The 72,089-nt window shown below is 43.5% G+C and overlaps 2 protein-coding genes across 2 annotated transcripts; one reads left to right on the top strand and one right to left on the bottom strand.

The window, feature by feature from the left end:
• Window positions 1–12,613: 12,613 nt before the first annotated feature.
• On the top strand, window positions 12,614–58,064 carry LOC120034034 (cytohesin-3). The gene is made up of 13 exons (XM_038980426.1): window positions 12,614–12,974; window positions 37,523–37,605; window positions 37,823–37,887; window positions 38,684–38,750; window positions 39,164–39,282; window positions 40,024–40,104; window positions 40,429–40,541; window positions 42,002–42,150; window positions 43,353–43,464; window positions 48,447–48,523; window positions 48,914–48,985; window positions 49,386–49,540; window positions 51,685–58,064. Exons 1-13 carry the CDS (start codon window positions 12,956–12,958, stop codon window positions 51,755–51,757), a joined length of 1,185 nt encoding a protein of 394 aa, XP_038836354.1. The 5' UTR covers window positions 12,614–12,955; the 3' UTR covers window positions 51,758–58,064.
• A 2,057-nt stretch (window positions 58,065–60,121) lies between these two features.
• LOC120034035 (voltage-dependent calcium channel gamma-5 subunit) lies at window positions 60,122–63,825 on the bottom strand. Its single transcript, XM_038980427.1, has 5 exons — window positions 63,630–63,825; window positions 63,028–63,114; window positions 61,479–61,619; window positions 61,054–61,199; window positions 60,122–60,404 (listed from the first exon to the last, which is right to left on the bottom strand). The coding sequence occupies exons 1-5, from the start codon at window positions 63,823–63,825 to the stop codon at window positions 60,144–60,146; spliced, it is 831 nt and encodes a 276-aa protein (XP_038836355.1). The 3' UTR covers window positions 60,122–60,143.
• Between the last annotated feature and the right edge of the window lie 8,264 nt (window positions 63,826–72,089).

The raw sequence follows: 72,089 nt of genomic DNA, 5'->3' as shown, positions 1-72,089 counted from the left end.
CTTCATGTTCTCTCAGTCTGTATTTATTTCACTATTGTATACGTACATTTCAATCCCCACACCCACACACCACGCCCCACAAAACAAATAGACAGGAGACTCTGTAAACTGGTCATCTCTGTATACCCGTCACAAGATTCACTGGTTGATGCTTATTTATAAAACCCTCTTAGGCCTCACTCCCACCTATTTGAGATACCTACTGCAGCCTTCATCCTCCACATACAACACCCGTTCTGCCAGTCATATTCTGTTAAAGGTACCCAAAGTAAACGCATCCCTGGGTTGCTCCTATTTTTAGTTTGCTGCAGCTAGCGACTGGAACGAGCTGCAACAAATACTCAACTGGACAGTTTTATCTCTTCATTCAAAGACTCAGTCATGGACACTCTTACTGACAGTTGTGGCTGTTTCGCGTGATGTATTGTTGTCTCTACCTTCTTGCCTTTGGGCTGTTGTCTGTGCCCAATAATGTTTGTTCCATGTTTGTGCTGCTACCATGTTGTGTTTCTACCATGTTGTTGTCATGTTGTATTGCTACCATGCTGTGTTGTCATGTGTTGCTGCCATGCTATGTTGTTGTCTTAGGTCTCTCTTTATGTAGTGTTGTGGTGTCTCTCGTCGTGATGTGTGTTTTATCCTATATTTGTATTTTTAATCCCCCTGTCCCCGCAGGAGGCATTTTGCCCTTTGGTAGTCTGTTATTGTAAATAAGAATTCGTTCTTAACTGACTTGCCTAGTTAAATGAAGGTTCAATTAAATAAAAAATAAAAAAATAAGTAGATTTATCTTTCCCCTCAAATCCAGTCAACCACCATTTGTATACAGGCTACACTCAGAAACATGGAGGATGCAACATGAAGATAGTCTATTTAGCCTCTGGCTTATATTTTTATTTATTTTATTTAACTAAGCAAGTCCTATGTGTTCTATAGCAACCAGGCAAGTCCTATGTGTTCTATAACAACAAGGATGTGAGCTTTAGGCTACTTCTCTGTGTGATTTGGCCTGATGATGATGTGTGTGTGTGTGTCTGAGTGATTATTCTGCTACAGAGTGGTGTGTGTGTGTTTGTTCATACATGGTCACACAGGTGCATAGTCTGTGTGCATTGGGGCATGTGCGTCCGTGCATGCGTATCTGAGTGTGTCCATATGCTGCTTTCCATGTGTTTAATACAGGGTGATAATGAACTTTGTTTGGATGTGATAATGATGTATTTTGTACTGTGAACTTGCTGTAGGTGTAGACTGTAGGTGTAGACTGTAGGTGTAGACTGTAGGTGTAGACTGTAGGTGTAGACAGTAGGTGTAGACTGTAGGTGTAGACTGTAGGTGTAGACTGTAGGTGTAGACTGTAGGTGCGGTGCATTTGGAAAGTATTTTGTTACGTTACAGCCTGATTCTAAAATACACAATACCCCATAATGACAACATGAAGCAGGTTTTTATACATTTTTGCAAATGTATTAAAAATAAAAAACAGAAATGCTTTATTTGCGGAAGTATTCATACCCTTTGTGAAGGGAAGGGGGGAAAGCTGATAATAGGAAGCCTCTGTCTTTAAGAGGTCAGAATCATGTATAGCTCTGAGCTGTATTTCCTCACATCACAATCTGACATTGTTGTTGGTTTACTTAACAAAACACCTCAAATATGTCAGTTTCTTGTAGGGACACTACTACATCATCAACAAGAGTGGCAGTCACTCACTCACTCTCATGTGCATTTGTAAAGGATACAGTCCTACATTACTACTCCAAGTTCACCATGCATGGAAAATGGATTAGCCATTCTAAATGTAATCAAACATGAATCCAGTTCATGTAATCTCAAATGCATTAGTAAAAAACTGTGATTGCACATGATCTTTCCGGATTGGACGTTGAGAATTGGTAATAATGATATGAGTATGAGATTACTGATGTTGTCTGAGGCAGTAGAATGAATGTACTGCTGGCTGCGTTCAGCAGAGCAGGCCACAGCATTGTGGAAAATAAATATTATGTAGAGCAACCATGTAGATTAGAATAAGCAATCTCTATTCATGACATTTCTATCTTAAATGCTCCACAACGGTTTCCTGCTGAACATGCCCGTGCGTTGGCACCAAGGCTGGTTACAGTATATGGGTCCACTTGATGGTTAAGCAAAAAATACCTGCTTTTTGCATGTACACTTGTTCATGCAAAGTGTGCAAAGTATGAGCAAGGATGAGAACAGGTGACAGGTACTTTGCATGTAACCTGACCTTGCAACTGAATTAAAGTTGTGTGTGTGTGTGTGTGTGTGTGTGTGTGTGTGTGTGTGTGTGTGTGTGTGTGTGTGTGTGTGTGTGTGTGTGTGTGTGTGTGTGTGTGTGTGTGTGTGTGTGTGTGTGTGTGTGTGTGTGTGTGTGTGTGTGTGTGAGAGCGAGAGCGAGAGCGAGAGAGAGAGATTGGTGATGTTATCTCTACTCCTGCCAACATGTTGGAATTAAAATGGGCCATAAGCACAAAAGGGCATTTCAATCTTCTCAGTGTGTGTATTAGTATTACATTTTAGTTTTTTTAAATCACGTGTTTCATCATGCGTTTGTGTGTTTCTGTTTCTATAGTCCCTAAATTGAGCCCATAGCTGAAGTGTTGAATGATGCAATATTGTAAAAGGTAATATGGCTGTCAATAATGACACAGTTGATTTATTAGTAGTACACATCATTTGACTGTGACAAACACTGTAAATGTTTGGCTCACTCAGAAGTCTACTCATGAAAAACTGCACCAACATAATGCATTCAATGTTGCAGATTTTTGGCTTTTGTTCCAATATACCCCCACAACAGGTATATTGGTTTTAGAGGGATCATAGTTAATCTAAATGTGTTTGTATACCTATCACACTATTGTTTCATATGATAGTAATATCCTTTTTCCGTTAGTCAAATACTCTGCCACGGAGCTGATGCCCCTCGAGCTACTTTCCTGATTAGGACTGATATGGTTTAGATGCCAAAGATTGGCTGATTTTTGACACACAGCATGCGTAGAGAACCAACAACAATATAGATAGATAGATTGTCCAAATAAAACTCATTAAATCAGGCTGATCATCTGTATAAATATCTATTTGTCAATACGTTGTGTTCATGAACACATACAGCAGGTAGAACTGGTAGACAGCAGCATTCTGCATTACGAGAAGATAAATATTAAGAGGAAATTCCAGAGGTGTTTGGAGGCAGTCGTTGACACCTACTTTACAGTAGTTACATAACCAATGAGAGGAACCTGGTTTAATTACTGACACGTTTCTGGTTCCTGGACACGGTGCTGTCTTTGTATACCTCCAGACCAACCAGACCCAGACAGAGTAACAACAGAGACCATGGGACTCATTTGGGCCCTTGAATTTCACAGATGAGATCCATGGCTGGAAAAGAAGTGGAAAGAGATTGGAGTCGGATAGCAACAATGCATAAAGAGGAAGTCCTGCCACACAGAGCTTCCTGTGGCCTCTGTTAAGCCACTTTCCCCCCTGCCCCCCCTTGGATTCCCTTCCTTCTTGCTTCCCATGGACTGACCCCCGCCCCCAATCCCCTTTCACCCCCCCATAAGGAAGGAAGTATCTGTCACCCTATCCCCCTGCCAGGCCCAAACCAGACCCCCCTCTCCTCCACTCCCCTCAACTCCTGCCTCAGTTGGGTAGTCTAGCCTGTGGTTTAAGGGGTATTAATCAAATCAAATCAAATTTTATTTGTCACATGCGCCGAATACAACAGGTAGACCTTACAGTGAAATGCTTACTTACAAGCGCTAACCAACAATGCAGTTTAAAAAATACAAAATAAAAATACGAATAAGAAATAAAAAATTACAAATAATTAAAGAGCAGCAGTAAAATAACAATAGCGAGGCTATATACAGGCGGTACCGGTACAGAGTCATTGTGCGGAGGCATCGGTTAGTCAAGGTAATTGAGGTAATATGTACATGTAGGTAGAGTTATTAAAGTGACTATGCATAAATAATAACAAAGTAGCAGCAGTGTAAAAGGGGGGGGGGGGGGCAATGCAAATAGTCTGGGTAGCTATTTGATTAGATGTTCATGAATCTTATGGCTTGGGGGTAGAAGCTGTTTAGAAGCCTCTTGGACCTAGACTTGGCGCTCTGGTACCGCTTGCCATGTGGTAGCAGAGAGAACAGTCTATGACTAGGGTAGCTGGAGTCTTTGACAATGTTTAGGGCCTTCCTCTGACACCGCCTGGTATAGAGGTCCTGGATGGCAGGAAGCTTGGCCCCAGTGATGTACTGGACCGTTCGCACTACATTCTGTAGTGCCTTGCGGTCGGAGGCCGAGCAGTTTCCGTACCAGGCAGTGATGCAACCAGTCAGGATGCTCTCGAGGCAGCTGTAGAACCTTTTGAGGATCTGAGGACCCATGCCAAATCTTTTCAGTCTCCTGAGGGGGAATAGGTTTTGTCGTGCCCTCATCACGACTGTCTTTGTGTGCTTGGACCATATTAGTTTGTTGGTGATGTGGACACCAAGAAACTTGAAGCTCTCAACCTGCTTCACTACAGCCCCATCGATGAGAATGGGGGCGTGCTCGGTCCTCCATTTCCTGTAGTCCACAATCGTCTCCTTTGTCTTGATTACGTTGAGGGACAGGTTGTTGTCCTGGCACCACACGTCGAGGTCTCTGACCTCCTCCCTATAAGCTGTCTCGTCGTTGTCGGTGATCAGGCCTACCACTGTTGTGTCATCGGCAAGCTTAATGATGGTGTTGAAATCGTGCCTGGCCGTGCAGTCATGAGTGAACAGGGAGTACAGGAGGGGACTGAGCACGCACCCCTGAGGTGCCCCCGTGTTGAGGATCAGCGTGGTGAATAGAGACTCATGGCGAATAGAGAATCCAGATTGACCCCTCGCCCCACCACCTATTGGATAGGAGTAAACAATATAGTGGCAATTCCACCTAGCCAATCAGAGGGGTATACTACAAATCAGGATCAATGAGTTACACGGCTAACTTTGATAAACAACCAGAAATTACTAATGATTTCTGGTTAATTAAGAAATCTAAAATTAGATGTGTATTTTGGGTTGTTGAGTCAGTTAGACCATGCCCATTTCAAGGTTATCCCCCCCCCCCCCCTCCCCCCAAAAATGTATCTCCAGAATATAAAGGCAAGTAAGCTGGCTAAGTCATTGCTCTTGCTTTGTAGTATACCCCTCATACGGCAAGATAACGCTACAGTATTACCATAGTAAATATATGGCAAGATGAAGTTACAGTATTACCATAGTAAATATATGGCAAGATAACGCTACAGTATTACCATAGTAAATATATGGCAAGATGAAGCTACAGTATTACCATAGTAAATATATGGCAAGATAACGCTACAGTATTACCATAGTAAATATATGGCAAGATGAAGCTACAGTATTACCATAGTAAATATATGGCAAGATAACGCTACAATATTACCTTAGTAAATATATGGCAAGAAAATGCTACAGTATTAGCAATGTAAATATATGGCAAGATGAAGCTACAGTATTACCATAGTAAATATATGGCAAGATGAAGCTACAGTATTACCATAGTAAATATATGGCAAGATGAAGTTACAGTATTACCATAGTAAATATATGGCAATATGAAGTTACAGTATTACCATAGTAAATATATGGCAAGATGAAGTTACAGTATTACCATAGTAAATATATGGCAAGATGAAGCTACAGTATTACCATAGTAAATATATGGCAAGATGAAGTTACAGTATTACCATAGTAAATATATGGCAAGATGAAGTTACAGTATTACCATAGTAAATATATGGCAAGATGAAGCTACAGTATTACCATAGTAAATATATGGCAAGATGAAGTTACAGTATTACCATAGTAAATATATGGCAAGATGAAGCTACAGTATTACCATAGTAAATATATGGCAAGATGAAGCTACAGTATTACCATAGTAAATATATGGCAAGATGAAGCTACAGTATTACCATAGTAAATATATGGCAAGATGAAGCTACAGTATTACCATAGTAAATATATGGCAAGATGAAGTTACAGTATTACCATAGTAAATATATGGCAAGATGAAGCTACAGTATTACCATAGTAAATATATGGCAAGATGAAGTTACAGTATTACCATAGTAAATATATGGCAAGATGAAGTTACAGTATTACCATAGTAAATATATGGCAAGATGAAGCTACAGTATTACCATAGTAAATATATGGCAAGATGAAGCTACAGTATTACCATAGTAAATATATGGCAAGATGAAGCTACAGTATTACCATAGTAAATATATGGCAAGATGAAGCTACAGTATTACCATAGTAAATATATGGCAAGATGAAGCTACAGTATTACCATAGTAAATATATGGCAAGATGAAGCTACAGTATTACCATAGTAAATATATGGCAAGATTTTTATTGATAAATGTTTTATTTAACCTTTATTTAACTAGGCAAGTCAGTTAAGAACAAATTCGTATTTACAATGACAATAAGTATACCTATCCAGTCTTGTCAAATATACATCAAGCATGTAGGTGTTGTGGCTGAAGGTCAATTTGGGAGTGAGTATCTGAACTCCCCTCGCCCCACTTACAAGATAGGAAGTCGCCCCTTCAACCTTCACCCCAGACCCCACTCCCAACCACAACCACCCATCACTACCACCACCATCCCCCACCCATATCCATATCCCCCATCACCACCCTCCCACACCCAAATCCCCCATCACCACCATCACCATCCCCCACCCAAATCACCATCATCACCACCATCACCATCCCCCACCCAAATCCCCCATCACCACCATCACCATCCCCCACCCATATCCCCCATCACCACCATCGCCATCCCCCACCCATATCCCCCATCACCACCATCACCATCCCCCACCCATATCCCCCATCGCCACCATCACCATCCCCCACCCATATCCCCCATCACCATCACCATCCCCCACCCATATCCCCCATCACCACCATCACCATCCCCCACCCATATCCCCCATCACCACCATCGCCATCCCCCACCCATATCCCCCATCACCACCATCACCATCCCCCACCCATATCCCCCATCGCCACCATCACCATCCCCCACCCATATCCCCCATCACCATCACCATCCCCCACCCATATCCCCCATCACCACCATCACCATCCCCCACCAAAATCTCCCATCACCACCATCACCATCACCATCCCCCACCCATATCCCTTGTGTCAGTCTATGCCCACGAGCTATAGCATATATGAAGAAGGAGAATCATCAACCTAGTTATGATGGAAACCCTTGACTTGATAACTTTATAGTTCATTTTCATGGAAATTCCGTCTGTGAGGTCAGCATAGAAATTCACACAATCGAAACACTCTAATACAACATACCAACGTGTTCTACTGCTGTCCATCCATTGTGTTGCTCGGACCCTCTGTCGGGTCAAATCATGAGAGTATAATGGACACTCCCAAAATAAATTAGGACATCTCCAAGCATGAAAGGATATTGATATTGTTCTAGACTGCTATTTTTAGGGCACCCCCAAGCCAATTGAAACCCTGACCAACGAGGAGAGTATCAGACCTCCTGAAAGCCCTCCTTCCATTCTCCAATGTAAAGGAAGCTACTCCGTCACTGACTTATGGTCAGTTTGGTGTAAGACGTGTAGTTTGGTTACTCTCTGATCAGTCAAATGGATATGATATAGATTTAGGATATACAGTATGTGTCTATACACTGTGGACTACATCTCAATCTGACTTATACAGTGAAGACTTTCTCAGTCTTTCCACTCTTTCACACTACACACTGGTACATGTGTGAACCAGGACAGCTATCAGCACCCCCTACAGTGAAGACTCTTTCAGAATTCTTGGTCCAACTGGTGGTGTGTTCTCAAACATCCCAAATACTATACCAATGCACCCATTTGCTTTATAAATCATATATTCTGGGTTTATATAAATACTGAAAAGATGTTGCCCTACAATCCCCATAGAAAGCCAGTGTGATGCTACTGTACAGCTATACTGTATGTAATGCAGCTACTGGATTATGAGGTGAATGGGTTTTGGGGGTAATTTGGGTGTGGGGGTCGTTCGACAGTTAGGGAATTGGCGGCTGAAGGGGGAGGTAACCACTAACCTGCCCCCTGGTGTTACCGTGGAGACTGGAGCATATGAAGTCGTGTTGTTTCTCTGACTGCTCAATCAGGTCACGTGAAGTCGGTCAGGAGCGCCGGGCGCCCCAGCCGTCTCGTCTGACGTGAGGGAGAGCGTAATCTGCCAGATGCAGTGCCATGGGCACCCTCGGGGCATACGGCAACCGCCATCAGCGGCACACTGAGAGAGAGAGAGAGAGAGAGAGAGAGAGAGAGAGAGAGAGAGAGAGAGAGAGAGAGAGAGAGAGAGAGAGAGAGAACCCTGGTAGTCAGCCAGAGAGGAACACAACCTGAGAGAGGGAGATGGAGAGAAAGAGTGAGCAAAAAAAGGGTGAGAGAGAGGGAGAAAGACAGGGGGCAGAGAGGGTAGGAGTGGATGAAGAAAGAAAGGTAGACTGAAAAAGAGAAAGAGTGAAGGATATGGTAAGACAGAAAGACCGAGATGGAGAGAAACATTTACGCCACATTTACTATAAATTGTAATTGATGGAGAATATAAAATTCCACCAATTCACTATGCTCTGGTTCAATAACAACAGCATGCTAACCAATTCACCATGCTCTGCTTCAATAACTACAGCACGCTAACCAATGACAGAAGCTGACTAAGATCATGCATTTGGCCTATTTTCTGTAGCACAGAAAATATTCAAATCATGCCTGTGTGGTGTGCATTGTTGAATACTTTGCTTGAATCCACCACCTACGTAAAACTACTGGTCCCGCCCGGTGGAAAATGGAGAAAGGGGGGAAAACTAAGAAAACACAGAGTTTCCTGGACTGGATTGGACATCTGGGCCTCAAACAGGACCCCCCCCCCCCCCCCCCCCCCACACACACAAACACACGCAGACCAAACTGAGAGCCTGGTCGGGAGCCCCCACTTCCAAAAGTCCCCCATCTCCCTTTGCGCTCCCTTCTTTTTTCAAATCATTCCCCTAAACTCCTACTAAACACAGGAACACACACGTTTCCCAACTCTCCTAGGACCCACCCCTCCTCTTTCTTCTCCTCTCTCCAAGCTAAGTGACATGATCCCCCAGCATTATGTTCCTATTAAAACACATGTCTAGATCATCACAGGGTACGCAGAAGGTCCGAGTGCAGAAAAAGCAAACAACGTCTGGATGTGTAGCCACTGGACCATGGTTTACATTCCCACCAGCCCTCAGGTCTACCTGGTAGCCTCCAGGCGTTGTGCGGTTATCCAGGTGGAACTTCAGGGCCCTGTTTATACTGTAGTTCCAAGCCCAGTGGCTCCAGTTTCAGTTGCTGTGGTGTTAAAGGTTGAAAATAGAGTGTTGATGGATGTCAACTTAACACAAGAGCTGGAGAAAAACAAACAACCACAGAAATAAGTCAAAGGTGACAAAGAGTATGTTGCTCAAAACGTTGTGTAGACTCTTCCAGAAGGGTTCTCGGCTGTCCCCATTGGATAACACTTTTTAGTTCCAACTAAAACCCTATTTATTTCCAGGAACCCAAAACGGTTCAACTTCGAACCAGAAATGTTCTACCTGGAATCAACAACGGTTCTTCAAAGGGTTCTCCTATGGGGACAGCCAAAGAACCCTTTTAGGTTGTAGATAGCACCTTTTTTCAAAGAGCGTATATATCAGTTGAATTAAGGATGACTTGCTGGATTCTGGATTGAGCTAGTTCTGGTTCTGGGTTTGGTTGTCATAATACCCCAGTAGTGTCATACTGATGTAATGTTTAGACTGCAGAGGACTTCTAGAACCACTCAAAGTGGAATGGTGGAGTCTGTGATGTAAGGAATATTCACACACAATTGCATGTATTCCTTTGTGTTTCACATGTTGTTCAAACATAAACTACAGTATGTAGACTATAGGAAAATCAGCTGGATGCTTCACACTCCATACGTTTCCGTTTATAGAGATAGCCTACATAGGGGTTTGTCTTCGCAATTGTCTCTCTGTATAAGAAGAAGCATTCAATTCTGGAACATTTTTGTAAGACACATCAATGAATAAACAAATGAAAGAATGAATGAATACATTAAAACATCTGTTCATTATTGACCCCTGGAGTAATGTGTACAGGAAGAGAGACCCCCTTCTTTCTCTGAAGAGGCAGGAATGCGATAATTGAAACCGTGTGTGTTGTAGAAACACAGCCGCAGAGTGTGTGTGTGTGTGTGTGTGTGTGTGTGTGTGTGTGTGTGTGTGTGTGTGTGTGTGTGTGTGTGTGTGTGTGTGTGTGTGTGTGTGTGTGTGTGTGTGTGTGTGTGTGTGCCTTTCCCTGCTATTGGCCTACACACTGGCTGGTTCCCACTGCTTGTGTTTGTTCTGGGCTTGGAATCAGATTCACTACCAGTACCATTCCCTGTCTCATAGTGGCATCCTTATTTTCTGTATCTTTATTACTGGACCAAGCAGAGATCCTGCAGTATAGCCTACATTGGAGAGGATAATATGATATAATAGTCTAGTTTCTAAAATCGTCAGCACACACACACACACACACACACACACACACACACACACACACACACACACACACACACACACACACACACACACACACACACACACACACACACACACACAATGAGTATATTTTCTTTGTCAATGAAAGAAACCAGATGCAGTGACCGCAGGACGGCAACATTGAGACATGATTTAATATGTAGGCCTATATTATACATGCTTGACCTCGTCACTGATCTGGGGATATGATTTAATATGTAGGCCTATATTATACATGCTTTACCTCGTCACTGATCTGGGGATATGATTTAATATGTAGGCCTATATTATACATGCTTTACCTCGTCACTGATCTGGGGATATGATTTAATATGTAGGCCTATATTATACATGCTTGACCTCGTCACTGATCTGGGGATATGATTTAATATGTAGGCCTATATTATACATGCTTTACCTCGTCACTGATCTGGGGATATGATTTAATATGTAGGCCTATATTATACATGCTTTACCTCGTCACTGATCTGGGGATATGATTTAATATGTAGGCCTATATTATACATGCTTGACCTCGTCACTGATCTGGGGATATGATTTAATATGTAGGCCTATATTATACATGCTTGACCTCGTCACTGATCTGGGGATATGATTTAATATGTAGGCCTATATTATACATGCTTGACCTCATCACTGATCTGGGGATATGATTTAATATGTAGGCCTATATTATACATGCTTGACCTCGTCACTGATCTGGGGATATGATTTAATATGTAGGCCTATATTATACATGCTTTACCTCATCACTGATCTGGGGATATGATTTAATATGTAGGCCTATATTATACATGCTTGACCTCGTCACTGATCTGGGGATATGATTTAATATGTAGGCCTATATTATACATGCTTTACCTCGTCACTGATCTGGGGATATGATTTAATATGTAGGCCTATATTATACATGCTTTACCTCGTCACTGATCTGGGGATATGATTTAATATGTAGGCCTATATTATACATGCTTGACCTCGTCACTGATCTGGGGATATGATTTAATATGTAGGCCTATATTATACATGCTTGACCTCGTCACTGATCTGGGGATATGATTTAATATGTAGGCCTATATTATACATGCTTTACCTCATCACTGATCTGGGGATATGATTTAATATGTAGGCCTATATTATACATGCTTGACCTCGTCACTGATCTGGGGATATGATTTAATATGTAGGCCTATATTATACATGCTTGACCTCGTCACTGATCTGGGGATATGATTTAATATGTAGGCCTATATTATACATGCTTTACCTCATCACTGATCTGGGGATATGATTTAATATGTAGGCCTATATTATACATGCTTTACCTCGTCACTGATCTGGGGATATGATTTAATATGTAGGCCTATATTATACATGCTTTACCTCGTCACTGATCTGGGGATATGATTTAATATGTAGGCCTATATTATACATGCTTTACCTCGTCACTGATCTGGGGATATGATTTAATATGTAGGCCTATATTATACATGCTTTACCTCATCACTGATCTGGGGATATGATTTAATATGTAGGCCTATATTATACATGCTTTACCTCGTCACTGATCTGGGGATATGATTTAATATGTAGGCCTATATTATACATGCTTTACCTCGTCACTGATCTGGGGATATGATTTAATATGTAGGCCTATATTATACATGCTTGACCTCGTCACTGATCTGGGGATATGATTTAATATGTAGGCCTATATTATACATGCTTGACCTCGTCACTGATCTGGGGATATGATTGAATAATTCCCTCACAGATTACAATACAGTACAGCCTTTGTACAGTACAGTCACATGAGGGCAGGTTTGTAGTCGTTGCTCCACAGGGCGGGACAGATAATGATGACGTACAGTGAAAGCTGCCTGTCTGTCTAGTGGAGAAGCGGAGTCGTGGAGCTCGGATGGGATAGCCTACTCTCCCGATGCTAGTGGAGTGAAGGTGTATCTGCCGGATAATATGCAACCGATCACTCTAGAAAAAAGACGTCGCCGATTCAGTTCCATCTGAAATAGGCTACACTGATGACGGATATCCAAGCGGATTGCCTCGTGATTCCAGCATTGATGGCAAGAAAATAATATTCCCCATAACAAGACGCGGCTTCTGTGGTCAACCTGTCTGCAAATGCACCCTGCAAATTAAAACGCGCATTTCAATAATTTACCCCATATTCATACAACAAGTTTCAGCGATCTTACTTGGTTTTTTGGACCTTTGCATTTTCCCCTTCAGCCATGGACGAAGACAATCAAGGTAACGTTACATCCCATTCACACGCATGTTTATCTTTCATGTGTCGATGTGTTGTTGTGTACACTAGGATCATTTTGGGTAGGCTACAGCAGGACCCAAGGCCGGTTTAATGACAACAATCAGGTTAACACCGTATTTGGTATTGTGATATTTCACATAATAATAATAATAATCATAATACTATAATCTGTCTGTTATATGTAACAATAGATTTAAAGATGACGTTAGAAAATAATAAAAGAAGAAAGAATACGAAAATAAATAGAAGGCATTTAGAATGTGAACATTTATCCCTCTACATTGACACATGTTCACCCTCACTCGTGTATGGTACAGCGACCCAGTAATGAGCATGTTTCATGGTTCCATGAGAAGTCATCTGAAACAGAACCATCAGTCATCACACACAGTGGATGTGTAGCGTGCTAATGCGGGATGGAGGGATATGGATTGACCTATATTCTGCGTAAATAAGAACAAACAGGACTGTCACACTCCAGCGGATAGGCATGATGCCTGTATGAATAGATCACTGTCATGAGGCTGAATGCAGAACGCATACTCCCTTGGCTTATTATTAAGACTTTAAGTCACCAGGTCAGTTACACACTCATTCTAGGCAAGCTCAACAGGTCATTCCATATGTAGGGAAGGCTAATTCAAGCATTGCTCAGTGATATATAAAGTTATGACGAATTGAAGAGTGCTCTCTTTGGCTCAGTTCCACGACTAGATGCTGTGTGTGTGTGTGTGTGTGTGAGTGTGTGGACATAAGCACAATCGGCTCAGTATTTGGATATCTCTATTTGAGACAGAAAAGTCCAGGAAAAACTCCTGGCCCTAATCCCAACTACAGTCCCGACCCACCTTTTGAGAAAACACTGATCTACAGCTGTTGCTAGGCCCCTTTACTGTTTAGTCCAGAGCTATGTGATGTATGTTATTCACTGTGGCAGAGTGGAACGAGGGAAGAGGGTACAGAGCCCTCCTTGTGCTGCTATCAAAGTGCTTCCCCTCCAGTGGTGGGTGGGAGACGTCAGCAGCAGCACTGACAGACACACACCACAGACAGACATCACAGACAGACATATTGTATGGTCCTGTGATGCCAACCAGAGATAATTGACAGTTAGACAGCAGAGAGAGGAAAATCGAACCCCCCCCTCCATTCCATCCTATCCCTGTTCCCCCTCTCCCTCACGGCAGTCTTCCCTAACAGAGAGAGAGAGAGAGAGAGAGAGAGAGAGAGAGAGAGAGAGAGAATGAATGGATGGATGATAGATTGTGGTCTGGAATGATAAGAGAGGTGTCAGTGTGTGTATTTGTGTGTGTGTGTGTGTGTGTGTGTGTGTGTGTGTGTGTGTGTGTGTGTGTGTGTGTGTGTGTGTGTGTGTGTGTGTGTGTGTGTGTGTGTGTGTGTGTGTGTGTGTGTGTGTGTGTGTGTGTGTGTGTTGGAGGGGATGTGTGTGTGTGATATAGGCCATGCTGTTTTCACTCATCTGGAATAACGTATTAATATCTCCTGGAAGGATACACACAGTGCCACATATGCCAGTTCTGCAGACAGTTGATGAGAGAGAGAGAGACCACCGGGCTTATTGTCTAGCATGCTTGGCTTGATTTAGGACACATGAAGGATATCATCATCACCAATCATCAGTGATCTCCTCACCCAACATCTACAGTATATACACTGTATGCCCGAACAGAACCAGAGCGTACCAGGGTCACTGAGGAGAGACAGCCCAGGGAGGAGGTGATTAGGCTGGGTAGCAGAGCAGGGCAGAGTGGGTGAGAGACGGTTCCTGGCTCTGCTCTGTGGGATACTGTCTGTGACACGCCGGGCGTGGGGCGGTCGACAGGAGTCCTGCTGGGCCAGTGTGATTAACACACGTACACACGTACACACGTACACACGTACACACACACACACACACACACACACACACACACACACACACACACACACACACACACACACACACACACACACACACACACACACACACACACACACACACACACACACACACATAGCATGCCAGGCCAGATGGAGAGCTGCCAGAGAGAGAGGGATGGAGAGAGCAGGAGAATGAGAGAGGGCCAAAGGATAATAGAGAGAACAAATAGAGATCAAGTGGTAGACAGAGAGAGGGAGGGAGTCAGAGAGTGAGAGAAAGAAAGAGAGGGAGGAAGAGGAGGGAGGGTTGGAGACAGGCCAGAGAGGTAAGGAGGGAGGCCAGATCAGTGCAGGGATGAGTACATATTCCTCCTTAATCAATTATTCAGTCTATTACTGGATTTCCGTTCAATAAAACTCCTATCTGTTGTGTGATGATTAGCTAACTGTGGGTGGTAGTAGTGATGTGCTGTACTCCTCTCCACCAGTGTTCATCCCCACCACTGAGGCCTTATAGGAGAGAGCAGAGCACTACACACACACACACACACACACACACACACACACACACACACACACACACACACACACACACACACACACACACACACAGGCATTAAAAAACTCTGGACAGCAGCAGAAACGAAGGTGATTGAATCCATCTGACATGCATGACACTCCACAATACAATGCTTCTCCACAGGCACCTGCTCTGATTGGTGCCTCACTGCTGCTTTGTTTAATCCACTCATTTGACATGAAGCAGAAGACTCTAATGTCCAATTCTGAACGGAACATTTAAACAGATTAAATGAACAGTGTTTTTATTAGCAGTGTCATTTCTACTAGCTTCAACTGTGGCACAAAAGAGAGTGTGTGTGTGTGTGTGTGTGTGCGTGCGTGTGCGGCACTGACTGGTAGAGTGAGAGACCATATGGAATGAATCAGTGTTTTTATCCCTTTAGTTACGTTCACAGCATGTCTACCGACGGACTGTGTGTCTGTGTGTGTATGTTTGGCCACAAACTGCTCTGTTTACTCAGTGCGAAAACCGACCGTTTTCATTGGCTACGCTTGTGTGCCCGTGCAGCCGCGAGGTTATGCCATGCACGCTCCAGGCCAGCCGAGGCGAGACACATACCCCTTCAGAGGCGTATCTCAATAGTCTGATATGGCTTCCTCTGCTTGTCTCCTTGTCTCCTGTCCTTCGTCTGCACTAATGAAGAATTGGACATTAAGCACCTACTACACTCAGCCACAGTATTTATTTGACCTGAAGGCCTGCTATGCCCTCTACTCTGACCAACCCACATTCAGGATAGAAGTAGAGGAAGCAACGGTCCCAGACCTTCTCGTGTGCTTGCTTCTGTGGACGGAAAAATGTCTTCAGACAGAGAATGTTAAGGAGGTTGTTTGTTTACGTTTGGTCTTTGGAAGAGATGGGGCGTCTCTGGACCTCCGTGTTTACCAAAGGCCCACCCTCTGTGAAGTAGCTAAGAGAAGTGCAGCTGAAAAGTTGATGGGTCACGGTTCAATGACTATATGAGCTCTCCACAATTTAGAGCAACTCACGCTTAGCTGGTCCAGCTAGAAGACGTCTCTTTGCTCTGTTGCAGCACAGAGCTCACATTGTGCCGATCCACCATTTATTCAGGTGGACTGGAGTCCTTCAAAGTATGCCACAGCACAGCAGCCTGCCAAACTGACTGGCCCTCCCAGGGCTCCACTGACCTGATCAGTGGGTCAACAGCTTGGGACTAGAAGGTTCTCTCTACATATTTGTCAAAATTGAGTTGTTGACGTAGCCTTTTTCTGTTCAATGTTCTCTACTTATATAGTAAAGTAAATACTCCAATTCACGTTGTTAAGATAAACATTCCTGACACCAGTCAAATCAATGAGCGTTCAGAACTTTAAGGCCAATTATCTCAAAATCATTGCAGATAGAACCTTATAGTCCCAACCCACTGGGCACACACTGGTTAAATCAACATTGTTTCCACCACATTTTAATGAAATGACGTGGAACCAACGTGGTATAGACGTTGAATGTATGGCTTGACAACAATAGTGAGGGCACTAAAGCACATGCAGAGCTGGAAGCAGCTCTAGTTTACTACTGCAGTCCTGCAGAACTAGATCCCAGCAGGCCAGTCTGGATTTAGACTACCACAACTGCATTACATGGAAAAAGTAGCAGCCAAAAAGAATATGAAGACTACATTTTATTGGTAATAGAGCCTATGTGTTCCACGTCTCTCCATCTCTCTGTCTGCTGGCTGCTGACTGTGGTCGTGCTTATAGAAAGCATCAACATCCACTGCTTCCCCAATCAGTTACTTCTCAATCTAACCCTGAAGGGCCACCACTAGTCAGCCAGACTGGTCAATACTACGTCCTATAGCCTCTCTCTCCTTCTATCGTAGTTTAACAGTCATTTTCTTTCCAGTCTAAATATACTGTATGTCAGTCTAAATATATATCTTATACATTGATTGGTGGGTTGTCTGGTTCTCCACCCAGGCCTCCCTGTGTGATTCAGCCCAGTGTGAGTCACCTCTGTCAGGTTGGGCTCTGTGTTGTGACTGCTGGGTGGTTGTCACCACCCTGATGCCCTGCTGGCTATATAACAGAGACCTTGTTTGGCCAGGCTCAATATCTGATCATACAAACAGATACAGCAGAGGGGGGAGTTGATACTGTACGGTGGATGGGTTGAGAGAGAGTGTGTGTCTGTGTGTGGCCAGAGAGGTTTCAAGTCAATAAGTCACCATCTTATAATTTAAAACACACTGTTCCTATCACACACACCCTAATATAGGTCCAAATAAGCAGATGTTTCTATTGCATTTAACCTTTATTCACCCAGGTTAATGTTATTGAGATATTATCTATTTTTTAAGAGAGACTGAATGATGTCAAGTCCATATTTTGAATGGTGGAGCGCGTGCTACCCTTATATGTCTTTGATACTCCCCTATATACCCCCTGCTTGAGTTGAAGTTAAGTTACAGTAAGTTGGAGTAAGTTAAATTGGAGTTTTGGGATTATTGACAGACGGGCCCACATGAAGTTGAAGGGTAGAGGGTAGATGTAAATGCGCTCTGTGTTCTGTTGTGTTAGGAGAGACTGGGGAAATCCTCTTGGACCTCAGCACTGTTTTCTCAATCTTAAAAAAGGGGTCTAAGAAATGTTTATAAGTGAGTGTGGTGTGTGTGGCAGGAATTGGTGAACTGTTGTGTCCCAGCAGAAGGGTCCTAGTATTGGAGAGAGCACGCATAGGTTCTCAATAACAGCCATGATTCCTCTCCAGTCCATGTTCCCTCCCTGGCTGGCTGATATACGGGGCTGCGTAGTAAAGTGTTCCACATGAAGAATAGTTGAATAGATTAAAAACAGACCTAGACCAGGCCAACAATACGGAGGTTTGGGGTGTGTGAGGGGGGGGGGGGGGGGGGGGGGGCTGTGTGTGTGTGTGTGTGTGTGTGTGGGAGGGAGGGAGGGGGGGAGGGGGATTTTGGAAGCGTGAGGCAAATTGAGCTCTATTTTCCTCCTCTCTCTCAGTGTGCTAGAGCTCCCAGGAGTCCTGGGTCATATGTTGAAAAGAATATTTGCGGGAAAGAACAGCCCCCTCTCCAGTCTGGGCTTTGTCGGCCCTCAAGTTCAAGGTTCTGTCTATGCGTGCATTCATGCCTGCATGTGTTACATGTTGGCTTTTGGGGAAGGGAAGAGAAGGCCGACCAGAGTGGAGCGGAGGAAAAGGCACGGCTGGAACAGTTATGTAAGGGATCATAGATTGTAAAAGCTGCTGAAGATGCAGGAAAAAGGTGTATCCACCCTCAGTCACTACAGTCAGCCAGCATGCCAGGACATCCAGTCCCCCTCTGTCTCCAAACACACAGGATCTTATAACCTCTGGTTTCCTCAGGCCAAATGCGTCCTTCAAATGGATGGAGACTATTTATCCTCAGCATGTACTTTTATTCTTTTGACCATGGTGTTACTTTTCTAGGGATAGATTAGTGTTGGCTAGAGTGAGGTGTGTATCTTCCTGAAAATGCTTTTATCCTCTTGACCACTGTCTTGTCTTCACATCAGGTTTGATATGCACTGTTGGTTTTTGAGCTTGCAGCTTACTGGAAAGAAATGTACTTTGTGCATTTGTGATGGCAGGACACTGAATCAACAGTATAGTGCTGCACTACATATTCTCCTCTCCTCTCCTCTCCTCTCCTCTCCTCTCCTCTCCTCTCCTCTCCTCTCCTCTCCTCTCCTCTCCTCTCCTCTCCTCTCCTCTCCTCTCCTCTCCTCTCCTCTCCTTTGCTCTATAAGAGGATGTGTACAGTAATGCTTATTCTGGACCAGCATGTCAGTAGAGTAGACCATGCTCTGTCTGTCTCTCACTCTGTCTGTCTCTCGCTCTGTCTGTCTCTCGCTCTCTCCCTCTCTCCATCTGTCTCTCTCTCTCTCTTTCTCTCTCTCTCTCTCTCTCCTTGTGTTCTGTGCCATGGTAGATCTGCACTCACTGCTTTTTCTCTGCTGTAAAATACAGCCTCATCATGTAAAATGAATGTGTTATTTAGTTGTGAGGAGAGGGATCAGCAGGGTCTGCTGTTGCCGTGGTGTTGCAGTAGTAGTAGTCTTACTCTTCCCCTGATGGAGACCAGTATTTATATATATATATATATATTGTGTTGGTTTGTCACAGCATAACACCTCATAGTCAGTACCCAGCGGGGCCAGCCATATGACGAACAGGGACCCTCTGCATGACCTGCGCGCGTGTGTGTGTGTGTGGCTTTATGAGTGTACTGTATATATAGTGAGTGTTTAGGAGTATTCAGAGCAAAGTGAATGCTGCAGTTACCATGTATATAGTACTCAGCCAGAGTAGGTTGGTGGTGGAGGGCTCAGCCCCAGCTGTGTGTACAGTATCTCACGGTTTCCCACTCCCATGGACCAGGATGAGATAGCAGTTAATCGTGTGTGTATGTGCTTTGATGTGCGTGTGCATTTGTGTGTGTGTGTGTGTTTGTGTGTAGATGGAGAGGATTACCGGCTGCTGCAAGCCCTCTCCATGCTTAAACAAATGGGGGAGATGAGCTCTGGAGGGATGGGGACAGTTAGTAGATTAAGGGTCATGGGCTGGAGCTGCTGGCTGTCACCTCCCTACATCCAACTGTAGCTGCTGGCTGTCACCTCCCTACATCCAACTGTAGCTGCTGGCTGTCAGCTCCCTACATCCAACTGTAGCTGCTGGCTGTCACCTCCCTACATCCAACTGTAGCTGCTGGCTGTCACCTCCCTACATCCAACTGGAGCTGCTGGCTGTCACCTCCCTACATCCAACTGGAGCTGCTGGCTGTCACCTCCCTACATCCAACTGGAGCTGCTGGCTGTCACCTCCCTACATCCAACTGTAGCTGCTGGCTGTCACCTCCCTACATCCAACTGGAGCTGCTGTCTGTCACCTCCCTACATCCAACTGTAGCTGCTGGCTGTCACCTCCCTACATCCAACTGGAGCTGCTGGCTGTCACCTCCCTACATCCAACTGGAGCTGCTGGCTGTCACCTCCCTACATCCAACTGGAGCTGCTGGCTGTCACCTCCCTACATCCAACTGGAGCAGCTGGCTGTCAACTCCCTACATCCAACTGTAGCTGCTGGCTGTCACCTCCCTACATCCAACTGGAGCTGCTGGCTGTCACCTCCCTACATCCTATTGGAGCTGCTGTCTGTCACCTCCCTACATCCAACTGGAGCTGCTGTCTGTCACCTTCATACTTCCTATTGGAGCTGCTGGCTGTCACCTCCCTACATCCAACTGGAGCTGCTGGCTGTCACCTCCCTACATCCAACTGGAGCTGCTGTCTGTCACCTTCCTACATCCAACTGGAGTTGCTGGCTTTCACCTCCCTACATCCAACTGGAGCTGCTGGCTGGCACCTCCCTACTTCCTATTGGAGCTGCTGTCCAACACCTCCCTACACCCAACTGGAGCTGCTGGCTGTCACCTCCCTACACCCAACTGGAGCTGCTGGCTGTCACCTCCCTACATCCAACTGGAGTTGCTGGCTGTCACCTCCCTACACCCAACTGGAGCTGCTGGCTGTCACCTCCCTACATCCAACTGGAGCTGCTGGCTGTCACCTCCCTACATCCAACTGGAGCTGCTGTCTGTCACCTCCCTACATCCAACTGGGGATGTGGGCTGAATGGAGAGACACCAATAAACAGGATACAAACATGACAGAGATGAGAAAAACCATCCCTCTCTTCACAAATACAGGATACGTACATCACTACTACATTGAGACTTTGGTCCCACTTTATTTAGATAGTCCCATATAGATGGTCTACAGATGGTCATACTATCAACACGCTATATGTTGATAAGCAAACACTTACTAAGGTTAAGGTTAGGTTTAGAATAAGGGTTAAGGTTGGGTAAGAGTTAGGGTTAGTGGATAGTTAGTTGACATGATGTTGACAGTTATTGAACATCTACTGAACATTTACAAACCATCTCCTTGGGACTATCCAAATAAAGTGTTACCAAGACTTTCCCCACGTCAATGATGAGATGAGAAGCCTGATCCTTGATCTGATTTAACAAAGTCCCCTGACTACATATACGGCATACCAATCAGGGATATTTCTTACATTGTAATCCATTGAAGTCCAAACACTGTAAGAAAAACATTTTTCGGGACGGAAAAAATATTTAAGTGATTAACTTAAACGATTAAAACCAGATATCAATTATGTTGAAAAGATAATGGACCCATATATCAAAATAAAATCTAGGCAGTCAAGGAGAATTGAAAATTCCCAAAACAATGAATTTAGCAGTATTCATTTAGTTTTTATGTTTGAGCAATAGAACACAGGATTAGCCATAGCAAAATGCATAGAATTGCAGGAAATGTGCCTTAAAACTGCAACAGTTTCTCTCAGCTCCATGGCAAAAGGTGTAGAATTGCAGGAAATGGACTTAAAAATGCAAAAAAAAGATCTATAGCGACAAGATGGGGGCCTCTAAAATGTAGCCGCGCCATAAGGCCGTCCGCGCTCATTGCCACGCACTCTGCCACGCCCCTGCCACGCCCACCACCGCGCTCATTGCCACGCACTCTGCCACGCCCCTGCCACGCCCACCACCTAAACCCCCTTTTGATCCAGAAAAACCCCGCCGATGATAGAGGAGGAGTTGGCTAAAGCACATACAGATCTGGGATCAGCCTAGTCTTCATGACAGTGGGACAATCTCCAGTAGTGAATGGGATGTGCAGGGAATCACTGTGTGTAGCCTGTATCTGTTCTGCTGATACAATACGGAGGATCCTAACCTATTCTATTGACCTTTCAAACCTCTCCACTACATTGTGTGGGGATTTGTGAGAGGAGAGAAGAAAGAATGACTAATGTTTTTCATGGTGGGAAGCGTGAAATGAAATGTGAATGGCCTCCAAGGCAGGTCGGTCTACTCAGGCTCTCTGGACTAGGTCAGCCTGACAGGCTCAAGAATGGGCCTGCTGATGTCCAAGAGAGCATTGATAACGAGACCTTTTCACAAGGACAGTAGCGGCTAGATATCAAGCTGCATCAAGACGCTGTCCTAGGGGGGACTAATACACACACACACACACACACACACACACACACACACACACACACACACACACACACACACACACACACACACACACACACACACACACACACACACACACACACACACACACACACACACACACACACACAGAGAGTCAAGAGCGCCTCGGGGTGTAGACAGAGATTTACGGTGGCTCTGAGGCATGGGTCCCTTCACACACACATTTAATTTCCTTTCACCTCTGTCACTTCACATCTCTCTGGCTGGAATACACAAACACTATGAAACAAGCCCTCCCTCTGAGGGGTCACTAGCTACGGAAATACATTATGTGAATGAGATCCCACAGTCCCACAGACATCAATGAGGATCTCCATATGTGTGTCAAAGTAATACTCCAAATATATAGACGGTGGCCAAGTTCACTAACATCATGGTGTTCTCTGAGTAGCTTTAGCAGAGCAAACTGTCATTGCTGATTTTTCATCAGAGGTTTGATGGATAGATAAGTTATAGCATGATATTACTGTAGAATGAGGTGGTAGACAACACCATGTGTATTAGCTAGACGCACTGGTGTTAGATGTCCATAAATGAAATGGTTATACTTTAGAGTTGTTTCCAAGGGTGAATATGGAGAAAATGCCTATTACCAACATCTGCACCTGGATGGAATGATTATATTTGTTTTCCAGAGGCTGTACATTTTTTCCACTAGTTGTCCCAATTTCCACTTTCAAAGATATCGTTCCCTTGTAATTCTAGGATTTATTCAACACGCAGGGAGAAATATTCAGTAAATATGATACTTCACTTATCCGAAGACTTGACAAACTGTACAGGTGGCTGTAAATAATGAGAAGACGGTGATTATTGTCCTTCCTCTAGATAAAATACAATCTTCACTATTTAAAATCAGCATCCGCATTCAATTTCTCAAGAAAGGGAGAAGCACTTGAGCCCTGTATGCCTGAAAATGTTCAAAGAGCCATAATGAGAACAGTGGCACGTTAAACCCTTGTGTTTACAGCAACAGAACCACCATGTTGGATCATCAAGAAAAGTATTGATCTTATTTCTTGGAGTATCAGGCCTTTTTGAGCAACTTTGTCTCTTCCACTCTCCTATCTTATTGTCCCAGGAAGGAAACCAAATGGTTGTTATAGATTAGTGATGGATCAATCTTTTCCTTTTCAAATCACAGATACATACAGTAGATATGAACCCAGCGTTACTGAACTTCATACAGAACATCTGAGTTCCATCCAGCTCTTCAAACAGGAAGCTTCATATAATTTCCTGTATCCTATGTTATTTTGCATGACTGCATTTTCCGATCTCCTCAACATCTGGCTACCCCAATATTCAGCTCTATGAAGCTGGGTCACAGCTGGATGTGACATGGGTTCAGGTGGGTCGAATGCACCAATGGGACTATATCAAAATATTGTAATTTTTATCAAATTGTTAATGTGTTTTGAAGGATAATTGAGGGGTATTACTGTAGCTAGAGGGGGTTACTATTTTTCGTTATTTCCCCAACATATGTAATCCATGTCATATTTATATCTTGTAGGCCTATTCTGATATCTGAAAATGGTATCAGTTGGATTAAATGGGGGGTTTTCTTGAAATCTGTGGTCAAATGTTTGTTTTTAACATCTTATAGGCAGCATAAAGATTATCAACAGATTACTGTCGACCTCACTGCGGCAGCTGCATTTAAATGCCACACTAACTGCCCAATTGTACCATACTAAATCACATAGCAACCAATAGGTCTGCACCCTGGACCTTAGCTCCACCAATAGAAAATCTGCATTTCACAACACTTCCTCATAAAGATGCTGCTAGTAACAGTTAAACTGTCTACCTCTGTAAACTTCATCATCATCTCAGTTCCAGACAAACTAGAGAAGTGAATAAAAAACCCTGTTATGTGGAGGCGTACAATCTGCAAAAAGTTTTATATAAAAAAGTCCAGAGAAAAAGAGGATGTCTGACTGACCTCAACCACCCACGTATTCCCTGTGATAAAGTGATCCCAGCTCCACTTTTTTCATGTTTGCTGTGATCCTGCTGTTCTCCATTCACAGAACAACACAGAGAGCAGGCAACAGCAGCTAGAGTCCTACTTGGCAGCCAGTGTCTCTCTCTCTTTTAGTCTTTCTCTCTCTTATACTCCTTCATGCTCTTTTCCAGATGCGCTGTCTGGATGGCCAGAGCCCAATATAAACAGTTCAGTCATTCAGTGCAGCCTCCCTCAGCCTCACAGGCTCTGTTCTGTTTGTCTCCTCAGGGCCTCCGTATCAGACGACTGGCCAGTGGCAGATACACTCCAGTCATTTCCTGAGTGACTCACACTGGAGGACTGTGGGGGTTCTAAAGAGGGTTCTAAGAGTGGCCCTGTTAACATTTGTGTTGTTCTTTTTCTTCCTTACTACTAATACTATGACTAATAGTAGTGATAGTGGGGGGATGAGGCTTCTGAACCTCACAATAGAATACAGGACTCTCACGTTTTGGCAGTCATCCACTGCTGTAAAGCTAACCCAATGGACATCTACCCGTTCCAGTAGGCCTTTTATATTCCGTCCACCATATTGGAATTCAGAGATTGCCGTGCATGACAACTTCCAACCGCTTGTTCCTTCGCCAACCACCAAGGAGTCGTTTACCGCGTCTCCACCCCTACTCTAAAGTCTGACCCTAAATTACTTGATGATTGATAGTCAATTATAACCTCTGCTCGTCATTGGAGGCTTATCTCCCATTATTATCCACAGTCACTGTCCCCGGAGCTGTTTTATTGCCTCCTAAACGGCCCGATCCAGCGGTCACACTGTTCTCTGATCAGTGGTGTGTGTCCTAGGGTGACTTTGTAGAGTAGACGCTGTAGTGCGTCCTATGGTAGGGTGACGTTGTAGACACTGTAGTATTTGTGTCGTAGGGTGACATTGTAGATGCTGCTGTAGATGCCGCAGGCTCCGTTAGTGAGCTGTGCTACTTTCCCCTCGCTGGCGCCAATCAGTAATCCTCACACATTGTCTGGCCTGACACACAATACAGACAAAAGTCCTTGGTTGCTTTAATTACAGCCTAGGGCCAATGCTTAAAATAAATTTTGACAATATTAATATAAGTATTTTTTTGTATTATGTAAGTATTCTATATTTTAAGTACTGCGATATACAGTATACAACAATATGGATGTTTTGTGGAGAAAGGTAGTAGAGGTCTGAACGGTGCTTCCACAGTATCCCCTCTATCCTCTTTTAAGTCAATGTGTAGGAAAGAAGGGGCCCAAGTTGTGCTCTCATGCCCTCATACCATACCCAGCTTCCCCCCTGGAAGTCTCTCCTTGGGAAAGGAGACATGGCCCCAGCAGGATGGTGCATGCACGATAAGATAAGAAGGCCCCTCTGAGGTAGACTCATGGCAAGGGTATTTTAAAGGGAAATTCATTGGTCACAACTCAAAACATGCAAAACTCTCTAAAAATGTACCGTAAACTCTCTTTAAAAATGTGCACTGAAAAGAAAGCAGGGATACAGTCATAATATACTCATTCACAACATATGCCTACCACCAAGCCATAAGACTCCTGAACATCTAATCAAATGGCTACCCAGACTATTTGCATTGTCCCCCCTCTTTTACACCGCTGCTACTCTCTGTTGTTATCATCTATGCATAGTCACTTTAATAACTCTACCTACATGTACATATTACCTCAACTAACCGGTGCCCACGCACATTGACTCTGTACCGGTACCCCTTGTATATAGTCTCCACATTGTTATTTTACTGCTGCTCTTTAATTACTTGTTACTTTTTATTTCTTATTCTTATTCGTATTTTTTTTAAACTGCATTGTTGGTTGGGGGCTCGTAAGTAAGCATTTCACTGTAAGGTCTACACTTGTTGTATTCTGTGCATATGACTAATAAAATTTGATTTGATTCGATGCTGTGATTCGCTCCTTTTAATACGCAGGAAGTGACACGTGAAAGGAGGATCATCAAGAGTAATCAAAGGCAACCCCACTGCAGTCAGCGCCTGTAACTGAGAAGAGATAAAGAACAGGGGACCCTGCTGCCAAAACGACTAATCTAATTTGTTAGGAAGAGCATGACACATGATGACCCAAAAATAGACCAATTACGGCCCTGTTTTCCTCTCCGGAAGGGAAGCGGAAGCGTTCCTTTAATGTGGAGTTTTGGCAAACGTTCGCAGATGGGGATCTTCTTTTATTCCATATGAATAAGTCATTGTGGCTGGTGCGCTTTGCTGTCGAGGTGGGTTTAGGCTTACAGGGGGAGCGATTTGTGTTTCAAGCCTCTGGTGCTTTGTGATCATGTGTTGTGCTGTGATCTATTTGTTTTGATGTTGAAATCCCCTTTTATTTGGGACAATGTTTGGATCTCTGAAATAGCAGAAATGACAGCAAACATTCCCTGTGAGTGACTGTCAACGACGCAATCAAGCGAAATAGGCTGTTGAATACAAGCACGAAAGCAAGAATGAGTTGCACAAAATCAGAAAATTACACTGCATATTTTTTTTGTGTAAATCAATGACAATCCAAACGACTGAACCAAACTATACTGAACAAAATATATAAATGCAACATGCAACAATTTGAAAGTTTTTTTCTTAGTTACAGTTCATGTAAGGAAATCGGTCAATTAAAATAAATTCATTAGGCCCTGATCTATGGATTTCACATAACTGGGAATGCAGGTATGCATATGTTGGTCAAAGATACCTTTGAAAAAAAGGTAGGGGCGGGGATAAAAAAAACAGTCAGTATCTGGTGTGACCACCATTTGTCTCATGCAGCGCAACACATCTTCTTCACATTGAGTTGATCAGGCTGTTGATTGTGGCCTGTGGAATGTTGTCTCACTCCTCTTCAATGCCTGTGCGAAGTTGCTGGATATTGGCGGGAACTGGAACACGCTGCCGTACATATCGATCCAGAGCATCCCAAACATGCTCAATGGGTGACATGTCTGGTGAGTATGCAGGCCATGGAAGAACTGCCACATTTTCAGCTTCCAGGATTTTTTACAGATCCTTGTGACATGGGGCCGTGCATTACCATGCTGAAACATGGCGGCGGATGAATGACACAACAATGGGCCTCAGGATCTTGTCACGGTATCTCTGTGCATTTAAATTCCCATCGATAAAAGGAAATTGTGTTTGTTGTCGATAGCTTATGCCTGCCCATACCATAACCTCACCGCCACCATGGGGTGTTCACAACGTTGACATCAGCAAACCATTTGCCCACACGACACCATACATGTGGTCTGCGGTTGTGAGGCCGGTTGGACGTTCTGCCAAATTCTCTAAAACGACGTTGGAGGCGGCTTATTGTAGAAAAATAAACATTAAATTCTCTAGCAACAGCCCGAGTGGACATTCCTGCAGTCAGCATGCCAATGCTGGGGAGGCAGGTAGCCTCGTGGTTAGAGCATTGGGCCAGTAACCAAAAGGTTGCTAGATTGAATCCCCGAGCTGACAAGGTAAAAAAAAAATCTGTCGTTCTGCCCCTGAACAAGGCAGTTAACCCACTGTTCCTAGGCCGTCATTGTAAATAAGAATTTGTTCTTAACTGACTTACTTGCCTAGCTAAATAAAGGTTAAATAAAAAAATAAGTAAATTGCCCGCTCCCTCAACTTGAGATATCTGAGGTGTTGTGGGACACATTTTAGAGTGGCCTTTTATTGTCCCTAGCACAAGGTGCACCTGTGTAATGATCATGCTGTTTAGTCAGCTGTTTGATATGCCACACCTGTCTGGTGGATGGATTATCGTGGCAAATAAGAAATGCCCACGAACAGGGATGTAAACAAATTAGTGCCCAGCATTTTAGACATCTTGTTGTGCATTTGAAAATGTCTGGGATCCTTAATTTCAGCTCATGAAACATGGGACCAACACTTTACATGTTGCGTTTATATTTGTGCTCAGTGTAGTGTCTTAGGTGAGGCCTGTCTTCCAGTAAATGAGGAGTCCCAGTACAATAACATGTTTTTCAGATCAGATGACTTTAGCAGACTGACTGATGAGCTTAGCAGGTCCAGGGACCGAAGGGAGAGTAGTGGGAAATTGTTGTCTCCCTTTACACAGAGGAGCTGTGTGTGTGTGTGTGTGTGTGTGTGTGTGTGTGTGTGTGTGTGTGTGTGTGTGTGTGTGTGTGTGTGTGTGTGTGTGTGTGTGTGTGTGTGTGTGTGTGTGTGTGTGTGTGTGTGTGTGTGTGTGCGTCTTTTTTGGTGCTAGAAAATACTTTAATTTTAAAGACTTTGATTTACTTTGAAATGGTGGGAGAGAGAGAAAGAGCAAAAGGTGGAGAGGGAGAGGGAGAGGGAGAGGGAGAGGGAGAGGGAGAGGGAGAGCAAGCAATTGAACGATAGAGTGAAAGAGAGGTCACATTCACAAGAAGAAAAAAACAAGTGGTTTATCCTAGAGCCTGTTGAAATACATGTGCATGATTCGCTCAGTGATGGTGATGGAAATTCCTTTCAGCCATTTGGTTAAACAGGAGAAGACTGTAAATCAGAGTGCTTTATGATCGGCATAAAATCAATGCAGCCAATAACAATATGAGAGACATGAGACTATGCTAATGAGAGAGACTGTGGATGAGGTTAGCAAATGATTTAATCATGTTACATATGACTGTAGAACACTTGGCGGGGGAGGATTCTGAGTGTAGAACTATTTCCAATGGGGAGAGGGTTCTGACCTGAGAACTGTTTGGGTGTTGACCGAAGAACCTTGCTGGGGAGGGGTCTGATGGTCTTAACTCTATCTTCTGATTTTAGAACAGTTTGGGTTCCGATAACAGAATGATTTACTGGGTCTGAACTCTGGGTGCTAATTGTAGAACTATTTGGGTTCTGAGCATAGAACCCTTTAGTCCGTTCTGTGTATTGAACTTTGGAGAAGGGTCATAGAAGCAGGCAAGCAGCAGACAGCCTTTGCCAGGTCCTAAGAGCATTCAGTCTGACTCTATACAGGAGCCACTGCTACAGTAGTCTGATCAAGGTTGCAATACTCTTAATGGGGCTATACACTAGAAGCTGCAGCATTCTCTAGACTGGTCTGGTGGGTCACGCCAGAACCACATCATCCTCCTGACTATTACCATGGAGATGAGGCTAATAAATAGCCAATGGAGCCCTCCGAAAGAACATGGCTCACTTTGAAAGTGTCACACGTTTTTTTATGAGACAAGGCTTATAGTGAAGAGTTTTCCAGGATAAATTAGGGGAGAGAAAGATGGAGAGGACGATGGAGGAAGCGTAAAGAAAGATGGAGGGGAGAGAGAACTAGAGTGAAAGAGAAGGAGGACAAGGAAAAGAATAGTGATTTAAAATATTTAAAAACAGAGAAGAGGTTGAAAGAAGGGGAGATAGTGAAAGAAAGTGAGAAAGACATAGGTGAAAGAATGAGAGAATGAAAGAAGGAGAGGATAAGAGAGAGATGGCTGTCAAAGGACCTGCCATCACACCTGTACCTGAGAGAGGAAAACAACCAGCTAAAAGCAGTGGGCAATGTAGCTGTAAAGCTACAGCCAACAACACAGTACTGCAGTCCTACTGACCACTACTGACCCTCAGATACAGAGCTGGACTCAGATCCGATCTATGTATTTAACTCTGAGACAGAGCTGGACTCAGATCTGAGCTATGTATTCAACTCCGAGACAGAGCTGGACTCAGATCTGATCTATGTAGTCAACTCCGAGACAGAGCTGGACTCAGATCTGGAGTATGTATTCAACTCCGAGACAGAGCTGGACTCAGATCTGGGGTATGTATTCAACTCCGAGACAGAGCTGGACTCAGATCTGATCTATGTAGTCAACTCCGAGACAGAGCTGGACTCAGATCTGGGGTATGTATTCAACTCCGAGACAGAGCTGGACTCAGATCTGGGGTATGTATTCAACTCCGAGACAGAGCTGGACTCAGATCTGGAGTATGTATTCAACTCCGAGACAGAGCTGGACTCAGATCTGAGCTATGTATTCAACTCCGAGACAGAGCTGGACTCAGATCTGAGCTATGTATTCAACTCCGAGACAGAGCTGGACTCAGATCTGGAGTATGTATTCAACTCCGAGACAGAGCTGGACTCAGATCTGAGCTATGTATTCAACTCCGAGACAGAGCTGGACTCAGATCTGGGGTATGTATTCAACTCCGAGACAGAGCTGGACTCAGATCTGGGGTATGTATTCAACTCCGAGACAGAGCTGGACTCAGATCTGGGGTATGTATGCAAGAGAACACAAATTGGGTTATAGATGGTTTTTATTTTGTGAACAGTTGAGTGATATTGCAGGACACTTAATGACAGATTGTGTGGTATTTGACTGGGTCCTAGGCGTGAGGTCGTAACAATACTATAATACCATATTCCCAGTACAGAGCCGAGTCAAACCAAGCTGGCCTGGTTATGCTTCCACCATAGTTGCTGGAACCTCAATGCGAGAAGAAAATATCCAGCTAGCACAGTACGGTTCAGGTCGGCCCTGACTCAGACACATATGTTTCAGGTTTTGTCTTCCATGACACACTTATTCAACCTACTTACATCATTCAGCAGTCTCAGCTGTGTTGTTGCACATATTTCTCCATGATTATAGTAACACAATGAGGAGACTATGGCGAGCGCTTGTATAAGTGTTCCTGAACTCGTGATGTGAACTTAGTTTAACCCAGCCTGTGTTTGTGTGGCTACTATTGTTACGGCGGACCAGCGTCAGTGGGCCTAATCAGTGCAGACATCCTCTCTTCATTGTCACAGTGAAGACCTGTAGAAAATCAGGAAGTGGCTCCATTGGCTCTGTTTATTAGTTGTTCCTTGTCTTGCTGTCACAGTAGGCACTAGATGGCCATGCTAGAAAGGACAATAGTAGCCTATTGACATAGCTATGTGCTCTTAATCGAGGGTTAGGGTCAAAGGTAAGGTCAGGGTTGAGGTGAGAGTAGCCTAAAGTTTAAGTTTAGTAGTTGAAATTGTATTTCTTGTGAAAAGGTCCATGTGTTCCATTGTTTCTATAATAGCCAGATAGAGTTGTCACTATCTATCTTTAGCCACGGAACCATGAAACCATGTAACAAGGGGCACTCCAACATGTCCGCCTCTCCCGTCGATCTCCCTCTGCAGTGCAACCAGGGGATCAGTGTGCATGGGCAGCTTTTGTATTCCCTCTCGCTACCAAGGAGATTTGAAAGGCGTGACACTCGATTGAGTTGGAGATCTGACTTAGGGAATGGTCAATAGTGGTCTGTTCCCTGCATGGATCTGACCTCTATCTCGTCCTCTGTGTCAGTCACTGTCCAAGAGAGAACTCCAGGGCTTCTATTCACAAAGCTTCCCACATTAAGAGTGCTGGTCTAGGATCAGTTTAATCTTTTAGATCATAATTAATACTATTTTTTATGGAAAGTAGGACCTGATCCTTGATCAGCCCTCTTACTCTGACACACTGTGAATACAGCCGGGGTGTTCTAGAATGTCTAGAGTATGTTATCTATCTTATACCGGCAGCCAGAGACAGCTATGCATTATGCAAAGGGCCTTAAGTAGCCTTAGCTAGCTTAGCTAGCAGTTACAAGACTTGGGGATAAAGGCATGCACGTCCAGGCTGGGGGAAGCATGGTCAGCATAACAGAGCAGTTTCGAAGCCAAGCCAGCCAAACCTTAGCATGGCAAGATAGGACAAACAGATCTGGGACAAGGCTAGCCCAGCACCACTGTGTCTGCAACTTTTCCAGAGAGATTCTCCAACTTGGTGATCCCCTTTGTTGGATCACCAAGTCCAACTCCAACAGCTGTACTGATTCTATCAGGGTCGAGTGTGTCACAGCGCCACTTGGATCAGGAGATGAATGACATTGGTCTATCAATGGCGTGGAGAATTTGCATGTTGTCTCCCTGTCTGTTCCTGGTTCAAGACCCCTGACTGTGACTGATCGCCAGGGCAGAGAGAGGTCTGACTGAGGAGGTGAGGGAGACAGGATGATCATGTAGTCATAAGTACATAAAACATGTACTTACCATGACTGTGATGTGGTTGTCTCATCTAGCATTCCTTAAGATGAACACACTGACTGTAAGTTGCTCTGGATAAGAGCGTCTGCTAAATAAGTAAAATGTCAAATTGAATAAGTCATAAGATCTTAATATCATGGTGCCCATCAGAACCAGGCCAGTACTCACAAAGCATCTCTGAGTAGCAGTGCTGATCTAGGATCAGGTATCCCTTTTAGATTATAAAGAATAAGATTATATGGACAGGAAGGACCTGATCCTAGATCAGCACTACTGCGAGACACTTTGTTAATAAGGGCTCAGATCTCCTCTACAGATTATTATAAAGACTTGATAACAAGTAGAACACTGAGAAACTTTGGACAAACGTGTCTGTTGGAAAATAGACTCTTTCTCTCAGATCAAGATGACTTCCTAGTTCAATTCACTTAGGGCCTGAAATATTGAAGAATTCAAACTTCACACTCAAATATCCTATTGACGTCAATGCATAATTCCCATTAGATTTGGAGTTGCATGGGCTCTCGTTAGTGCTCAGCCCTGAGTGTGTATAATAAGTGATTATTTTCAGTCTTAAACAAAGTGAAGTAGGAAGTCTCCCATGGCGTGTGGTGTGTGGCCACTTGTCTGTATAATTGATTACACTGCAACAGTGAGTTCCTTAAGTGACCGTTCAGTAGCAGTAGCACTTTGACCCTGCCTAGGGGTGTCTGACCTCTCACCTCTGTGATGACCTCGTTGACCTTTGGAGATCACATTGATCTGGTTGGTCACGGTAGAGGAGAGGGAGAGGAGCGGAGGAAGGGAGTCAGACTGGAGGTGGAAGAAAGGGATGCACACACACACACATCCTTCATGTATAATGCATTAGATACCCAGGCTGACGGTGTATAGCCTACAGCAGCAGTTCATCCACAATGATGATATCAGATTACCCAGCGTTCCCACATGCATACACACAGCAGGGGGATTGTCACTGAACACAGCGGCCATCAATCCCAGACAATTTGTCCCTTTCTTTTGGTTGACTGGGTTTTTTGAGGGAAAGTAGGTGGGATGGCGCTCTGCTTTGCCCATTAGAGACGTAGGTTGCCTGGGGGGGCGATCTGCTCTACAATCACTGGCTTTATGGGCCTGGTTAAAGAGCCAGAGTAACGCGGAGAAGAGAACGCTCTCTCTTCTCTTCTCTTCTCTCTCTCTTCTCTCACTCTGTATCTATTCTATTTATTTCTCCTCTCTCTCTGTATCTACTCTATTTATTTCTCCTCTCTCTCTGTATCTACTCTATTTATTTCTCCTCTCTCTCTGTATCTACTCTATTTATTTCTCCTCTCTCTCTGTATCTACTCTATTTATTTCTCCTCTCTCTCTGTATCTACTCTATTTATTTCTCCTCTCTCTGTATCTACTCTATTTATTTCTCCTCTCTCTCTGTATCTACTCTATTTATTTCTCCTCTCTCTCTGTATCTACTCTATTTATTTCTCCTCTCTCTGTATCTACTCTATTTATTTCTCCTCTCTCTCTGTATCTACTCTATTTATTTCTCCTCTCTCTCTGTATCTACTCTATTTATTCCTCCTCTCTCTCTGTATCTACTCTATTTATTTCTCCTCTCTGTATCTACTCTATTTATTTCTCCTCTCTCTCTGTATCTACTCTATTTATTTCTCCTCTCTCTCTGTATCTACTCTATTTATTTCTCCTCTCTCTCTGTATCTACTCTATTTATTTCTCCTCTCTCTCAGTATCTACTCTATTTATTTCTCCTCTCTCTCTGTATCTACTCTATTTATTTCTCCTCTCTCTCTGTATCTACTCTATTTATTTCTCCTCTCTCTCTGTATCTACTCTATTTATTTCTCCTCTCTTTGTATCTACTCTATTTATTTATCCCCTCTCTGTATCTACTCTATTTATTTCTCCTCTCTTTCTGTATCTACTCTATTTATTTCTCCTCTCTCTCTGTATCTACTCTATTTATTTCTCCTCTCTCTCTCTGTATCTACTCTATTTATTCCTCCTCTCTCTCTGTATCTACTCTATTTATTTATCCCCTCTCTGTATCTACTCTATTTATTTCTCCTCTCTCTCTGTATCTACTCTATTTATTTCTCCTCTCTCTCTGTATCTACTCTATTTATTTCTCCTCTCTCTCTGTATCTACTCTATTTATTTATCCTCTCTCTCTGTATCTACTCTATTTATTTATCCTCTCTCTCTGTATCTACTCTATTTATTTCTCCTCTCTCTCTGTATCTACTCTATTTATTTCTCCTCTCTCTCTGTATCTACTCTATTTATTTATCCTCTCTCTGTATCTACTCTATTTATTTCTCCTCTCTCTCTGTATCTACTCTATTTATTTCTCCTCTCTCTCTGTATCTACTCTATTTATTTATCCTCTCTCTGTATCTACTCTATTTATTTCTCCTCTCTCTCTGTATCTACTCTATTTATTTCTCCTCTCTCTCTGTATCTACTCTATTTATTTCTCCTCTCTCTCTGTATCTACTCTATTTATTTCTCCTCTCTCTCTGTATCTACTCTATTTATTTCTCCTCTCTTTGTATCTACTCTATTTATTTATCCCCTCTCTGTATCTACTCTATTTATTTCTCCTCTCTTTCTGTATCTACTCTATTTATTTCTCCTCTCTCTCTGTATCTACTCTATTTATTTCTCCTCTCTCTCTCTGTATCTACTCTATTTATTCCTCCTCTCTCTCTGTATCTACTCTATTTATTTATCCCCTCTCTGTATCTACTCTATTTATTTCTCCTCTCTCTCTGTATCTACTCTATTTATTTCTCCTCTCTCTCTGTATCTACTCTATTTATTTCTCCTCTCTCTCTGTATCTACTCTATTTATTTATCCTCTCTCTCTGTATCTACTCTATTTATTTCTCCTCTCTCTCTGTATCTACTCTATTTATTTCTCCTCTCTCTCTGTATCTACTCTATTTATTTATCCTCTCTCTGTATCTACTCTATTTATTTCTCCTCTCTCTCTGTATCTACTCTATTTATTTCTCCTCTCTCTCTGTATCTACTCTATTTATTTATCCTCTCTCTGTATCTACTCTATTTATTTCTCCTCTCTCTCTGTATCTACTCTATTTATTTATCCTCTCTCTGTATCTACTCTATTTATTTCTCCTCTCTCTCTGTATCTACTCTATTTATTTCTCCTCTCTCGCTACACTGAGAGGACAAATCATCCTAATATTGAGTTGCACCCCCATTTGTTAAATCCACTTCAATCAGTGTAGATGAAGGGAAGAAGACATGTTAAAGAAGGATGAGACATGGGTTGGGTATGTGTGCCATTCAGAGGGTGAATGAGCAAGACAAAATATTTCAGTGCCTTTGAACAGGGTATGGTAGTAGGTGCCAGTCGCATTGGTTTGAGTGTGTCAAGAACTGCAATACTGCTGGGTTTTTCATGCTCAACAGTTTCCTGTGTGTATCAAGAATGGTCCACCACCCAAAGGACATCCAGCCAACTTGAAACAACTGTCTGAAGCATTGGAGTCAACATGGGCCAGCATCCCTGTGGAACGTTTTCAACACCTTGTAGAGTCCATGCCCCTGATGAATTGAGGCTGTTCTGAGGGCAAAAATGTTTTGTACACTCAGTGTACTCTCCCTCTCCCTTCATCTATCTCTGTGTTTCATTTATGTAGAAGTCAGTCAGAGGCTTTGAGTGGGTCCACTCGGCCGTGAGAGAAAATGATCACCACTTCTGAGATCCTTTTCCTCTGTCTACCATCTGCATTTGGCTCTGATTGGCTGCTCATCCGTGATAAGAAGCCACCGAGAGTTGAGTACCACGATGCCATCCCATCCCGACTTAATGGTCCGTGGTATCTCTTTTTGTCTTTACGGAGAGAGATAAAAAGACAAGTCAATAACTATTGACAATGGAGGGAGAGAAGAGAAAAAATCTGAATCGTAAAGCTGCTCTATGAATCAGCTGGGATTTAACCCCCCCTCCACCCCCCCTCCACTCTCCTCCCCCCTCCACTCCAAGCCATAGGATGGATAGAGAGAGAGAGAGCTGGCGAGGCAAATGCGCTGCGTAGAAAAGCACAATCTGCCACGGCTCTTGATGTGAGAATGACCTACATCCTGTGAGCCTGAGCATGCCTGCCTCTGCTTTCTAACAGGTAGTGAGCGGCTCATTTGTAAGAGCGGCTGTGTGTGATAGGAGGAGGAGGTGAGGAGGACGTCCTCAGAGAGAGGTCTGGGGAGGAAGGTTGATGTACGTGCTGCTGGTAAACTGCGGGATAAGCAGGAGGGACTGGGGAGACTCCTTATTGAGTAGAACACGTGTAAATGTCAGAGTCTGAATGATTTACCACTGGGTGCTCAGTTCACATACAGTATAGTCAAACACGTATATTATATGGTGAGTGAGAGAGAAAAGAGGGTTAGCATTTGGCCCAGATATCTCAGTGGTACTAATTACCTCAAATGAGGAAGCAGACTATCTGAGAACTAATATTGGACGATGCACGTTATAGCAGATGTTCAGCGCTGGTGTGTGTGTGCTTACCTGCTTTAGTGTGTGTGTGTGTGTGTGTGGTGGTGGGGGGGGGCAAGGTCCTGGGCGGTTTGGTTGTAATTTATGGAGGAGTTTTCCTTTTGCCAGAGAGGAAGTCAAGAGCTCTCAGAAGTTCCAGTATACTGCTAGAGAATGATGTGTTGATTTAGGAGTAGGTGGAACTGGAACTTGTCCCTAACAACAGATCCAGGATCAGATGTTTTTCCATCCTCCAAATGGTTAGGTTTAGCATTGGGGTACACTAATCTGATCCTAGATCTGTGGTTCATCAGCCTTGTGTGTTGATTTACAGCACACTAGCTATCACATCTTAATCCATGGAAGTGTCTGACTATGTGTGTAAGTAATTGTATCTTAATTCCATACTTACATCTCTCTCTTTCACAGTACCTGAAGACCTTTCCTTGGAAGAGAGAGATGAGCTGTCAAACATACGACGCAGGAAAAAAGAGCTACTGGATGACATTGAGGTGAGTCAAGAAAATGAAAAGAAATGTCAACATTTAATATATTTTATAAAGATATCACTCACCCTTGATGTGACTTTATGTGGGTGTGGCTAAAATGTAACTTTGACTCTAACCGCTTACATTGAGTCTGTTTGTTGATGTACAATGCACTGCTAAAACAACTAGAGTTGAGTTGTGAATTCAACCCAGCTAATTCTCACTCTAATCCTGTTGGCAGCGGTTGAAGTTTGAGATTGCAGAGGTGATGACTGAGATCGAGCAGCTAACCTGCGTGGGGGACAGGTGCGTAACACCCCCCTTCAACACCCCTCCCCCCTCCTAGCTGCTGTTCCCTTCTCCTCTCCAAGTCGTCCAGCCACACACCTGTCCCAGTGTGGGTTAATAATCCATCTTTGTTTGTGGAGCTGAGCCGTCCCCTCTGCCAAACAGTTGCTAAACGCCCCACAACCGCTCCTATTCAGGGACTGACAACTGATTGGCTGTTCAGGGCTCATTGGTGATGAGGTGGAGAGAGCGTGTGTTCGTGTGGATTTAGCCTTTGTGTGTCTCAGGTGCAGCTGGGAAATGGTTCAAGCTATTTTAGAAACACAGGGAGAACACAGTATACACACATGCAATAATACACACACACACACACACACACACACACACACACACACACACACACACGAACACACGAACACAAAGAAAGTGGCATATGGTTTTCATTCATTTTTCATTAGATTGAGTTTAAGTTAGATTGAGTTTCTCCTGCTAATCAGTTAGTCGGTGCAACAACCTACATGGTTGATGTTACAGTCCAAATGGAAAGAGAAGTCAAAGATCCTTGTTTTTAGAGGATCATTACATTCTCATGTTCATAGCTGACTTGGAGCAGTAATAACTGAACCCAGCCCTATGTAAACTAACAGTGTGAACTCACTAACTCACCACAATACCGTTCCGTATCCTGGATAAATACTGTACCAAGTAGACACATGTGACAGTTGACCTGGTGAACAAATACAGGCGTCAGTTGTTGATAATGCCACACCTGTTCTAGAGAGCTGATGGATCTCTCTGCTCTGTCCAATCACAGTAAAACAACACAAAGAAATAAACAGATTGCCATGGGAAGGAAGAAATTCAACATGGACCCCAAAAAGGTTTGTCTAAAGTCCATGCAATCCATGCTAAATACATTATTTACTGCACTGGTGTTAATCTGGTGTTATTGACGTTTTTATTGATTGTTTTCTGATTTCTATAAATACAGATAGAAACTTAGATGTGTACCTGTTATGCCTCCTTTAGCGATGTAGAAAATGTTACACTATAAACCATGGCCATCAAAGATGTTATCTGGTTGTGTTATCTGTATTAATGACTTATTGTAACGCCTCCTAGCTCTTCTTCAGGTCAAAACATATAACTGTGTGTGTGTGTGTGTGTGTGTGTGTGTGTGTGTGTGTGTGTGTGTGTGTGTGTGTGTGTGTGTGTGTGTGTGTGTGTGTGTGTGTGTGTGTGTGTGTGTGTGTGTGTGGCTTGGAGTGCTAACAAAACTGTGTGTGTCTTCCAGGGGATCCAGTTTCTGTTGGAGAACGACCTTCTCCAGCACACTCCTGAGGACGTATCCCAGTTCCTCTACAAAGGAGAGGGCCTCAACAAAACTGTCATAGGGGACTACTTAGGAGAGAGGTAACAAACACACTGCTCTAACCTCCTCTGTTTTCATCTCGCTTTCTATCTCTCTCTCTCTCCCTCTTTCCCCCTCTACCTCTCTTTCTCCCTCTCTCCCCATCTCACTCGCTCCCTTCTCTCCCTCCCTCTCTCTTTCCTACACTCTGTCCATCTCTCAGGGAGATTTCTCCCTCTGTGCGTGTATAAGCCCGGGCATAAAGCCTCGGGAAATGGATTGTCTGGATTTACGGAGCATAGCGGCGGCAGTAGACAAGGGGCCATGCCAGTAAAACAGAGATCTGCTGTGCCTGGCTACATGTGTTTGATATCTAGGACACGTGGGCCACCTCGCAGGGATGTGACTGTCAGAACAACCTGTGTAGCAAACAGAGAGCAGAGTCTGAGGCTCTGTGGCTGGGATACATCCTTTTCTTTACAAAAGGCCCTTAAGAAAGCAACAACATCTTGTATGTTAAGTTGGTTGTATGCACAAACAAATAGCAATTTATTACGACCAGCAATCTTATCATATTGTATAATGGTTTGATAGAGTCATAATCTAGAGGAGGGGTGGAGTTGGGTTTTAAAAGGGCCTCTCCCCTAACAGACATTTCAGTTCCTATAGGGATTGAAAGAACCTTGACCTCTAATAGTTCTGTTTTGGAAGTGCGAGACTGATCTTGACCAACACTGAATACCAGACATTTCCTGGCCTGAATCTGAGAACCTGACACACTGTATGTTCCTCATCTCTCCCAGGGATGACTTCAACCTCAAGGTGCTGCAGGCGTTCGTAGACCTTCATGAGTTTGCAGATCTCAACCTCGTACAGGCTTTACGGTGAGCTGTTTCTGCATATTACTGTGCTAAGATTCCCAGCTGTTCATCACATTTAAAAAAAATAATATAGTAATATTTATTATTGATAATGTGCAGTCAATACACTTTATGATGATGTTCTGCTTTCAAGACACTTTTGGAGCCTCTGTTTTCTTTCTCATTGGTTTTCCTGTGTTCTCTTTCTCTCTCTCTTTCTCTCTTTCTCTCTCTCACTTTCTCTCCTCACATCTATGTTTCTGTCCCTCTCTCTCTCCCTCCCTCTCCCTCTCTCTCCTTTGCTCTGTCTCTCTCACTCTCTCTCTCTCTTTCTCTATGCTGGTGTAGACAGTTTCTGTGGAGTTTCAGACTGCCTGGTGAGGCTCAGAAGATCGATCGTATGATGGAGGCCTTCGCTTCGCGGTACTGCTCCTGCAACCCCGGTGTCTTCCAATCCACAGGTACATACACACACACACACACACACACCACACACACCACACACACACACACACACACACACACACACACACACACACACACACACACACACACACACACACACACATTGGACGGACCCTGTCATAAAGAGCAGTGCCAGACCACCCCTGCCTTAGATCAATGCGTCAGTCTCCATGTCTCTCTACTTTATAGCAGACCTTACTTTTAGGTATAAATTCTAAGGACGTGGCTCCACTCTAGAACTCTCTGGTCCTAAAACCAGTCTTTGTTGTATAGTAAATGTTTTACATGCTATACCTCTTTAGACGGAGTGGAGTCGCTCTATAAAACCTCTACAATACCCAACCCTACATGTACATTTGTCTTTGTGGAAAAGGAAGTCTTGAATTGCTATAACTATTAAAAACCCAAATACCGGTACACTCACATTTCTAGAATCACTCACTATCAGTCGGTACTTGACTCTCTGTCCGATGACTTAATGCATCATTAGCCATTGTTGCTGACAGACTTGTGGTTCATTGTTGCTGTGTCATCACTACTTGCATGGCTCCTCTAATAAGGACTTTGATCACTGGTCAATAACAGAGGGTCATTAGTGACTAGTGAGGCACGCTCTGGCCACACGTTGTCTCTGTCCCCTACCATCATCTCTGTCCCCTACCATCATCTCTGTCCCCTACCATCATCTCTGTCCCCTACCATCATCTCTGTCCCCTACCATGATCAATGTCCCCTACCATGATCAATGTCCCCTACCATGATCAATGTCCCCTATCATCATCTCTGTCCACTGCCATCATCTCTGTCCCCTACCATCATCTCTGTCCTTTACCATCATCTCTGTCCCTTACCATCATAAATGTCCTGTTCTATTCAAGGTCCTGCTCAGAATTTTCAGATATAAATCTATTGTGTAGAACAAATATAATTGTGTTTGTCATGTACCATAAGGGATCATGTCAGGTCTATACAGTAATTTCTATCCTCAATGTTCTGTCCCTCTCCCCTACATCTTCCTAAACAACCAGGGGCCTGTTACAGAACATTCATATAGAAATGTATTGTCTAGAACATATATGATATTGTGTCATGTCAGCTCTATGTTCTATCTGCAGTGTTGTGTCCCCTGTCCCAGTAACCAGTGGTGGGTTGATGAATGACATGTGGTCTTGGCCTCATGAATATGGATGTCTTGCAGTGGTGACACGCCGACTTAGTTATAGCTGCTTCTGCTGCGTCCCTCTGGGGACTGGTGCTCTGACACACACCAGGTTAAACGGCCAGGGGTTATAGAACAGAGTGGGGGGGGGGGGGGGGTAGTGGGTGGTAGAGTAATGATTGCAAAGTCATAGCGGCACACACACACACACACACACACACACACACACACACACACACACACACACACACACACACACACACACTTCACACCTCCTCTCTCTGCTGTCCTCCCCAGACACGTGTTATGTCCTGTCCTTCGCCATCATCATGTTGAATACCAGCCTCCACAACCCCAACGTCAGAGACAAGCCCCCCGTAGAGAGATTCATCTCCATGAACAGAGGCATCAACGAGGGAGGAGACCTGCCAGAGGACCTACTCAGGGTGAGAGTGTGTGTTTGGTGTGTGGAGTGGAGGGGTTGGATATGGTTGATGAGTGTGTGTGTGGAGTGGGGGGGGGGGGGGTTGGATATGGTTGATGAGTGTGTGTGTGTGTGTGGAGTGGGGGGGGGGGGGGGGGGGGGGTTGGATATGGTTGATGAGTGTGTGTTTGTGTTTGTCCTACGTCACGTAGAAAAATGCTAGCTCATTTAATGTGCTGTTCTTTCAGGCCAGTAATGCTAATGATGAACATTATTATCTAACAATCTTAGAGAGATAATCACACAGCCTTCAGCTCAACCGCAGTTCAAAAGGGCACACACATAACACATAACACATAACACTTAACACTTAACACTTAACACTTAACACATAACACTTAACACTTAACACTTAACACTTAACACTTAACACTTAACACTTCTTGCAGTTGGCTTGTTGTTCCTTTCTCTCCCAACAGTTCTCAAAGTTGTAACTCAGATTGTCAAATGTGTCCCAGTATTTAACACCCAGTTTCAGCCCCTACGAATGAGCACACCCTCCAACAATTTCCTTTTCTAACAAGTCCTTCATAGAATGTTGTTCTGTCATGTTTTATGCACTGTTGATTTAGTTACTGGGATGGCTGTTAGAAGATGCAGGAAGTGGCTGTTCAAGTGTTATGAGTTGAACACTAATGCTTTCCACCGCCTTTTCCCGCATCACCATTTCTCTCTCTCTCTCTCTCTCTCTCTCTCTCTCTCTCTCTCTCTCTCTCTCTCTCTCTCTATCTCTCTCTCTCTTTCCCAATGCTTTTGCCCTCTCTCCTCTCTCTCCATCACTCCCTCCTCATCCTTCTCTCTCTCCTTCTCTCTCTCCATTGCTCCCTCCTCATCCCTCTCTCTCTCTCTCTCTCTCTCTCTCTCTCTCTCTCTCTCTCTCTCTCTCTCTTTCCCAATGCTTTTGCCCTCTCTCCTCTCTCTCCATCACTCCCTCCTCATCCTTCTCTCTCTCCTTCTCTCTCTCCATTGCTCCCTCCTCATCCCTCTCTCTCTCCATCTCTCCCTCCTCATCCCTCTCTCTCCTTCTCTCTCCATCGCTCCCTCCTCATCCCTCTCCCTCTCCTTCTCTCCATCACTCCCTCCTCATCCCTCTCTCTCTCCATCGCTCCCTCTCTCCCTCCTTCTCTCCATCACTCCCTCCTCATCCCTCTCTCTCCTCTCCAGAATCTCTATGAGAGCATTAAGAGTGAACCCTTTAAGATCCCAGAGGATGATGGGAACGACCTGACTCACACGTTCTTCAACCCAGACAGAGAGGGATGGCTGCTCAAACTGGGTTAGTAGAGATGAGAATGCAGTCCCTTACTTAGAATGCCTGCATCACACCCACCTCTCTGTTCCAATGTCTCCACTAGCATACTACTTACAATGAAGCAATGTATTGGAGATGCATTCTAAGTGCTATGCTATTGCTATGCACTGTTTTTGGTTCCTCTTACACCGTTCTCTTGTTATGAACCAGTACATTGTTTCACTGGCTGACCCTTGCAGCTAAGATACAGATTTAGCTGTGGACTGTAATGTTGCAGTCTCTCAAGCAATGTGTTTTGCTGCATGACTCACGTCTTGTTGGTACGATATGAACAAGGTTCAGTGTTCAGGGTTCTCACACAGTGGGCTGCTATCTGTAGTGTTGTCTATTTTAAACCGCCAGATTCAAGGTTTTCAGGATGTTGAAGATTCAGGAATAAATATTTCACAATCTTTGGCCAGTTTAAAGGATATTCGAGCAGGATTGTATGTAAATGGTTGTATGTTAATGTTGAAGTTGAAAGAATCACCATGGTAAATCACCATGATAAGGTGCATTTGAGGTCACAACTGTTAGTAACATTACACTGTATGACCCAGAGACAGGTAGCAATGTCTCTCTACACACAGTCAAGCTGACCTGTTACCATGGTTGCAGCATTAATTGAGGGAGCGGTCATCATCAGCTCTCCCACAATGCATTGATCACAAAATAACCGGGGGCTGTGGAACTGACGGGTGTCATAGCAACACTCAAAGACAATCATTTTATTTATTTATATTATACAGAGCTCTCTCCTTCCTACATATAGTAGTGCAGTTTCCCACATTTTAACCCTCTTATCACATTTTTCTCTATTGTTTCTCTCCCATGTTTTTGATGTTTTATTTGTTTATATGGGTTTTTGATTGTCATCCCTTGTCTCCCCTTCCTCCTCCCCAACATTATCTTGGTGTGATATCTTTATAATATTTAGGGTTTTCTGGTTGGCCGGCTGTAAGGTTGCATACACATTATTTTCTGTTGTGCTTATTTTCTCTGACCTCTCACCTCTCTGTCCCTAACCTCCATCTCTCTTTTCATTCCCTTCTCCCATTACCTCCATCTCAACCCACTTTTCATTTCCTGTTTTTATTGCGTCCTCCAGTCCCTGACATGGAGTGTTTTGGACAGTTCCCTGTTTCAACAGCTGTTGTAACATTGCCATCCAACTGCCTTATTATGACTTGTTAGGGTTAAAGGCCAACTCAGTGCAGGTGGGCCAAGCCTTGTCTCACACACACACACACACACACACACACACACACACACACACACACACACACACACACACACACACACACACACACACACACACACACACACACACGCACACACACACACATACACACCCTGGCTCAGACATGCTGCACATTCCACTGGCTCTATGTAACGTCTCTGCAGTCTCATCAAACCCAGTATATATATGTAAGCAAATAGTCCCAGTGTGCCTTAAGACCTGTGAATTATTATATTATAGTGCTCTCTCTCCCCAGGCAATTTACAACTGGAGTTTTCTCTGTAATAATTCTAATTTGGCCCAGTACAAATAAACCCTGAAGGCTATGAACGAATTAGTCTCTTTTAGAGAGGATCACTCTGTACACTGTGGAAATTAAGAGAAAGGATTTAAGCATTTTACCTTATGTAAATACGCCAGGCAAAACTCCCCAGAAAAGTCTATGAAAACAGCGTGTATATGATTAATTACTTTTTAGCATGGATTTATCGACTAAAAGACAGAAAGGAAATGAGAGATTCAATGAAATGAATAAGACCAAAGATGGTGCTAAAAACTCTCTGGTAGTACTTAGTGTGCATTACAAACATGTGTTTTTCCATGGACACTACTGCCCTAAGGGATGGTCAGTGATGAGCCCTGTAGGAATGTTGGGACAAAGCTCTCCCACAAGAACGTTGTTAGGACAAATCCCACTCACACACACCCAGGAAACCACAGGATGCACAGTCAGCCTGCCACACCACATCCTATGACATGTCTCACCTGGAGGGCAAGAAAAACAACAAACGGAAAACGGGATCATTCCAGATATTCTCAGCTGTGGATTAATAACTATCAATTGTAGAAATAGAATGGATAGAATGGAGGTGCAAAAGACAACCATCACTTTGTGAAAGGCTGGTCATGGCTCACATCAACACCATTATCCCAGAAACCCTAGACCCACTCCAATTTGCATACCGCCCAAACAGATCCACAGATGATGCAATCTCTATTGCACTCCACACTGCCCTTTCCCACCTGGACAAAAGGAACACCTACGTGAGAATGCTATTCATTGACTACAGCTCAGTGTTCAACACCACAGTACCCTCAAAGCTCATCACTAAGGTAAGGACCCTGGGACTAAACACCTCCCTCTGCAACTGGATCCTGGACTTCCTGACGGGCCGCCCCCAGGTGGTGAGGGTAGGTAACAACACATCTGCCACGCTGATCCTCAACACAGGAGCCCCTCAGGGGTGCGTGCTCAGTCCCCTCCTGTACTCCCTGTTCACCCACGACTGCATGGCCAGGCACAACTCCAACACCATCATTAAGTTTGCAGATGACACAACAGTGGTAGGCCTGATCAACGACGAGACAGCCTATAGGGAGGATTTCAAAGATCTGGCCGTGTGGTGCCAGAATAACAGCCTATCCCTCAACGTGATCAAGACTAAGGAGATGATTGTAGACTACAGGAAAAGGAGGACCGAGCACACCACCATTCTCATCGACTGGGCTGTAGTGGAGCAGGATGAGAGCTTCAAATTCCTTGGTGTCCACATCACCAACAAACTAGAATGGTCCAAACACACCAAGACAGTCGTGAAGAGGGCACGACAAAGCCTATTCCCCCTCAGGAAACTAAAAAGATTTGGCATGGGTCCTCAGATCCTCAAAAGGTTCTACAGCTGCAACATCGAGAGCATTCTGACTGGTTGCATCACTGCCTGGTACAGCAATTGCTCGGCCTCCGACCGCAAGGCACTACAGGGGGTAGTGCATACGGCCCAGTACATCACTGGGCCTAAGCTGCCTGCCATCCAGGACCTTTACACCAGGCGGTGTCAGAGGAAGGCCCTAAACATTGTCAAAGACCCTAGCCACCCCAGTCATAGACTGTTCTCTCTACTACCACATGGCAAGCGGTACCGGAGTGCCAAGTCTAGGACAAAAAGGCTTCTAAACAGTTTTTACCCCCAAGCCCTAAGACTCCTGAACATCTAATCAAATGGCTACCCGGACTATTTGCATTGTGCACCCCCCCAACCCCTCTTTTTACGCTGCTACTACTCTCTGTTTATCATATATGCATGGTCACTTTAACTATACATTAATGTACATACTACTTCAATTGGCCCGACCAACCCGTGCCCCCACACATTGGCTAACCGGGCTATCTGCATTGTGTCCCACCCACCACCTGCCAACCCCTCTTTTACACTACTGCTACTCTCTGTTTATCATATATGCATAGTCACTTTAACCATATCTACATGTACATACTACCTCAATCAGTCCGACTAACCGGTGCCTGTATATAGCCTCGCTACTGTTATAGCCTCGCTACTGTTATAGCCTCGCTACTGCTATTTTTCACTGTCTTTTTACTGTTGTTTTTATTTCTTTACTTACCTATTGTTCACCTAATACCTTGTTTGGCACTGTTGGTTAGAGCCTGTAAGTAAACATTTCACTGTAAGTTCTACACCTGTTGTATTCGGCACACGTGACACAAACTTTGATTTGATTTATAACTCAAAAGTATGAAATTGGATCAGGGCTTACTTCTCTCTTGTTATATCTGTCTATTTCTACGCTTTTTGTGTGGCATGTACAACATGGTAGCCCAGTTTACCCAACTAATACACAGATAATCGTGTGTGTGTGTGTGTGTGTGTGTGTGTGTGTGTGTGTGTGTGTGTGTGTGTGTGTGTGTGTGTGTGTGTGTGTGTGTGTGTGTGTGTGTGTGTGTGTGTGAGTTCTCCATTTTCCAACACAGTATTGGTGTATTTATTGCTCTCTTCTCAACATCTCTGCCTTGCATCTCTGTGTGTTTCATTTCAGCTGAACGCTGCACTGTATTGGGCTGTAGTTGCCTGAGGGGGAACACTGTTAAAAACTATTTCAACTGTGTGTTGCCTCCCCTCTATACCCCTCAGCTTTGGTATACCCATGCTACAAAACCTAACAATCTTTGCTTGGGGGTTTGGTGTGTGGGTGCATTTGTGCTTACACATGCGTTTGTGTGTGTGTGTGTGTGTGTTATTCCTCCAAGGGTGCTTTAGATGCCAAGTTAGGTTCATATCAAGTGTGGTGTGTACCTTCCTTCTTCTGGAGATCCAATAGCATTTTATTCCGTTGCCTTTAAAAAATGAATGAGCAAAGTTAGCAATAATTCAGAAGTTGTGTGAGTAATCATTTAATCGTTGAATATTCTCTATGCAGTAACTGGAAGATGTAACCAATCACGTTGCTGAACAAATCCTGTGATGGAATTGCATCACCTCTCAATCAGTAGTGCCAAGTACCAACAGCAGAGTTCATTGGCTTTGATCTTTCAGTGTCTTAGGTCCACAGGAGGAGGATGGGCTGTTTTAGAGGAAGTGTAAGGTCTCTCTTCTCTCCTCTTTCTCTCTCTCTCTCTTTCTCACTCATCTTCTATTTCTCCTGTGCCATTGGTATACATGCTTTACGTACAGTATATAGATTTTCTGCCGTTGTTTGAGACAAATCTCACAGCAACTTTATTTATTTATCTTGGCTGATTTATAACACTAGAGCTGTCATGTTATTGTGGTCAAGGCGGCCATTACTTTGCCTACTTTCCAGCTCTGGTCTTGTTGGAGTGCCTTCCTCCTGTTGTTCCTACTGTGAGGAGTATGGTGGAGGCTGTCAGTCTGTCACTAATTCCATGGTGTCATCACTTCCTGTTTCCTCTTCCTATTTCCTGTCTCAGGGGGAAGAGTGAAGACCTGGAAGAGAAGGTGGTTCATCCTGACAGACAACTGCCTGTACTACTTTGAGTACACAACAGTAAGTATGTGTGGATCATGCGTGTGTGCGACAGCAGTATTGTAGGCAAGTACGCTTTTTGCCTGTGTGTTTGTACATGCGTTTATATGTGGTAGTATAACTGGAAGCTTTTTATCACAGCATCTTTGTCGTAGCATTTGCCTCTCTATCCAGAGATAGCTGCTTTATCAGCAGTCTGTCCTCTACCCTTGTATTATCCTAGAGGATCATATCATTATCTCTCTGTCCTCCAGACGGCCTGGCTGCCAGACACTAACATCATTAGTTATATTAGAGAGAGCAGAGCAGAGGGGAATGAAGGTTGTTTTCCAGTCTATGAAACAATGTCACAGATCATGTCTTGTTCTCTCTCTCTATCTCTCTTTCTCTCTCTTCCTCTCTCTCCTCCAGGATAAGGAGCCTCGTGGGATCATCCCCTTAGAGAACCTCAGTATCAGAGAGGTGGAGGAACCCAGGAAACCAGTGAGTGCTTCATGATACTGCATCACATCCCTTCTGAAACCTTATTATGTCACTATTATATTAGGTGGTACTAGTAGTCAACCTCAGCCACAAGGTTCCACTCACCAGTGGAGAAACCCAACTCATGATATCACCAGGGGTCAAAAGTCAACATAGTCTTCCATATTTCTAGTCATGTATTTGACCTGGAACATGTAACCTAGTTGAGGATAGGGTCTCTCTAATTGTTGTGCAATACAAACACCCTTTCACCTCCACCTTGTTGGGATTATGCTACAATGCTAGTACCCACTCAACTCAACCATCTCCTCACCCATCAGAACTGATTGCTGGGGAAAGACACTAGGGTTTCCAAAAGTGTTGGACCACCCTTTCACCACTACCCCCCCCCCCCTCCCAGAACTGCTTCGAGCTCTACAACCCCAACCACAAGGGTTCGGTGATCAAGGCGTGTAAGACGGAGGCGGACGGCCGGGTCGTCGAGGGCAACCACACAGTGTACAGGATATCGGCGCCCACGACTGAGGAGAAAGAGGAGTGGATCAAGTCCATCAAGTAAGATTCCTGACCGCCACATTTACTATTTAGGCTACAATGCTAGTTAGCTTCCCTCCACTCCCCACCATATTCACTATTTAGGCTACAATGCTAGTTAGCTTCCCTCCGCTCCCCACCACATTTACTATTTAGGCTACAATTCTAGTTAGCTTCCCTCCACTCCCTACCACATTTACTATTTAGGCTACAATGCTAGTTAGCTTCCCTCCACTCCCTACCATATTCACAATCTAGGCTGCAATGCTAGTTAGCTTCCCTCCACTCCCCACCATATTCACAATCTAGGCTGCAATGCTAGTTAGCTTCCCAAAACCACTCCCCAACACATTCACTATCTAGGCTGCAATGCTAGTTAGCTTCCCAAAACCACTCCCCAACACATTCACTATCTAGGCTGCAATGCTAGTTAGCTTCCCAAAACCACTCCCCAACACATTCACTATCTAGGCTGCAATGCTAGTTAGCTTCCCAAAACCACTCCCCAACACATTCACTATCTAGGCTGCAATGCTAGTTAGCTTCCCAAAACCACTCCCCAACACATTCACTATCTAGGCTGCAATGCTAGTTAGCTTCCCAAAACCACTCCCCAACACATTCACTATCTAGGCTGCAATGCTAGTTAGCTTCCCAAAACCACTCCCCAACACATTCACTATCTAGGCTGCAATGCTAGTTAGCTTCCCAAAACCACTCCCCAACACATTCACTATCTAGGCTGCAATGCTAGTTAGCTTCCCAAAACCACTCCCCAACACATTCACTATCTAGGCTGCAATGCTAGTTAGCTTCCCAAAACCACTCCCCAACACATTCACTATCTAGGCTGCAATGCTAGTTAGCTTCCCAAAACAACTCTCCAACACATTCACTATCTAGGCTACAATGCTAATTAGCTCCCCCAGGGGTAATACGGGAAGGATTAGTTATCGCTTAAAGCCACCCGGGGGATGGGGATCGAGCCCAGCTAGCCTGACCAGGAAAGGAGGCTCAAAACTGGGCTAAAGCCCCAGCGCTTCCCCCCTGTTGCCACAGATTCTAACCATTACCATGCAGTGTGTGTGTTATCTTCTCCAGAGGGAGTCAATAAGGATTTAGCCAAGATAAAAGGCTTTTATGTCAATCACATTTCCTCAGTAAAATAGGGATGGTCGTATAGTCACGCTCCTTATCCTCTTATCTTTAATCGCGATTTAGGACAGTTTTTAAACAAACAGTGAAGACTACTTTTAGGGGACCATCTGTGTGAGTTTGGAAAATTCTGAACTGGGCTATGAAGCTCTTATATAACTGTATCAAATAAATGTTATGTAGGCTAACTCAATATATTTGCTATACTGTAGCGCCATTGTAATAAGTCAATATTTGGTATCACATTCATATCCATTTCAATGTGTCGCAATGTCTTTTCATGGATAAACGTCATCCTATTACATTCTCTGTTGAATTTATTTCCAGAAAGAAAGGCGCCCCGGGGTTTCTTCTATTGTTTTTCTGAAATTAGGTTGCGGTAAATAACCAAAAGCTAAAAAAAGGAGAGGAATTGTTGTCATAGCTCAGAGACATAGTCGTATATGGGGGACAATGTAAAGGGAGTAAGAGAGAGAGAATCCGCAGTGGGGGGTTGAGCCGGTTTTGGCTTTGTGCTGGTGCTAACAGGATTTTACACCCGTGAAACTGAAACTGCGCTCTGTGCCGGAGCCAGAATGGCTCTGTGACTCACTTCGCTTTGTACCGAGTGCCTTCTCTCCCAGAAAAAGAGAGCTGGAGTGTCGATAACTTAGAGCACTATTGTTTGCCCTGCACTCCAACCTATAAACCTGGAAAACTGCAGAGAGGAGAGAGTATGCTAGAATGAGAACACTTGGAAGGGTTCTAGAACAGGGAATCGGGGAACGACATTCCACAGAATCTCTGAAAGAGATGGAACCGGAGTGCTGAGGAAAATAAGAAAAAAGGGGGTGGGTAGGTTTTCTTCAGAAACCATGGAAACAAAACTAGGTCACCTAACAACCTTTTATTTATTTGATCTAGTTAGTTAAGGCAGCGGTTTGTAGAAATGTGGCCGCATTTCCATATCAAAGATGCTCAAGTTTCCCCCTGGCGTATTATTATTTATTTGTTTTGATTGGCTGTTCCAGGGCGAGCATCAGCAGGGATCCCTTCTACGATATGTTGGCCACCAGGAAAAGACGGATTGCCAACAAGAAATGAGGAGGGACATTCCTTCCAGGGACACCCCTCATCCCAGGACATCCCAAACTGGGACACCCCAAACCCCCTTTCCTCAGCCCACCAATCCTCTTCCCCAGACAGATCTTACTCATGAAGTTAAACACCACTTCCACACTCCCCCTCCCTCCTCACCCATCCCTCCCTCCACTCCCACGGACAGACTCCACTCATGAAGTTCCCTCCCTACTATCCCTCTCCCCCTGGACCCCCAGAACCCAACTTGTCACTAGAGAGATGGCTGGCCAACCAAAGATAGCCATCTGACCCTTCAGACCCTGATAGAACTCGCACCCGGTCTTGAAGACAACGAGGACAGGCTCCGGTCTTGAAGACAGCCCCCCTCCCCATTCTGGACACTTCCCCAGCCGTGGCTGCAGTACCAGGGGCTGGAGTTACAGGGACATGACGTCCCAGGACTAAAGCAGAGGACCAATATATGTACCAACACAGGGAGACGTCCCTCTATAGGACCAGTGTGGTTCAGCCACACTACAGATTACCAAGGGAAGCCAGTGGGATGTATTAACATGTATTAACACACATTCTCTCTTTCTCTCTCTGGCTCTCTCGTCTCTTTACTCCCCCGCACTGCCCTCCTGTGTCCCCCACATTCCTTCTGATTACTTCCATGTGTTTCTAGCAGGGGTTGGAACAGAAAATATTTCCCAATCATTCCATTCCGAGCAGAAACCCAATTTTTTTCATTCCGTTCCAGTGTTCCGACCAGAAAATAAAGTTCTGAACCAGTTCCAACCCCCCAAAAAGTAACAGCTTATATAGTTCCTTTTCATCAAATGTTTAACCTGTGAAATCAACATGCGTTTTTACGTTTAGCAAATCTATTTACTCCACCAATTAGTGCCGATAGAGCAGCTTGCTATGGAACGGGTTAGATTGTTGTTTACATTTTTAATTGGTCACATAAGTGCAAGTGTGAGATGTGACTGAAATTTCATGGGTGGGGCAAGAGAGAGAGAGAGAGGTGGATATGGAGGGGGCTTGGCTTGAAGCTCTAAACATCATGGCAGGACTTGAATTAGAATGTGTGTAGGGTATTACTAGCCTTATAACTTCACTGAATTACCGAATAGTTTATACTAGAATTGATATGTATTTATTTTTGGAACTCAAAAGAACATTATTACCTGGTTCTCAAGATTTGAAAATAACAGTTATGTTCCGGAACACTAGAGATCACTTTTGTACACGGTTCTGTTTCTGTTCCTCAAAACATTTATTTATTTTTCCTGTTCTGTTCCCTGAACTGGTTCCAACCCCTGCTTTCTAGGTGTCTTCTGCATTTGGGCAACTTGAAAAGCAAAACTGCAATTTTTCACATACACATGCATGTATGTCTGTTTGTAGATATACCATAAAGTGCGTTTAGAAGTGGGTGTGCCAACTTGTGTGTGTATCTACACAGTATATATGCATGTATGTATGTAAACACAGTAGTGTGCAAGCCAAGAGCAGACATTTAACACAACGACTATCTTAATGCCATCTCTGACATCCATTATACAGAAAAGTTTTTGTGTGATCATTTATAAAGATGGTAGAAAAACAGAGTTCCTCTTGTGAATGTTCAGGTGGATGGAGAGACATGGCAGAAAGAGGAGAGCGGATGTGAGAGATGGAGTGAGTGTGTCAGAGAGGGAGGGAAGGAGAGAAAGTTCCAGGGCTGCAGTAACCGTACATGAACATGTGACCTGACCAGGAACAAATCTGGGCCTTACACTCCTGGCCCTAAACATAAGCCATGTAATCATCCCACTATGGTGCTCAACTCTTTTCCCCAGGTGCCATTGCAGCAGTTCTGCTGCAATCTCAGAATACAAAGCTAGGTTAGTGCTGAAATTAGGAAGACACAACCTAGAAAAACTACAACATTACAGTCTTGAGTCAGCTGGACTGATTCCATACATTGTGTGGACCACAGAATATTAAAATGTGCATACTTTTTACTTTGGTTGTGAATTATAGGGGTGGTTACATGGACCTATATTTAGCCTACGATTGGAGTGTCTGCAATGCAACTGAACAAACTTTGAAAATGTGTTGTAGTCTAAGAGTATGCTTGAATATGGGTTTGTGAAACAGTCCAATAGGGTACCAGTCATTTTAAGCTTTTCTTTCAGTGTCTCGAGGTCCAAACCTATGCCAACTGCATCAGTGAGGGGCGATGCGTTGATGTGACCCGTATGCTTTTCATTTGTAACCCAAGATCCTTGCTTGCTTTTTGTGTTCCCCTTACAAAATATAATCTACCATCTTGTTTGTATTTATTTTCTTTGTCAAATGGTTCCATTCTGTCCGTAAGCGTTAAAACTAAAGACTTAAGTTATGTATATGTAAATAATGTATAGGTTTTATGGGTCTCCTTTTTGTTGTTGTATGAATACTCTGAAACATTTTACACCTACTGGCTGTACTTTGCATCAGGTCAGTTTGGGGTCTTCTGTACACAAGTCAAAAACATGATCATAAACAAATACTATATAACGTGATGTCAGGAAAAGTCCATTTCCAGCAGGTATGAGGATGATGGCGATGGGGGTGATGATGTGGATGAATAGGATATGGGTGGTAGTAATACTGATGATGATGATGATGATGATGATGGTAAGGCAGATGTTGAGGATGAATAGGATATGGGTGGTAGTAATACTGATGATGATGATGATAAGGCAGATGTTGAGGATGAATAGGATATGGGTGGTAGTAATACTGATGATGATGATGATGATGGTAAGGCAGATGTTGAGGATGAATAGGATATGGGTGGTAGTAATATTGATGATGGTGATGATGATAAGGCAGATGTTGAGGATGAATAGGATATGGGTGGTTGTAATACTGATGATGATGATGATGATAAGGCAGATGTTGAGGATGAATAGGATATGGGTGGTTGTAATACTGATGATGATGATGATGATAAGGCAGATGTTGAGGATGAATAGGATATGGGTGGTAGTAATATTGATGATGATGATAAGGCAGATGTTGAGGATGAATAGGATATGGGTGGTAGTAATACTGATGATGATGATGATGATGGTAAGGCAGATGTTGAGGATGAATAGGATATGGGTGGTAGTAATATTGATGATGGTGATGATGATAAGGCAGATGTTGAGGATGAATAGGATATGGGTGGTTGTAATACTGATGATGATGATGATGATAAGGCAGATGTTGAGGATGAATAGGATATGGGTGGTAGTAATATTGATGATGATGATAAGGCAGATGTTGAGGATGAATAGGATATGGGTGGTAGTAATACTGATGATGATGATAAGGCAGATGTTGAGGATGAATAGGATATGGGTGGTAGTAATACTGATGATGATGATGATAAGGCAGATGTTGAGGATGAATAGGATATGGGTGGTAGTAATACTGATGATGATGATGATGATGATAAGGCAGATGTTGAGGATGAATAGGATATGGGTGGTAGTAATAGTGATGATGATGATGATGATGATAAGGCAGATGTTGAGGATGAATATGATATGGGTGGTAGTAATACTGATGATGATGATGATGATGATAAGGCAGATGTTGAGGATGAATAGGATATGGGTGGTAGTAATACTGATGATGATGATGATAAGGCAGATGTTGAGGATGAATAGGATATGGGTGGTAGTAATACTGATGATGGTGATGATGATAAGGCAGATGTTGAGGATGAATAGGATATGGGTGGTAGTAATATTGATGATGATGATAAGGCAGCTGTTGAGGATGAATAGGATATGGGTGGCAGTAATACTGATGATGATGATGATAAGGCAGATGTTGAAGATGAATAGGATATGGGTGGTAGTAATACTGATGATGGTGATGATGATAAGGCAGATGTTGAGAATGAATAGGATATGGGTGGTAGTAATACTGATGATGATGATAAGGCAGATGTTGAGGATGAATAGGATATGGGTGGCAGTAATATTGATGATGATGAAAGTGATGATGTCCGAACTATAATGCTGACTGATAAAGTTGAATCCAGTAGAGTTTTTCTATGTGTTTGTAAGATATGACCCCTGATCTCAGGGCAGAATATTACCTTCTACTGCCCCTTGTGTGGGGCTATAGCTAAATGAACTTTTCTATCTCTGTAAAAGCTATTGGTCCCATTGTACATTACGTGGAAAGCTGCATAAAGTATACAAAGACTACATCCGTTGTACGACGCATTTATTTATTTATTGAGCTTGACCTACATATTTGCATATGCAATTAATCACCCAGTTTATCAGTAGACAATATGCTGAAATGTATATTTTATTAAACTTAGTAGGTCATGGATCATAGGTTATTAAGTTCTTAATTTATGTTAATCATCTAAGTACCAACTGTCATCGGTAGTAATTATTTAAATAGTCATTAGATACAATATTTGCCTGTTTTTTATATGGTGGAAAAGAAAATGTAACTGGAAAAAAAACATGTCCTGAACAGTAACCAACCAACTGACGTCCAACCCATGTCTATGAACATTCTAATGAGTTTAGAGACAGATGGTCAATATGGAGTGGTGGGAAAAGTCTACAGTGCAAGAAACCCTTTACTGATGGTTAAAGTCTATGAGAAACCCTTTACTGATGGTTAAACTCTATGTGAAACCCTTCACTGATGGTTAAAGTCAATGAGAAACACTTTACTGATGGTTAAAGTCTATGAGAAACCCTTTACTGATGGTTAAAGTCTATGAGAAACCCTTTACTGATGGTTAAAGTCTATGAGAAACCCTTTACTGATGGTTAAAGTCTATGTGAAACCCTTTACTGATGGTTAAAGTCTATGTGAAACCCTTCACTGATGGTTAAAGTCTATGTGAAACCCTTTACTGATGGTTAAAGTCTATGTGAAACCCTTTACTGATGGTTAAACTCTATGTGAAACCCTTCACTGATGGTTAAAGTCTATGAGAAACCCTTTACTGATGGTTAAAGTCTATGTGAAACCCTTTACTGATGGTTAAACTCTATGTGAAACCCTTTACTGATGGTTAAACTCTATGTGAAACCCTTTACTGATGGTTAAAGTCTATGAGAAACCCTTTACTGATGGTTAAAGTCTATGAGAAACCCTTTACTGATGGTTAAACTCTATGTGAAACCCTTTACTGATGGTTAAAGTCTATGTGAAACCCTTCACTGATGGTTAAAGTCTATGTGAAACCCTTTACTGATGGTTAAAGTCAATGAGAAACACTTTACTGATGGTTAAAGTCTATGAGAAACCCTTTACTGATGGTTAAAGTCTATGAGAAACCCTTTACTGATGGTTAAAGTCTATGAGAAACCCTTTACTGATGGTTAAAGTCTATGTGAAACCCTTTACTGATGGTTAAAGTCTATGTGAAACCCTTCACTGATGGTTAAAGTCTATGTGAAACCCTTTACTGATGGTTAAAGTCTATGTGAAACCCTTTACTGATGGTTAAAGTCTATGTGAAACCCTTTACTGATGGTTAAACTCTATGTGAAACCCTTCACTGATGGTTAAAGTCTATGAGAAACCCTTTACTGATGGTTAAAGTCTATGTGAAACCCTTTACTGATGGTTAAACTCTATGTGAAACCCTTTACTGATGGTTAAACTCTATGTGAAACCCTTTACTGATGGTTAAAGTCTATGAGAAACCCTTTACTGATGGTTAAAGTCTATGAGAAACCCTTTACTGATGGTTAAACTCTATGTGAAACCCTTTACTGATGGTTAAAGTCTATGTGAAACCCTTCACTGATGGTTAAAGTCTATGTGAAACCCTTTACTGATGGTTAAAGTCAATGAGAAACACTTTACTGATGGTTAAAGTCTATGAGAAACCCTTTACTGATGGTTAAAGTCTATGTGAAACCCTTTACTGATGGTTAAAGTCTATGTGAAACCCTTCACTGATGGTTAAAGTCTATGTGAAACCCTTTACTGATGGTTAAAGTCTATGTGAAACCCTTTACTGATGGTTAAACTCTATGTGAAACCCTTCACTGATGGTTAAAGTCTATGAGAAACCCTTTACTGATGGTTAAAGTCTATGTGAAACCCTTTACTGATGGTTAAACTCTATGTGAAACCCTTTACTGATGGTTAAACTCTATGTGAAACCCTTTACTGATGGTTAAAGTCTATGTGAAACCCTTTACTGATGGTTAAAGTCTATGAGAAACCCTTTACTGATGGTTAAAGTCTATGAGAAACCCTTTACTGATGGTTAAACTCTATGTGAAACCCTTTACTGATGGTTAAAGTCTATGTGAAACCCTTCACTGATGGTTAAAGTCTATGTGAAACCCTTTACTGATGGTTAAACTCTATGTGAAACCCTTCACTGATGGTTAAAGTCTATGTGAAACCCTTTACTGATGGTTAAAGTCTATGTGAAACCCTTTACTGATGGTTAAAGTCTATGTGAAACCCTTCACTGATGGTTAAAGTCTATGTGAAACCCTTCACTGATGGTTAAAGTCTATGTGAAACCCTTTACTGATGGTTAAAGTCTATGTGAAACCCTTCACTGATAGTTAAAGTCTATGTGAAACCCTTTACTGATGGTTAAAGTCTATGTGAAACCCTTTATTGATCAGCAAACAGACATAGATAAGGTCAGAGTAATATGAGTTCCCCCCTTAATTGGCCAATAAATAGATACACAGTGTCTAGATAAGGTGTGCAAATACATCTATTGAAAGAGGGGGACCGAGGTCTTAGGTAACATAGTGGGCAGATGGGTGTTTAAGTCCTGATTCTGTACCCTTCTGACCTGAAGGGGGGATTCTGTCTGCTTTATAGTGTAAGTGATGCAACACTGACTCCCAGTGTATTGATGTGACATTACAATACATGGAAGCTAAATTTAAATCCAATCCATTAACCTGTGTTATGATACCAATGGTTTGTCGAGACTGATGGTTTATACGGTTGTGGCTACCATTACAGCGCCATCTAGTTGTCACGTTGGGGATAGCAGCTGTTGACAACTAGCATTTCAGCTAAGCCCTAACACTTTTCCTACCCTTCATTAATTCTCCTATCCTGCTGCGTTAGTTCTCAAAACATCAATATCACGAAACTGGAGTTAATGAATGAAATTGCATTTCATCAACAGGCAATGTCATTAAAAAGATTTTGAAAAGTCTATTTATTTCCCACATTTAGATATTCTCCAGATATTGTACAGTACAGTTTGAATGCAACAGTTGCTATGCCGAAGGCGTGAAGCTGACACTCAGAATTAATCATTTTAAGCAGCAACTACACATTTGACTTGTTTTACAATGGTTTGCTATATTCATACAATGTACAACAGTTCTACATATGCATGTATAAAAATCTGTCTAAGAGTAAATACCAATTACTTTTCAAATAATTCATTTTTACATGATACAAAAACAAAGCATTGTTTGGGGGGAGATTCCATAACATGAAAACGTAATTTTGGCAGATCCGTGAGCCAGCAGGGACACATCAATTTAAAAACTCCAACATGAAGCAAACTACACAATTTAACACATTTAAAGGTGCAATCTGCAGTTGTTTCATCCATTTTTGGACCTCTTAAGAATATGATGTTATAATATTACAAATGCCTCATGTGCTTAGTTCAACTGTCGTAACCATCAGAAACCAAAATAAAAGCTTGTTTCACTCCAATGTTTGTAAACAAACACTATATACCTTCAAAACATGGTAACAATAATTTAGATATCATGGATGGCCAGTCCTTGCATCTATAGCTCTGTCTATGAATTTGAGAGTTGTTACATTTCACCAGCCCCATCCCCCCGCTTTTTACTGAAACGTGTGGGGAGTTCACTTTGTTATTGTTTCAACTGCTGATTGCAGCTTTAACATAGTGACATGTATTGTTTCCGTTCAAACATTTGTGTAAATGTTAGTTTGGTCCTCGTCAAGTTAACTAAGCAGTGGCGTATCCTGATATAATAGAAAATACGTGAGAAGTGAATATTCCTGAAGAAACTCTGCACTTTGCTGCCATCTGTAGGTAAGATGTGGCACAGCGGCATCAACTGTTGCCTCAGCAGCAATCATGGCTGGTAGTAGTTTTCAAACAAGGTCCAGGATGCAGCATCACAATGGGAACGAACAACAACAAAATAAAGAGACAGAGGCTTCCCTGTATATCTATTGGGACTGATCTCCCAGTAAACTATGCAGGCGGGAGGTTCTATCCACACCCAGCAACTTTCCAGCAACCCTCCACAGATTCCAGATAACTTAAAAAAGAAAAACGGAAGCTGATCTTAGATCAGTATCTAAAAGCAACATCACCTATGACTTCTCACCCTTGACCTTGGCGACCTGCCCTGACCTGATGACCCCTTCAGCAGGGTGAGGAGGAGACCTGGTCGTAGTCGGGGCACTTGAGCAGGGCCGGGTAGCTGGCGCTCATCTGGAGCGAGGTTTCGCTGGAGATGTCCGAGGGGCTGCGTCCGCGTGCCCAGGTCTCCGGGTGCAGGAACTGACCGGAGTGGTCAGAGCAGTTACTGAGGCGCGGCCGGTAGAAGCCGGGGTGGTGGCGCTGGTACATTTCCTCGGCTGTGTAGCGCTTCATGAACAGATAGACGGACATGACGCCCGCACTCTGGAGAGAGAGAGAGAGAGAGAGAGAGAGACACAGACAGAGAGAGAGAGAGAGAGAGAGAGACACAGACAGAGAGAGAGAGGAGAGAGAGAGACACAGACAGACAGACAGACAGACAGACAGACAGACAGACAGACAGACAGACAGACAGACAGACAGACAGACAGACAGACAGACAGACAGACAGACAGACAGACAGACAGACAGACAGACAGACAGACAGGAGATGATAAAGGTTAGAGGACACTGCACTCTGTAGTATAGAGAGCCAGAAGACCCAGAAGAGAGGGTACCACACCAGCAGACGACAGGTAAACTAGTGATTAGAGCGTTGGGCCGTAACCGTAAGGTTGCTGGTTCGAATACCCGAGCCTAAAAGGTGAAATGCAAGGCACTTAAGTCTAATTTGCTCCAGGGGTGCTCTGCTACTATGGCTGTAGTATTTCACCTCACCTATACAGTGTATGTGACAATACAAAAACATATTCTTTGGTAGTGAACTATCATACAATGTAGATTTTTTTCTACAACAAATCTTGTACCTCAGTGAGTGCATGTTTCTTCTTTTTTCTCATCTTATTCAACTGTCACCATGCACCTGCAACAAAGATAGCTACGATGTGTGAGTGCCTTTTGAATTTTGAAGTACCTCAGTGAGCAGAAAGGAGATGGCAGCGAAGGCGAAGGACCAGCCGTACCGGTAGCTGAAGTAGGACTCACTGCTCTTAGTCCTGTTCAACATCTCGTCATTAATACTGGATATATACAGCACGAGACCTACCACCAGAGCCAGACCTGACAGAGAAAGAGAGGGAAGAGGAGGGGGAGATAACAGAAAGAGAGAGAGAGAGGGGGAGGCAAAAGAGAGATTAAACAAACCTTCAAAGCCTGAACATCAGTCAGAGAAAGACACAGACAGACAGAGAAGACAGATAGTGATTGTGTTAAAGCGAGATAGACACCGTCACATTCTGTAGCTGAAGCAGAGACAGCAGAAAACAAGGAGGAGGAGGAGGGAAGAAGAGGAGAAAGAAAAGGAGGTGAGGAGGAAGAGATGGAAGATTAGAAGAGTACCTGAGAGGATGAAGAAGATTCCGGAGACAAAGGCCAGGATGGTGCGATGAGGTCGGACGTGTCCGATGTTGTTTAGCACAAAGCCGATGAACATGAAGAACAGACTGACCAGAGGAAACGGAGTGGCTGAACGAATCATCTCTGAGAGAGAGAGAGAGAGAGAGAGAGAGAGAGAGAGAGAGAGAGAGAGAGAGAGAGAGAGAGAGAGAGAGAGAGAGAGGAGAGAGAGAGAGAGAGAGGAGAGAGAGAGAGAGAGAGGAGAGAGAGAGAGAGAGAGGAGAGAGAGAGAGAGAGAGGAGAGAGAGAGAGAGAGAGGAGAGAGAGAGAGAGAGAGAGAGAGAGAGAGAGAGAGAGAGAGAGAGAGAGAGAGAGAGAGAGAGAAAGACAGCAACATAGAGAAAGACAGTGATTACTATACAGAAACAGAATTTCACACACATATAGCTATGCTCATCTACAAACTCTTATACTCTACTTTCATCTCAAACTCTGAACATAGAGGGTCCAAACAATCTTCCTGTCTACCAGAGAGCTTTCAACAGGCATCAACCAAAACCTAATGAGGCTGTGACTTTAGAGAAAGTCAAACCCCCCCCAGTGTGACTCTTCAGAGTTATTACCTAATAAGTATTCTGAAGCAGAGAGGAGTCAGCAGGGTGGAGACCCAGAGACGGTGGGAGTTCTGATGACTCATTTTATTCTGTATGGGCAGACTGGGCTCGAGGCAATTGGAAAGAGACTTGAATAGTAAAGAGGTAGTCATTCAGACACGCTAGGAGGAGGAAAACACATTTCAATAAAACTGCATTGTATTATTACGTTTAAGCATTAGAGCCTTAATTGGTGATGTGAAAGCTTAAAATCGTATGATAAAGAAGCACCATTTTACACAAGAGTGAATATATTATCTCTCGCATTCAGTCTGTTCTTGCATTTCTTCACTTTAGAACGCTGGTTACAAGCCATGATGATATGATCATAATCACTCCATCCATCGACAGGAACTCAGAAAACCTCAGTAATAGTTCTTCCAATGCACATACAACTTCTTAATTGTACAGTACACTGCTCCCTCTCACAGCTTCAGCTATTCAGGTAGAAAGAGTGTTCCGCTAAGTAACCAGAAGAGGGTGCCATATGTTGATACATTGTGTCACTTGTCCTTATTTGTCCTGAATGCATTGGCAGTATTACAACCACCCACTCACCAACCACCCACTCACCAACCACCCACTCACCAACCACCCACTCACCAACCACCCACTCACCAACCACCCACTCACCAACCACCCACTCACTCTGACCATAAAGAGTGCTTCATCTACTCACACACAGACAGGGTCTATTCAATCAAACACTGTACATCCAGAAGAGAGGGAGGGACCCTTTAGAGCAACTGGCCCAAAAGTTGATATATATTATTATTGTTTCTCAAGCATATTGTTCAATTATGTATACAATGCCTTGGCAACAGAGGCAACCACACAATAAAGATTGAGAGAGAGAGAGAGCGAGAGAGAGACAGGAAAATTAGAGAAATATAACTTACTAAGTACACTGACTGTGGACTCAGAGGTCAGCTGTAAGTTCATGGGCATGATGTACTCTATGGTGAAACAGCGACCTGCCTCTTCACCTGGAAGAGAAGAAGAGAGGGATTAATATTTAACCTTTATTTTGACAGGGAGACATGCTGACAGGAAGACATGCTGAGTCTTTCCATAGAGGGGTCATAATAGTTAGGCTAAACTGTAGGCCGAACCATTGTAGGCCAAACCGTTCGGGTCTGACAAACACCGCTCTAGCTCTGTCACCTTTCATCACAAATGCGTAAATGCAACATTCTCCCTCTCATTCCCCAAAACAACCAGACAGTAAGAAAGAAGATCTAGATCCTAAAAGTGTTCTTCTGCTGTCCCCATAGGAGAACCCTTTGACAAACCCCTTTTGGTTCCAGGTAAAACCCTTTTGAGTTCCATGTAGATCCCTTTCCACAGAGGGTTCTACATGGAACCCAAAATAGTTCTACCTGGAACCAAAAAGGGCTCTCCTATGGGGACACCCAAATAACACTTTTGCAACCCTTTTTTCTAAGAGTGTAGAATTGGTCTCAATTGGTCTGATCCAGGATCAGCTGGAGATGGTAGTGACCTGCCAGGAAGCAGACTCTCCAGAGTCCAGAGTGCAGGGAGGTCCTGATGTCAGTGGTCTGGTTCAGGGGCAAGATGACCCCCTCCTCCAGGTACAGCCAGTAGTCTGTAGAGACCGCAACTCCCAGAAGCCCCAGGCCGCTGACCGCAAACACGCTGCTCAGCAATGCCAGAGCCTTCCTGCCGCACGCGCTCATCACGGTAGGATCAGAGGTGGTCCGCACCAGCAGGGGTCAGAGGTCAGGGGTGAGAGGTCAGATCTGTGGGGAAAGTAGGGGGTTGTTACAGTTAATGGGGAGACACGGATGTAGTTGGTGACACAAGCAGAGCGACCTACTGGGTGCACTTAGGGTGCAAAGGACCATAAAAGGAACAGGCACACACACACAATTGACTGGCATGCTCTTCTGTACGATTGGTAGATGATGTATAATGGGATAATGCTGCTAGATCTCTCAGACAGAGATACATGTCATACTGCCCTGTGTCACTGAGAGAGAGAGAGAGAGAGAGAGAGAGAGAGAGAGAGGAGAGAGAGAGAGAGAGAGAGAGGAAGAGAGAGAGAGAGAGAGAGAGAGAGAGAGAGAGAGAGAGAGAGAGAGAGAGAGAGAGAGGAGAGAGAGAGAGAGAGAGGAGAGAGAGAGAGAGAGAGAGAGAGGAGAGAGAGAGAGAGAGAGAGAGAGAGAGAGAGAGAGAGAGGAGAGAGAGGAGAGAGAGAGAGAGAGGAGAGAGAGAGAGAGAGAGAGGAGAGAGAGAGAGAGAGGAGAGAGAGAGAGAGAGAGAGAGAGAGAGAGAGAGAGAGAGAGGAGAGAGAGAGAGAGAGAGAGAGGAGAGAGAGGAGAGAGAGAGAGAGAGGAGAGAGAGAGAGAGAGAGAAAGAGGAGAGAGAGAAAGAGGAGGGAGAGAGAGAGAGAGAGAGAGAGAGAGAGGGGAGAGAGAGAGAGAGAGGAGAGAGAGAGAGAGAGAAGGAGAGAGAGAGAGAGAGAGAGAGAGAGAGAGAGAAGAAGAAGACGTACGGCTGCGGGCGTAATTGAACTTCTATTCACTCTGGAGAGAGAGAGAGAGAGAGAGAGAGAGAGAGAGAGGAGAGAGAGAGAGAGAGAGGAGAGAGAGAGAGAGAGAGAGAGAGAGAGGAGAGAGAGAGAGAGAGAGGAGAGAGAGGAGAGAGAGAGAGAGAGAGAGAGAGAGAGAGAGAGAGAGAGAGAGAGGAGAGAGAGAGAGAGAGGAGAGAGAGAGAGAGAGAGAGAGGAGAGAGAGAGAGGAGAGAGAGAGAGAGAGAGAGGAGAGAGAGAGAGGAGAGAGAGAGAGAGAGAGAGGAGAGAGAGAGAGGAGAGAGAGAGAGGAGAGAGAGAGAGAGAGAGAGAGAGAGAGAGAGAGAGAGAGAGAGAGGAGAGAGAGAGAGAGGAGAGAGAGAGAGAGAGAGAGAGAGGAGAGAGAGGAGAGAGAGAGAGAGAGGAGAGAGAGAGAGAGAGAGAGAAAGAGGAGAGAGAGAGAGAGAGAGAGAGAAGAAGACGTACGGCTGCGGGCGTAATTGAACTTCTATTCACTCTGGAGAGAAAGAGAGAGAGCAGCATGACACAAACACAGCCACCCGACCCTGTGCTGATGTTCTAATACTACCCTTTCAGTTCTCTCTCTCTGCTCTGTGGCTGTGAGGACATGTGGATGAATCTATAGGCCAATTAATGATAAAGCATGAAGAGCAACACCTTACAGCCACACAAGAAAGAGACCGTGGGAGTATGCATGGCTGGGCACTGAGGTGTTGAATAGACATTTCAAAGGTAGACTGAAAATGTTTCTCAGTGAATAGACTTAATGTCCTGATTTAAAACACAGCTGTTGGCTCATTGTGGTGAATTCCCCTGGACTTGAGAGGGTACATAAATGACTGTGTGGGAGGTGTGGGCGTGCTGGCAGGCGTTAAGAGTGTTGAAGGAACATCAAGCGCTGAAGGAGGACATGCTTGCATGATTGGTGTATGTTTGAGTGTGAGTGTGAGTGGGAGTGAGAGAGAGAGAAAGAAAGAGAGAGAGAGAGAGAGAGAGAGAAAGGTGGTAATTGAGGGGATTTTGGAATAAAAATTGGACAAAGTGACAAAATAGAGAGGGATAAACGAAAAATATGAAAACAGATGATATCTGTGATTCATATTCTTTCAGAACAGGTACTCTCTCTCAGTCTCAATTTTTTCCAAATGTAACCTTTATTTAACTAGGCAAGTCAGTTAAGAACACTTCTTATGGCTGGGGGCAGTATTGAGTAGCTTGGATGAATAAGGTGCCCAGAGTAAACTGCCTGCTACTCCGGCCCAGTTGCTAATATATGCATATTATTAGTAGATTTGGATAGAAAACACTCTGACGTTTCTAAAACTGTTTGAATGATGTCTGTGAGTATAACAGAACTCTATGGCAGGCAAAAACCTGAGAAAAAATCCAACCAGGAAGTGGGAAATCTGAGGTTTGTAGGTTTGCCTATCCAATATACAGTGTCTATGGGGTCATATTGCACTTCCTAAGGTTTCCACTAGATGTCAACAGTCTTTAGAACCTTGTTTGAGGATTCTACTGGGAAGTGGGGGCTAATGAGAGCTGAATGTGTCAGGGCTCTGCCAGAGTGGCATGAGCTGATCACGCGCGCTCATGTGAGAGTTAGCTCTGTTCCGTTGCATTTCTACAGACAAAGGAATTCTCCAGTTGAAACATTATTGAAGATTTATGATAAAAAGATCCTAAAGATTGATTATATACTTCGTTTGACATGTTTCTACGAACTGTAATATGACTTTTCGTCTGAACTTTCGCCTGGACTTGCCCGCGCGTCGTGAGTTTGGATTGTGTACTAAACGCGCAAACAAAAAGGAGGTTTTTGGACATAAATTATGGACTTTATCGAACAAATCAAACATTTACTGTGGAACTGGGATTTCTGGGAGTGCATTCTGATGAAGACCATCAAAGGTAAGTGAATATTTATAATGTTATTTCTGACTTCTGTTGACTCCACAACATGGCGCATATCTGTATGACGTGTTTTGTTGTCTGAGCGCTGTACTCAGATTATTGCATGGTGTGCTTTTTCCGTAAAGTTTTTTTGAAATCTGACACAGCGGTTGCATTAAGGAGAAGTGGATCTAAAATTCCATGTATAACAGTTGTATCTTTTATCAATGTTTATTATGAGTATTTCTGTAAATTGATGTGGCTCTCTGCAAAATCACCGGATGTTTTGGAACTACTTAACATAACACGTCAATGTAAACTGAGATTTTTGGATATAAATATGAACTTTATCGAACAAAACATACATGTATTGTGTAACATGAAGTACTATGAGTGTCATCTGATGAAGATCATCAAAGGTTAGTGATGAATTTGATCTCTATTTCTGCTTTTTGTGACTCCTTTCTTTGGCTGGAAAAATGGCTGTGTTTTTCTGTGACTAGGTACTGACCTAACATAATTGTTTGGTGTGCTTTCGTCGTAAAGCCTTTTTGAAATCGGACACTGTGGTGGGATTAAGAACAAGTTTATCTTTAAAATGGTGTGAAATACTTGCATGTTTGAAGAATTTTAATTATGAGATTTCTGTTGTTGGAATTTGGCGCCCTGCACCTTCACTGGCTGTTGTCAAATCGATGCCGTTAACGGGATCTTAGCCATATTAAGAACAAGTTATTATCTACAATGACGGCCTTCCCCGGCCAAACCCAGACTATACTGGGCCAATTGTGCACTGCCTTATGGGACTCCCAATCACAGCCGGATGTGACGCAGCCTGGATATGAACCAGGTACTGCAGTGATGCCTCTTGCACTAAGAAGCGCCACTCTCTTGCTCAGTCTCACACCCAAAGTGAAAAAGGTAATAAACAAAAGTGAAATAATCAATCAAAAATTTCAAAGGACTAGACACATTTCAAATGTCATATCATGGCTATGTACAGTGTTATAATGATGTGCAAATAGTTTAAATACAAAATGGAAAATAAATAAACATAAATATGTTTTGTATTTACAATGGTGTTTGTTCTTCACTGGTTGACCTTTTCTTGTGGCAACAGGTCCAAATCTTGCTGCTGTGATGGCACACTGTGGTATTTCACCCAGCAGATATTGGAGTTTATCAAAATTGTATTTGTTTCCAAATTCTTTGTGGTCTGTGTAATCTGTGGGAAATACGTGTCTCTAATATGGTCATATATTTTGCACGAGGTTAGGAAGTGTAGCTCAGTTATCACCTCATTTTGTGGGCAGTGGGCACATAGCCTGTCTTCTCTTGAGAGCCAGATCTGCCTCTCAATAGCAAGGCTATGCCCACTGAGTCTGTACATAGTCAAAGCTTTTCTTAATTTTGGGTCAGTCACAGTGGTCAGGTATTCTGCCAGTGGCCAAATATTATTCTAGTTTGCTCAATGTTTTGTTAATTATTTCCGATGTGTCAAGTAATTATCTTTTTGTTTTCTCATAATTTGGGTGGATCTCTATCTCTCAGTCTCTCTCTCTTTCAGTCTCTCTCTCTCTCTGTCTCAGTCTCTCGCTCAGTCTCTCTCTCTCTGTCTCTTTATCTCACTCTCTCTCTCTCTCTTAGTCTCTCTCTCTCTGTCTCTCTCTCTCTCTTAGTCTCTTAGTCTCTCTCTCTCTCTCTCTCTTAGTCTCTCTCTCTCTGTCTCTGTCTCTCTCTCTCTCTCTCTCTCTTAGTCTCTCTCTCTCAGTCTCTCTCTCGCTCGCTCTCTTAGTCTCTCTCTCTCTCTCTCTCTGTCTCTGTCTCTCTCTCTCTGTCTCTCTCTCTTAGTCTCTCTCTCTTAGTCTCTCTGTCTCTCTCTGTCTCTCTCTCTGTCTCTCTCTCTCAGTCTCTCTCTCTCTCTCTTAGTCTCTCTCTCTCTCTCTCTCTCTTTCTGTCTCTCTCAGTTTCTCTCTCTCTCTCTCTCTTAGTCTCTCTCTCTCTCTCTCTCTCTCAGTCTCTCTCTGTCTCTGTCTCTCTGTTAGTCTCTCTCTCTCTTTGTCTCTCTCTTAGTCTCTCTCTTAGTCTCTCTCTCTCTCAGTCTCTCTCTCTCAGTCGCTCTCTCTCTCTCTTAGTCTCTCTCTCTTAGTCTCTCTCTTTGTCTCTCTCTCTTAGTCTCTTACTCTTAGTCTCTCACTCTTAGTCTCTCACGCTTAGTCTCTCTCTTAGTCTCTCTCTTAGTCTTTCTCTCTTAGTCTCTCTCTCTTAGTCTCTCCCTCTCTCTCTCTCTCTTAGTCTCTCTCTCTTAGTCTCTCTCTCTTAGTCTCTCCCTCTCTCAATTCAATTCATTTTCAATTCATGGGGCTTTATTGGCATGGGAAACATATGTGTACATTGCCAAAGCAAGTGAAACAGATAATAAACAAAAGGGAAATAAACAATAAAAAAATATTAGTAAACATTACACTCACAAAAGTTCCAAAAGAATAAAGACATTTCACATGTCATTATATGTCTACATACAGTGTTGTAATGATGTGCAAATAGATCAAGTACAAAAGGGAAAATAAATAAACATAAATATAGGTTGTATTTGCAATGGTGTTTGTTCTTCATTGGTTGCCCTTTCCTTGTGGCAATAGGTCACAGATCTTGCTGCTGTGATGCACACTGTGGTACTTCAACCAACAGATATGGGAGTTTAACCGATTCAAGTATTTTTAGCCAGATTCTAATTGGTATGTCAAATTTTATGTTCCCTTTGATGGCATAGAAGGCCCTTCATGCCTTGTCTCTCAGATAGTTCACAGCTTTGTGGAAGTTACCTGTGGCGCTGATGTTTAGGCCGAGGTATGCATCGTGTCTAGATGGAATTTGTATTCGTGGTCCTGGCAACTGGACCTTTTTTGGAACACCACTATTTTTGTCTTACTGAGATGTACTATTCAGGGCCCAGGTCTGACAGAATCTGTGCAGAAGATCTAGGTGCCGCTGGAGGCCCTCCTTGGCTGGGGACAGAAGCACCAGATCATCAGCAAACAGTAGACATTCGACTTCAGATTCTAGTAGGGTGAGGCCGTGTGCTGCAGACTGTTCTAGTGCCCTCGACAATTTGTTGATGTCGAAGAGGGTGGGGCTTAAGCTGCATCCCTGTCTCACCCCCTGCCCCTGTGGAAAGAAATGTGTGTTTTTTTAACCTATTTTAACTGCACACTTGTTGTTTGTGTACATGGATTTTATAATGTTGTATGTTTTTCCCCCAACACCACTTTTCCCCCAACATCCATCAATTTGTATAGCAGGCCCTCATGCCAAATTGAGTCGAAAGCATTTTTGAAATCAACAAAGCATGAGTAGACTTTACCTTTGTTTTGGTTTGTTTGTTTCTCAATTAGGGTGTGCAGGGTGAACACATGGTCTGATGTACGGTAATTTGATAAAAAGCCAATTTGACATTTGCTCAGTATATTGTTTTCACTGAGGAAATGTACAAGTCTGCTGTTAATGATAATGCAGAGGATTTCTCCAAGGTTGCTGTTGATGCATATCCCATGGTAGTTATTGGGGTCAAATTTGTCTCCACTTTTGTGGATTGGGGTGATCAGTCCTTGGTTCCACATATTGGAGAATATGCCAAAGCTGAGGATGATGTTAAAGAGTTTAAGTATAGCTAATTTGAATTTGTGGTCTGTATATTTTATCATTTCATTTAGGATACCATCAACCCCACAGGCCTTTTTGGGTTGGAGGGTTTGTATTTTGTCCTGCAGTTCATTCAATGTAATTGGAGAATCCAGTGGGTTCTGGTAGTATTTAATAGTTGATTCTAAGATTTGTTTTTGATCATGTATATGTTTTTGCTGTTTGTCCTTTGTTCTTTGTTATAGAGCCAAAAAGATTGGAGAAGTGGTTTATCCATACTTCTCTATTTTGGATAGATAACTCGCGTTGTTGTTTGTTTGTTGTTTGTTTAGGTTTTCTACTGCCAAGTTTACACCTTCAATATTACAGTGAAACATTTTGTCCAGGAAATTGTCTGGAAGGGATTGAATTTGTTGTTGCCTAGTTGTTTTTTTGATAGATTACCACACTACTTTCCTTCCGTCTATAGCATTTCTTAATATTATTCAGTTCCTTTGGCTTTTATTCCTCATGATTGAGCATAGCTCTGCTCAAGTAGAGTGTGATTTTGCTGTGATCTGATAGGGGTGTCAGTGGACTGACTGTGAACGCTCTAAGAGACTCTGGGTTGAGGTCAGTGATAAAGTAGTCTACAGTACTACCGCCAAGAGATGAGCTATAGGTGTACCTACCATAGTAGTCCCCTCAAAGCCTACTATTGACAATGTACATACCCAGTGTCCGACAGAGCTGCAGGAGTTGTGACCCGTTTCTGTTGGTTATGTTGTAGTTGTGTCTAGGGGGGCATATGGGGGAGGGAATGCTGTCACCTGCAGATAGGTGTTTGTCCCCCTGTGTGCTGAGGGTGTCTGGTTCTTGTCCAGTTCTGGCATTTAGGTCACCACAGACTAGTACATGTCCCTGGTCCTGGAAATTGTTGATCTCCCCCTCTAGGATGGAGAAGCTGTCATCGTTAAAGTATGGGGATGCTATTGGCGGGATATAGGTAGCACACATGAGGACATTTTTCTCTGTTGAGATAATTTCCTCATTCATTTCTAGCCAGATGTAAAATGTTCCTGCTTTGACTAATTTAGGTCTGCTCTATACCAAATTAGCATGCCCCCTGAGTCTCTTCCCTGTTTCACACCTGGTAGTTTGGTGGATGGGACTACCAGCTCTCTGTAACCTAGAGGGCAACCAGTGGGTCTGTCTCCTTTATACCATGTTTCTAGTAGGATGATAATGTCTTTATTTCCAATTTCTTTGATGAAGTCTGGGTTTCTGCTCTTTAGGCCAAAGGCAGATGACCTCAGACCTTGTATATTCCAGGAAGAGATATTAAAAGCTTTGTGTTACATAGTGTCGAGTGTTGTTTTTGTGTGGTTCAGGCCCAGACCATCACAGCAGGTGTGAATAGAGCATGTTGAACATCTGATACATACCTCTTAGGTCGCAGGATGGGGTTTGGGCGGGTGTAATAGTGGGGGTTGGGCCTGTTGCTCTGCTCACGGCCTGGGCATATGTCCTGCTGTCATGTTGAGGTCCTTGTCGTAGGGGCAGGGGGCATGGGGTGGCCAGAAGAGGCATAGGTCTGATATGGGATGCCTATATGGGGTGTGGCCAGGGTTTGCTTGGGGTGGTCTTAACTGGTTGGGGTGTGCTGGTGATGCTGTGGTCTGGGTCCTCTTGGTATGGGTTCTCTCGGTGCAGGTCCTTCAGGACCTGCAGGTCTGGGCGGGGTGTCCGTTGCTCTGTTGCTCCTGTGTGAGGTGCTGAGGCTACGGATGAGGGTTGGGATTGCTGCCTTGTAGAGGTGGACCTGGTCATAAAGGCTGTCCAAGTCCAGGGTGGAGTGGTGGGCCAGGTAGACATTAGGTTTTGAGGCACAGTCTT

The sequence above is a fragment of the Salvelinus namaycush genome, chromosome 41 (assembly GCF_016432855.1).
Source record: "Salvelinus namaycush isolate Seneca chromosome 41, SaNama_1.0, whole genome shotgun sequence".
Taxonomy (NCBI): Eukaryota; Metazoa; Chordata; class Actinopteri; order Salmoniformes; family Salmonidae; genus Salvelinus; species Salvelinus namaycush.
Note: the sequence above shows the minus strand (reverse complement) of the source record. Positions and strands in the feature narration are given on the sequence as shown.

Coding starts and splice junctions, on each gene's coding strand:
- LOC120034034 (XM_038980426.1), top strand. Junction 40,542..42,001: donor CGGTGTCTTCCAATCCACAG/GTACATACACAC, acceptor TGTCCTCCCCAG/ACACGTGTTATGTCCTGTCC. Junction 48,524..48,913: donor ACTACTTTGAGTACACAACA/GTAAGTATGTGT, acceptor TCTCTCCTCCAG/GATAAGGAGCCTCGTGGGAT.
- LOC120034035 (XM_038980427.1), bottom strand. CDS start 63,825: ATGAGCGCGTGCGGCAGGAAGGCTCTGGCATTGCTGAGCAGCGTGTTT. Junction 63,115..63,629: donor GAGAGTCTGCTTCCTGGCAG/GTCACTACCATC, acceptor CTTCTCTTCCAG/GTGAAGAGGCAGGTCGCTGT. Junction 60,405..61,053: donor TCTCCTTTCTGCTCACTGAG/GTACTTCAAAAT, acceptor CTCTCTCTCCAG/AGTGCGGGCGTCATGTCCGT.